This window comes from Micromys minutus (genome assembly GCF_963924665.1).
Source record: "Micromys minutus genome assembly, chromosome: 21".
NCBI classification, from domain to species: Eukaryota; Metazoa; Chordata; class Mammalia; order Rodentia; family Muridae; genus Micromys; species Micromys minutus.
The window spans coordinates 44,069,075-44,141,163 of NC_137956.1; the positions used below are offsets into that span (position 1 = coordinate 44,069,075).

Below are 72,089 nucleotides of genomic sequence, written 5' to 3' on the forward strand. Positions count from 1 at the left end.
GAATAGCTCCAGGGTGTGAGTTAGTGAGAGTCATTGGCACCTGTGGGTCTCTCCTGCCACCCTGTCCTGCTGATTAAGGACAAGTGCTTGCTGACAAATATGGCTGCCTGAGCAGCCCTGTGAGTCAGAAAGCTTTCCTAGTACCCAGGTTCTGGGCGTGTCCCTTATCAGTCACACACAGCTGAGGCACTGCATCTTTTAATCTGGTATCTGCAACCTTAGCTTTGGCGAGGTATCTCAGCAGGTAAGAACCGCCACACACTGCTTTTGCAGGGGATCCAAGCTCAAAGCTTCCTAAACACCAGCTACAGTGATTTGATGTCCTGCAAAGACAGACAGACAGACACACAATTAAAAATCCAAATAAATCTTTATAATGAAGAGTCAGCTTTGGGCCAGTAAGATGGAGCAGTGGACAAAGGATCCTGAAGCCAAGACTGAAGTTATGAATTTTATTTGTGAAGAGTGGAAGGAGAGAACTCACTCCTGGTCTCAGTGTGTGCACCACCCCCACACCCATACACAACACACAACCACAGACACACATACGAAACAAATGCAATCTCAAATGTTAGCTTTACAAACTTCCATTTTCTTAACATTTAGCAATTTATTTATACATTGTGTAAGAAAATAAAGCCCAGGAGGAAGTCAGGAGACCTCAGGATTCCTTAGAAGCCACAGCACTCGCAAAGTAAATGTCCAGCTTAGTTGTAACAAGACACTGGGAGCTAATTTAACTGAGATATAAAAACATTAGTTAAATACAATTCTGGGACAATATACATTATAGCTACAACTGGTTTGTTTGTTTGTTTGTTTCATCTTCTAAAAAGATTTATTTATTTATTGTCTATAAGTACACTGTAGCTGTCTTCAGACACCAGAAGAGCACATCAGATCCCATTACAGATGGTTGTGAGCCACCATGTGGTTGCTGGGATTTGAACTCAGGACCTCCGGAAGAGCAGGCAGTGTTCTTAACCGCTGAGCCATCTCTCCAACCCCTGTCTTGTTTTTTTGTTTTTTGTTTTTTTTTAAACAGTGAGATCCATCCTGGTGTGTCTTCTCCATCATCCGGGGAGGGAGAGTCACTGTGCGGTCCTGGATCTCCAGGCTATGAAACTGAAGTACGTGTTTCCGGCATAGCAGATGGTGACCAGGAAGGCAAAGAACTGTGGAGAACGAAGTTCGATACAGACAGAGCTTCAGCACGTGACCTGATTAGCAAATGATTGTTTCCCTGGTGCTCAAACAGCCCTGGATTCTATCTACCGTTCCTTCTCTGAATCTACCTGATTCTTTCAATATCCTTTTTCTTGAAGCTTCACCACCACCATCATCATGATGTATGTGTCTGTCAGAGAACAACCCTGGGGATCCACATCTGCTCATCCTTTTTACCACGCAGGTCCCTAGGGCCAAACTCACACCCTTAGGTGTGGCGGCACACAGCAGTACGGACTGGGTCAACCCTCCCGTTTCCTTTTCTGGTGTGTTCTGGCCTCGCCGGTTTCTGGGACAGGTCTGAGAACTCCTCAGGGAGTTCACTGAGGGGCCATGATGGAGCTGTGGGCACCTAATCTAGTTCAGGTCACCTTAGACAGGGCTCAGCCTCCGGTGTATGCCACCAGCTCTTATACTTCAGGCTGCAGTATACACCCAGCCTGTGTTTGTATATAAATCTGTTAGCAGGAGCAAGGCTGGGAGGGAGGCTGTCACTGTTATCTAAAGATTTACACTCTGGCCTACAAGGGTCCCAACCACAGGTCACACCTTCGCTCTCCTCAGCTGGCTTATTCTGGCTCCTTCTTGCAGGTACTTACTCCAAGCCCAGCCTCTGGGTCTTATTGCCTTGTGGACTATCGACCAGACAATGCTGTATTGTTGTTATAACTGCAAGTGGTCTTTGTATCTTGCAGATAACACAGACCCCTTCCCTGATATAATGTAACACCCCTTCCCCCCATCCCGGACAGGCAGGCCTGGAGAGGAACTTTCAGGAGGATATGGGTGGCGTTCGGGAGAACTCACTCACTCACCGAGGAGGCTGCCCAGCTGTTGAAGTTGTGACCTTCCTTCTCTGGGGAGACAGAAGACGCGTCCACTATGGCGGCTGAGAAGTACAAGATGAAGGCACTGCCATTAAAGCACAGGCCCTGTGGAGAGGGGCAGACGGTTGAGGGAAGGGGACCTGGCCACAGGCAGGAACTGTACCCCCGCTGTGTGAGGGAACCAAGAAAAGGCCAAGAGGAGGCAGCTGGCAAGAGGAGGGCGTGACACTGCAGCCCCAGCCCAGGAGGCCACCAGCGACGGAGGTTCTCAAGTGAAAATTTACATCTCAGTTTTCTAAGACTGAGAAGGAAAATGGACGCTATGTATTTAGTACATGCCGCTTAATACGTTGCCTTTAGTCGCTTAAGTCTAGAAAGAAAGAGTAGAGGTTTCATTTCCCCGGCTGGTCCCGGTGACTGTTGGCTCCCTGTCCAGGGACTTAGAGAGGGACATGTACCTTCATGATTAATGGTTGGGGACCAAGCATGGTGGCTCACGCCTTCAGTCCCAGGACAGCCAGGGCCACACAGGGAGACCTTGTCTCAAACGAAATAGAAAACTCACCTAAGACATTAAAAAGAAAATCAAATCTGTTCGAATGGTAGCTAAACAGAGTCCAGTTTGGACTGAACAACGGTAAGGAAAAGAGGATGCCCCAGTTAGGATGTAGCTCAGTTGGTAGAATGCTTGCGTGCCGTCATGGCTCCCGTCATCCCTTGTGTTGGGTAGCCCAGGTGTCATGGGTGCATGCCTGTAATCCCAGCGCTCTGGAGGTGGGGGTAGGGAGAAGTTCAAGGTCATAGTGAGAGACCAGCCTGGGCTGTGGGAACTGTCTCAAACTTCAAACAACAAAACAAAGCAACCAGCTCCACAGCAAAACAAAGAAACCAGCTCCTCGGGTGGCTCCAGAGGTTAAGCCAAAAGAATGGCTAAGGAGGTGAAGTGGGAGGAGGGAGCGGGAGGAGGGAGCGGGAGGAGGGAGCAGGAGGAGGGAGCAGGAGGAGGAGCACGGGGGCCCACAGTATCTTGCTACCCTGCTGCTGTAAATAAATGCCCGGGACCCAGGTACAAACTCCTGGCTTGACCCTCTAGCTCCTGTTGGATCTCAAACATTCCGGTGCTCCAGAGAACACAGAATCTGAACAAAGGTGGCCAGTTGCTCTTTGTGGAGGGAAGAGGAGGGAGGCCAGAGTCCCCTTCTGAAATTCCATCCAGCTTTGCTCTGAAAGCCCTCTGTATTCTCTGAGATAAAGGTGCACACAGATGAAGGCTTGGCTGGCTTGCCTCTCTTTGTTCAGCCTCCAGCCTGTGACTGGGGCCCTCGGTTTAAGGATGTCTTCTTTCTGACAGGAGAAGGTTCGTTCAGTTGCTATGGGCCAGAACTAGACACCGATTTCCAATGAGGATTTGTAAGAAGTGACTGAGAGCAACTTCCCATCCTGGGGGGCAGTTTACCCCAACCCTCTGGAGTGACCCATTCTCCGCCAGGTGTAGTGTTTTAAGGAAGTCCCATGTCAGGGGCTGGAGAGGTGGCTCAGCAGTTAAGAGCTCTTCCTGAGAACCAGGGTTGGGTTCCTAGCTCCCACATGACAGCTCATAACCACTTGTAACTCTATAGTCTCAGAGGATTTGATGCCTCTTCTGATGTCCCTGAGCTCCTGCGTGCACACATACAATATAAGTATATACTTTAAAAAAAGTTCCTTGTAGCAGAGGGCACTAGCTCAGCAAGGAAGATACTACCAAAGATCAAGTGATACAGAGTCAGACTTATGTTCTCTCTCTCTCTCTCTGTGTGTGTGTGTGTGTGTGTGTGTGTAAGTTAGGGGACAACATTCATGTTCTTTCTATGTGCAACCCAGGGAGTAAACTGAGGCTGCCAGACTTGGTGACAAATCCCTTTACCGGCTGCTGGGACATCTTGCCACCCCCTGGGCTTCTATGGGAAGCACTTTGTCAACTAAACCATCTGAGCACCAACTTAAGCAAACTTTTCTTCCTCCTCTCCTTTTACTTTCGTTTACTTTTATTTAGTGTGCATTTGCCTGAATACAATATGTCTGTGTATCACGTATGTGCAGTGTATCCTTGGAGACCAGAAGAGGACATCAGATTGCCTAGGCCTGGAGTTAGAGACAGTTTTGAGCTGTCGGGTGGGTGCTAGGAATTGAGCACTGGTCCTCTGCAAAGAGCAGCCAATGCCCCCACTGAGCCCCAGATTTAAGCTTTAAACTGACCTGATGATCCTTGGTTATGCACAGTACTTCCTAGGATCAAAAATGCTTAATTACATGTATTATTCATTTTGTGCATTTGTGTGTGCGCGTAAAGGTCAGAGAACTTGGGGACTTGGTGGCCCCGTTCCACCGTGTGGTTCCCAGGGATCAAACCCTGGGCATCAGTCTTGGAGGCAAGCACCTATCCCTGCTGAGCCATGTAGTTAACCCTGGGTTTTGGTATTCGAGTCTCCCTCGGTAGCCCAGGCTAGCCTGGAACTGGAAGCCACCCTGCTTCAGCCTCCTGAACGTGGGGATCAAGGGTATGAACTGACTCTCCGCTTCTGAAGACAAAAAGGCTCCTTAGAGGCCACCCAAGACAAGTCAATCAGCAGGGGCAGCAGGTCTGCAGACTTAAGTAAACCCCTGAGATGACCAGCAGCGCTCCTTGAGACACGTGACCCAGAATAAATAACTTGACTCCTTCCAGACCAGGAACTCTGGTCACCTCCAGGGTCTTTGCTCTCTGTGGGGCTAGGAGGTGTTCCTGGGCACAGGTGTATCCCAGCTAAGGGGGTCAAAGCTCTCCCAGAGTTAAAGTCATGACCCAGGGGCTGGACACATCATGTCTTCTTCCGGAGCCACGACAAAAATTCAAACCCCTTAACTATTCTTGTTTCCAAGTTGGGAAGACACTTACTTTATTTTATCTGCATTTCGGTGGTGCTGGGGTTTACATACAAGACCATGAACGAACACGCCAGGTAGGTCCTCTGCCTACCGACTACACTGTGTGTTTCCTTTGCTATAGGGCATAGAGACCGAGGCTTCCCACACTCTGGTTTCACCCGGACCCCACGTGTTTAGCAGCCCCGTCACATCCCTTTTTCTTTAGCCTCCCACGCAAAACTGTGATGTACAGAGTTAGAAGGAAGGAGGATCAGGGGACACCGCTGCCCTGACACACCTGTTTGCAGGTGACGATATGTATGGTGACAGAACCCACTTTTCCTTGACCCAGTTTGCCTGGGAAGCTGTTTGTTTTCAGGTGCGCTGGCTTCACACTCAGGCCATCGGGTAGTCAGGGACCATACACAGACGCTGGCTTCTCTAGCGCTGGCCTGCCCCACGTGAGCGGAAGTGACCCCGAATCCACAAGAAGACACTTGCTGTCCCATCTCATGGCCCTGGGGAGGTGCCACCCCTGAGGGATCCTTACCACTGTGGTCCAGGGGACCTGGGGAATCCTGGTGTAAGTCATGGTGATGTAGACAATGAGGAAGAAGACGGTGAGGACCCAGTAAAAGACAGCTACAAACATTACCCAGCCAAAAGCAGGGACTCGGAAGTACTCGGTGCCAGCGATGAGCGTCCACACCAGCAGTCCCAAGACCTGCGAAGTAGCAGAGGTGGTGCAGAGGAGGGGAGGAAAGAAAGAGAGGAACACAGAAAAAGTCATTAGTCAGAGTGCCCATTAGAACTTGTATATGTCATACACATGCGTACACACCTACAAACGCACTCTCGTGTGGACACACCCCCCACTTACACATAATAAAAAAGTAAATCTTCAAAACAAAACTTTCACACACACACACACACACACACACACACACACACACACGCACGCACACATCTCTAAGCCGTGCAGCAGTTGGCATGTGCATTATATATCCCAGGAGGCTTCCCTCCCCCGAGTCCGTGCCACCCGGGCCAGCCTCCCCCTTCTGCGGTGGCTTTCTCTGTGCCACACAAAGCATTTGGCCTACTGGCCTCTCACACCATAGCCTGGTTCACTGTAGACAGACAGATTAGAAAAGAAATCGGGGACGGCAGCTGGGATGCTTTAAATGGCCAATCCGGAGGAGCACAGCCGTTTGTCACTCAGTGAATTCTGGGAAATTCTGCGGCAAGTTTGGCTAACATCTGGGTTAGCAACGTGCTCCCTGAGCACCTACTCTCAATCGTGTACGGCGCTGGGCACTTAGGTCACAGATAGGAGAGAGGCACGGCGCCATTAAACCTGCCGTGTGTTAGACACACTACTCAGGTCTGGTTCAACACAGTTGACCAACGATGGCTGTGACTACAATGTGACTACAATCAGCTGATGACCATGACGTCAATGTTGACGGCGGTGGTGTGTGTGACTGGAACCTGGGGTTTGTCACTTCTGACCTCCTGTCTCCGACTCCCCATACCTGCACGAACCACTATGCCGGTTTTCTTAGGTGAATTCTGGGGATGGAGTTCAGGCCCTCATGTTTGCGAGACTTTACTAATGGAGCTATGACTCCAGCTCACACAACCGGCTTCATGCAGCCGTCAGACACGGCCCTTCTCTTCCCCTTGCCCGTCGCCTGTGATTTCATGCTTAAAAGACAGCCTCCTGCAAGAAGCCCAAAATAGTCACTTTCACAGAAAAATGCCTGCCAGCTCCTGCTTCACACTCTACAAGCTCTGCTTCGGAAAATCCGTACACACGCACACGTGCAGGCTCACACGTAGAGTTTTGTCCGACATATCCCCCCCCCATAACAAATCAAATTATTAATACATGACGCTGGAGACTGAAAGAGAAAGGTGCATTTCCTTCTGGGAACCACATTGATTCCAACCTGCTGCCTCCCCACACCTGCTCAGTTCACCGGCACGAACGGTAACCACCTCCATTTATCCACTAGGGGGCACCTTCACACTGCTGATGGAGGGCCCGGCTAGCATAGCGGAACCGGATAGACCAGAGTGGGCTGCCTGCCTGGTATGAAGAAGAGGGGGAAGGACTTGACTGTTAGCTTCAATGTTGCTACATCTTGCCTGAGAAAAGGATGAATTGAAGCAAAGACCGGAGAAGCCAACTAAATCCCCACATTCTCCGACTCTGTGATGTTCTTGCAGAGATTTTACTGGTTAACCTTCAAGAGCTACAGCAGGGGCTGGAGAGATGGCTCAGTGGTTAAGAGCACTGGCTGCTCTTCCAGAGGTCCTGAGTTCAATCTCCAGTGACCACATGGTGGCTCACAACCATCTATAATGGGATCTGATGCCCTCTTCTGGTGTCTGAAGACAAGTACAGTGTACTCATATGAATAAATAAAATAAATAAATCTTTAAAGAGAGAGAGGGGGGGGGGAGGGAGCTACAGAAGAGCCTTGGGACGCACCCACCGGAGAGGGCTCCCAGGGGCCTCGGGCCTTGGTGGCATCTCTAATAGGGAACATGGGCTCTCTGTTTCTGGTCTCAAAAATGTATGGGATTTTAGGGGTCTTGTTCCTATGTGGAGAGTATCCAAATTGCCTGATGAGAGCAGATTTCAAGCCATATGGGTCTTGTTCCTACTCTGAAGGCTGTCACGTACTCCCGGCCTTCCTCAGTACCACTGTGGGGTTTTCTCAGCTATGGTGGCACTAAGAACTCAAGACTCTTCTGACATTTCATGATCAAACCAAGTCCTATATGGAGGCCGTATATACCACAGGACTCTGTTATTCCCAGCACGCAGTGGAACACGAATCTGGATATGAGGTGGGTGTTAAGATTTGTCTAAAGACTTTGGGCAACATTAGGCAGCACCTGTGACCTGTCACCACAGACACTTTGTAAATAATTTTTTTTACAATTAATTTTCTGAGCTCATGTAAAGAACTGGGATAGACTCACTAAAGCAGATCTGCATGTGGCCTGCTGTCTGTGCCCAGTCACTGGTAAATGGTGACACCATGGAGAACGATGTGACCAGTATACCAAGTTCCAGGGAACTCTGCAGAGGTCACCGGCCTCATGTTTACCCCCTCCGCCAAACATAACCAAGTGCTCTGCACAATCTGCGCTCTCAGAGTCCTTGGCAGTAAAACGGAGGGTCAGGAATCCGTGCCTGTAATTAGGACCATGATGCTCAGGGAAATGACGTGCTGCAGATAAGTTGGCACACTCCTCTTCGCCATGGCTGTGTGACGAATGTCATGGACTTTGAGTCCCATATACAAGTCTCTGTCCCAGCCATTCCTGTGGCTACTGTAGTGTGGCCAGGCTTCATGGGGACTTTATTTACAAACAGGGGCAGGGGAGATTTGGCTGGCAAGCTGCAATCAGCCTGGCTCTCCAAGTGTGTGGTCCCAGACAGGGAGGTCCAGCGCCAGCTAAGAACAAAGACATATGGATTGCATCTAGACCTGTCATTTGGCAGTGCTGGGAAGAGGCAGGGCAAGGGGGTCACAGTCCCCATGCTAGGGCAGTTCCAGGGACTAGCCCCTCCCTCATTCCCCCATCCCTCCCCTTCCTTCTCTCCCCCCCTTTTTTCCTTTCTCCTTTCCCATAGATTGCTCCACACACCAGGGCTTAAGTGTGCGATCTTAGATACTGACTCAGTTAGGGTTGCTATCGCTGCAGTGAAACACCACGATCAGAAAGCAAGCTGATGAGGAAAGGATTTATTAGTCATACGCTTCCACACTGTAGTCCATCACTAAGGGAAGTCGGAGCAGGAATTAGAACAGGGCAAGAACATGGAGGCAGGAACTAATGCAGAAGCCATGGAGGGATGTTGCTTACTAACTTGCTCCCATGGCTTGCTCAGCCTGCTTTCTTATGGAACCCAGGACCACGAGCTCAGAGATGGAACTGCAATCACTAATTAAAAAAAACGCCCCACAGGCTTGCTCACAGACGGCTCACAGGCTTTTTCATACATCCCAATCTTTTTTTTTTTTAAGATTTATTTATTTATTTATTATAAGTACACTGTAGCTGTCTTCAGACACACCAGAAAAGGGCATCAGATCTCACTAAAGACGGTTGTGAGCACACACACACACACACACACACACACACACACACAGTTTTAAGGAAGAAACTCAGGTAAAATAATGCAGATCAGCGCCTCCCTGTGGAGAGACTCGGGGTCCACAGCTGCGCTCAGTCCCTGCCTTCCTTAGCCTCGGCATCAGACGCTCTCACATTGATCCGGGTTCTTTTGAGACAGGATGGAGGTCTTTCCCACAGTCTTTCTGGGCTCTGGGGGAGGCTAGCTGGGGAAGGGAAGGAAAAGCGTGACTGGCCAGCGGCATCCAGGTTCACTGTCTCATTGCCCAAGAACATGAAGGAAAGCAGGGCAGGGAGGGAGCAGAGGAGTGGAGAACTCCGGAGAGTGGGCTGGCCTCTAAGCATAGGTCTGAAGATCCCTGACCTTCCAGAAGGATCCACATGTCCTCATCTCCCGTGTATAGAGAGTTTCTAAATCCCAAGTGAATTTCAAGGTTTTTTTTTTTTTTAATTGTGGATTTCTGCAAAACGTGGCAATGAAACTATGCGAGGGACTGGCTTGCATTGAACATGCAGACAATTTCCTTCTAAAATGATAGGTTAAAAACCATGTGAACCATGTAGCTTCTAAACCTAGGTGAAGCTCGCCTTTTGAAAAAAGCCTTTTCTTCCTCCCTAAAAGATTGTGTCTAATTAAAACCAACTTGCAAGACCATAGGGAAGGGAGAGATTCACAAGAGAATACAGAGAATCCGCCGGGGCGTCTAGTGACTTTATGATCTTGTCTCCCAGCAGCGAGCTTTAACATCCTTCCCTGGATTTCATCTATAGTCAGCACATCTGTAGAAAGCTGTGTCTAGTCATTCTTCTAGAGCGAGGGTCAGGAAAGTTAGCCCGCTCCAAGACAACCAGTGACCTGGCACTAAAGCAGTCACACCGTCTGTGAGGGGTCAGAGGAGGCGGGGTCATGGCAAGACACCCGATATTCATGCAAGGAAGCTGCAGATGGTTCTGTGGGGGAGCGTCTGCATTCCAGGCGCCCACGTTGAGGGTTGAGGACACTGGCAACGGTCGGGCTGGCTGTGGGCAGCCCTGGGAAGGGATTCCAGGTATATTCACTGAGCAGGCAGAGACGGGGCTAGAGGTATTTTTGGAAATGTATCCTGGCTGCAGCGTGATATAGTGGGCACCTCTTTAAAGTTTCCTGGCAGGTTGGGCACAGCGGTGCCAACCTTCTTATCCCAGCACTTCGGAGACAGAGGCAGACAGAACTCTGGGAGTTTAAGGTTAGCCTGGTCCACACAGTGAATTTCAGGCCAGCCAGGGCTACATAGTCAGACCTTGCCTCAAAAACAAACTATCAAAACACCAATCAACCAAAACCAAAACAAACAGAAACTCCCCCTAAAAATAAAATAACAACAACCCTCCCTCCCCTGAAACCAAGAACAAACAAACAAAAATCCATTTCTTGGCAATGTCTGGGTGGGGAGGAACCATGGAATCAAATAGCTGTGGTCCCTGGAAGGATGCATTTCCATATGACACGGCCTCAGAGGCCAGAGAAGGGGCCCTGCCAGCCCGGCTTCTACACCAGTGCCGGCTGGTTTGCCCGCGTTCCTGAGCCGGTCATTCTGGGATGGCTGTGTACTGTCAGGAAACCCATGTGGGTTGGAATCCCTAACTGCCTCAGCTAAAAGGAGAGGGTCCACATCTGTCTGCTTGGTCACTGTGCTGGCTCAGTTTATGACAACTTGACACAAGCTGGTGCCATCTCAGGAGGGAACCTCAATTGGGAAACCGACTTTGTACAATCAGGATGAAGGCGAGTCTGTAAGCTGTTTTCTTAATTGGTGAAAGCTCCCAGCCAATAATGGGTGGGGCTGGTGGTCCTGGATGCTACAATAAAGCAGACTGAGCAAGCAATAAGGAGCAAGCCAGCAAGCAGCATCCCTCCATAGCCTCTGCATCAGCTCCTGCCTCCAGGTAACTACCTGGATTGAGTTCCTGTCTTGGCTTCCCTCAGTGGACTGTGACTCAAGATAGGTCAGCCAAAAACAAAAACAAAACAAAAACGAAAACCTGAAAACAACCCCCCCCCCCCCCCCCCCCCCGAGCGCCTCACCACAGGAAGAATAATTGTAAAAAAGGCTGTGCCTTCTATGGGCAGCCTGGCAATTCAGACCCTGACTCCTCAGGACTCCCCTCAGTGATAGGAAGGAGTATGTCTGGGGTGGTGAGTTAGGGAAGAGGTGAAGTAATACTGTGGTGAAATAATCCAGTACCTCCACAGGGAAAAATCAAACCCATACATACAAACATAGTGAGATCCTCTCTCGACAAGAAAAAAAAAAAGAAAAGGGGAAAAGAAAAGTCAAATTCAGAAATATTATAGGGGAGAAGATAGTTCATAGGGATATTTAAAAAAAGAAAATCAAAATCCTTTATAGCCTGGGCAGCCTCTGCTTCCGGCTCAAACCTGTTGAGACAATGAAGCACACTAGGAGGTCTGTGACGCACTGGATGAACCGCTCTGTAACCCAGGGCAGAAACTGCCTTGTTCATTTAGATATGGTGACATTTGCCTTCCTTAACTATTTTCTTTTCTTTCTTTTTTTATTTTTAAAGTCTCCTCCTCTGTTCTAGAAACTGGTGAGACGGCTTTGGTCGGAAGAGCAGAGGATTGGGGTGGATTTCAAAGCCAGCCAATAACAATGTATCTATTATTCCGCTCTGAAGTTTCCCAGGTACTCTTTGGTCTATTTTTTTTTTTTTTTTAATTTAAATCTGCCTGTAATGACCCACCCGGATGGTCACAGATCAGTGAATGTTGGGAGAAGACCCTGCTGCCAAATGAGCTAAGCATGTAGACAGTTGTGCAAACCCCCAACATGCTACTTGGTGTACGGATTATTTAAAGAACACCCCCGAAGAGTAGCAGATGTAAGAAAGAACAACTCAATGCTGCCTTTTCTTCCCGAAAACAAGATGGAGATGCTCTTTATGGGAGACTCCCTCCCTGAGTCACAAAGACAGTAACATTTTTATGGCCAGAGGAGGACAGTTGAGGCCTGGAGTCTGCACAAGAGCAACCTGTTAAAAGATTTCTTCCTGGGCTGGAGAGATGGATCAGTGGTTAGAGCACTGTCTGCTCTTCCAGAGGTCCTGAGTTCAAATCCCAGCAACCACATGGTGGCTCACAGCCATCTGTAATAAGATCTGATGCCCTCTTCTGGTGTGTCTGAAGACAGCTACAGTATACTTAAATATAATAAATAAATAGATCTTAAAAAAAAAATCTTTTAAAAAAGGTAAGATTTCTTCCATTCTTTAGGTATTTCCATCCTTTAACTTTTAAAAAAGATTTGCTTATGTATTGTGTGTGTGCATATGTGTGCATACGTGTGCGTATGTGTGCATGCACATGTCTGTGGAGATCAGAAGACAGCTCATGGGAGTCAGTTTCCCTCTATCCCATGGGAATGGGACTCAGGTTCTCAGGGTGGAAGGAGGAATCCAACCCAGAGTTGTCCTCTGACCTTCATGTGTGTGCCCCCACACAATAAACAAATAAATACGTGTAATTAAAATTAAGAAAACCCACACCTACAATGGCCTCAGACCCCAGCAGGTCCCACGTCCTCCCACAGCTTCCTGTCTGCACCACCTTGGGACCAAGCCTTCAGCATATAGGTAAAGGGACACACAAGCTACCTATAGCAGCACTGAAGCCAGTGCAAAGCCAGAACAAGCCAGTTCCTCAGATAGGACAGTGTCCTGGAGTCTCCTCTGTCCCCGAGGGTTGAAATTAGCCCATGTGCAAAGCAGTGTTGAAGGCAGGTCAGGCTTTCCTTCATGTCGAATGGGACTTGGGGGTAATGTGATGGGGACTCTCCACCAGGGAGGGAACTTGCTTCTTAGCAGAACATGCTTCTGGGCTCGCCTCCTTCCCACACACAAGACTCTAAGGAGTTATTTCCACCAATGGACTCAGCCATGTGTATACACACTCATCCTATACATGTGTGTATAGATGTACACACATATGCACTCACATCTGTGTATAGATGTACACACACATGCAGTCACATGTGTGTATAGATGTACACACACATGCAGTCACATGTGTGTATAGATGTACACACATATGCACTCACATGTGTGGATAGATGTATACACACATGCACTCTCTGCTGGTTATGTTCTCATTTCCTTTCCACAGTCTTCCCATCATGTGGGAACTCCTCTCTAGTCACAGAAGCTGGCACGTGACCCTCTTCCAGGTCCTGAGGTTGTTTGAACAGTCCCTCTGGTTTCCCTGGGAACTGTGCTGGTCCAGCTGTTTCAGCAGCATGAAATAACCCCGACTCGAGTGTTATTTTCAGCTTGTTGAGTCATGTCAATAGAAGGGCCTGTCATTAGCTAATGCCGGCACCATTTGCGAAGAGCGAAGCAATCACCCACATGGGAAAAGTCCGGGAAGGGAAAGCCCTTGGCGTTGGACCAAGAAGTACACCAACGCTTTACATGTCAAATAGGGGGTGGAGTGGGGGGGGGCGGATATTATCTGCCACAGAACAACTGTCATCCCAAATGAAGGACCAGAAGCAGATCACAGGGTGAGGGATGGTTATTACCGGTCGGTGGAGGGACTGGAGAGACAGCACCACGGGAGGCCACCGAGAATGAAAATAAAAGCACATGTCAGTGAAGACAAATGAGTCTTCTTTGGGGCATCATCCACTATGAGGTAAATCAAACCCTACTCCCAAGCACTCTTTGGGGCTGGAGAGATGGCTCAGCTGTGAAGAGTACTTGCTCCTCCTACGGAGGGCCTAGGCTTGATTCTCAGCACCTACAAGGGCAGCTGATGCTCTCTTCTGGCTTCTAGGGGCACTGTACACATGTGGTTCACAGACCACACCCAGTCAAAACACTTGTGCAGGTTAAAAAACCTAAAATCCTTTTGAAAAGTTTCTTTCTGCCAAGTGTGGTGGTGCATGCCTTTAATCCCAGCACTCAGGAGGCAGAGGCAGAGACAGGCAGATCTCTGTGAGTTCAAGGCCAGCCTGGTCTACAGAGTGAGTTCCAGACAGTCACAGCTATGTAAAGAGACCCCAGAGGACTCAGCGGTAAAACACTTGCTGTGTAATTTCCTGAGAACCTGGGTTCAATTCCTGGGGTCCTAGGTTAAGACAGAAAGAAGAGAACACTTTCCACAGAGCCTTCTTAACTCCGTGCTCCCACAGTGGTGCTCCACACACCTCCCACCCCTCCCCCATACACACAGGATTCTTTTTTAAATAAAGAAAATTTATGAACAATTACTTCGCATGGTCTCCCACCTCAACCATCCTCAGCCCTACTGACCTACTTACTGTCTCTAATAGTCTTTATGATCGTGCTGCGCTGTGTGATCTAGAGAATGGTCCGTGATAGATGTGTTTTGTGTTTGAATGACTGAACTTTTATGTATATAGCAAGTCAAAATAAAAGAATAAACATTGATAGATAGATGGATGGACGGGCAGATGGGCAGACAGGAAGGTAACACCATCAAGTCAGGGGCTTACAAATATCCATCAGAAATGGACTGACAAAACGCTTCTAAGACAAGCAGCTGGGGGCTGGAGCGATGGTTGAGCAATCCCATGTTGGCTTACAACCACCAAAAACTCTTGTTCCAAGGGATCTGACATCTTTTCTGACCTCTGGGGACCAATGCACACGCATGGTGCACAGACATACATTAGAGAGACATTAAGATAAACAAATGTTTTAGAAAGTCAGCTGGGGTGCCTGTTAGAAGCCTGGGCAGAGCAGATGGTCCCTGGGGGGGGGGGTCTCAGGTGATAGAGCAAACAGAGAGATGACATCATTAGTCCAGAGGCTCACAATATCCAGCTGAAACCAGCTGGAGTTACCGCCGAGGCCCCTCTCTGTGGCTGACCTTCCCAGCTTCTATTTTATATCCTAAAAGCAGGCACTTTTAACATCATGGGATAAACACAGTAACTTCTGTTGGGAATGGCTTCCCTTCCTCCTGTCCTCAAGTATACAATGTTTTTACTCTCTGACTGTTTTGCTGTTCTTTCCTGGTTACAGAGTTGGGGGAAGGGCATCTCCAGACCTTGGTGGACACTTTAAAGACAAACAGGCTTGAGTCTAAAACAGGGCGGTGGGGGCAGCAGCACTTCCCTGGGCCAGCTTTTCAGTAACCGCATAATTACAACACTTCATATAAGCAGAACCATGCAAGGTGTGACCTTTTGTCTTTGGATCTTTGTCGCGAAGGTTTAGCCATGTTGTGGTCTAGCCTACTCGTACCCCTATGTGCACCCAAGATAGAGGCCAGCTGGAGGTCTTTCTCCATCATGGTCCAACTTACTCCTTTGAGTCAGGGTCTCTCTCTGAACCTGACCATTTAGCTTGCTTGGCTGGCGAGCAAGCTTCCAAGATCCACCCCCCACCTCTACCCCATTTCCTGTCTGTTAGGGTAGAGGCTTTTCTGGTGCTCCCTCCCCTATAAGCCCTACAAGGACTTGGATCTCAAGGTTAATTTTTCCTGGTCATAACCCTCCCGCGCTTTTTATGCTAAATATCCCGGTGTCTGCTGACAACCAGCCAAGAGCTGTTTTGACAGCTCCAACAGGCCTCTTTGCAGCAGCTCTAGATGGCAAAACAAGCTAATTCATTGCTTTAAAAAAAAAAACCTCATTAGCCTTTTAAATATAACTTGGAACCGGAAAACTAGAGATAAAATCGTTAGCTACAAATTCACAGGATGAAGTCACTTGACTTTCAGTTATAGACTCGGGCTTTAGGGCGAGGAAGATGGAAGAAATGGAGACACTTCAGTGGTTAAGAGGGAAAGCACAGTGACTTCCTCTGAGGAACTGGGAGGAAAGAGAAGAGGGGTTGAGGGGTAGGTGGGAGGTTGTCAGGATTAGTGGCAAGTGGTTTGTCCTGCTGAGCCATCTCACCAGCCCGGTATAGAGACCCTTTCTGAGAACATGGAACGCCTCATTTCCTTCTAACTGCTTCGGAGCACTCCCGATGGGCCGTTCTCTCTCCCTCTCTCTCTCTCTCTCTCTCTCTCTCTCTCTCTCTCTCTCTCTCTCTCTCTCTCCTGGTTTCTGTTGGTGATCCCATCTCCAACTACTTGGCCAAATGCCACCACACATGGCTAAGCCCCCTTGTCTGTATCCAGGTCCTCCTTGGGGGGTCAGAAGTGATAAGTATTTTATGTTCCTGGTCGATGTGAGCAATTCCCTGAGCAACTTAAAATCTAGAGGAGATAGTTCCTTTGGTAAGGTGCTTATCACACAAGTCTGATGAACTCAGTTAGAATCCCCCACGCTCATGAAAAAGGAAGGAGGTCAAGACAAGGGTCTTCCAAAGCTCAAAATCCAGCTGGCTAGGTACACCAACTGGTGAACAAGAGAGAACTTGTTATGGATAAAGTGACAGGCAAAGACTGATACTTGAGGCTGTCCTCTGGTACCCACAAGTGCGCGCGCGTGCGCACACACACACACACACCGCACACACACACACACACACACACACACACACACACACACACACACACACGATTTATTGTTGATTGCCCGCCACCACATACGACTGTTTTCATTTATTTTTTTTAGACAGAATCTCACTATACCGCCTAGACTCTCATCGGTCCTCGGCCTTCTGAGAAAGCTTCCCCTTGAGTTTTCTCTGCTCCCTTCTGGGTAGTTCGGGGTCTGATTCCTGAATAACTCTGACCACCTTCCAAGCCCTGAGGAAGCAGCTGTCACCTACCCTTTGCAATTTCCCAGAGGATATCAGGTTGCTTCAAGGAAACTTAAGAGTTTCTTAAAATAGATCTCATTCTCTAAGCACATTTAAAAAGTGAGAGCTATTTGATGTGTGTGTGCGTGCCGGGCACCCATGGTTGTGGGTGACGTATTCCACGGTTGCTTTCCACTCACCATGCTGCTCACTTGCTAATGATGACCTTGAGGTCTGATTCTCTCTCCCTCTCCCTTCGAGGTACTGGATTACAGGTGTGCACCTCCACATCTGTTTGTATGAGGATGGGTGATCTAATCGACTTCATGCATGCTAAGCAAGCATTCTACCATGGGGGCTCCATCCCCACTACCATAAAAGCCGTTGTTAACTTGCAGGCTGTATAAAAACGAGAGAGTGGGCTTGTTAGCAGACCCTGATGCTCTCCACAGTGACTGAGTAGCCGATGAACCAGTCCTGACTTAGTATGTGTATTCTCGGGTCTGGCTCTTCTGGCTCATCATAACATCTGACACCTCCTAGTATGGCCTGAGGCTCAGTCATTCACGCTGCTCCGAGCCTGTTCATGAAAAGGTGGAGCTGCTACTGTTGGCTTATTGGCTTTGCTCATAGAAAAGCCCTTCGGTTTACATTTCTTTATCATAATCTTGATTGTTAAGAGTAAACAAGGTCTGGGTGGGTCTGGTAGTGCTGGGCTGCAATCCCAAATTACTCAGGAAGTTGAAACAGGGGAATCACACGATTTGGGGCTTATCTGGGTTACAAAGTAAATTCAAAGCCAGCTTGAGCAAGTTAGTGAGACTCTGTCTCAGAAAGTAAAACAAAGGAGCTGGATGTGGTTAAGAGCACTGGTTGCTCTTCCAAAGGTCCAGGATTAGATTCCTAGCATTCACGCTGAGTTCCACGACCGTCTGTAACTCCATTTCAGGGGCTCTGGTGCCTTCTTTTGACTTCTGAGGGCATCAGGCATGCATATGGCGCACAATAGACACACAGCGAAACATTTATACAGATTTTAAAAAAAGATTTAAAAAAGAGATTTATTTATTTATTCATTATATATAAGTACACTGTAGCTGTCTTCAGACACACCAGAAGAGGGCAACAGATTCCATTACAGATGGTGGTGAGCCACTGTGTGGTTGCTGGGAATTGAACTCAGGACCTCCAGAAGAGCAGTCAGTGCTCTAACCACTGAGCCATCTCTCCAGCCCCAGATTTTTTTTTTTAAAGAGGGTAAACAGGAGATGAGTCGGTAGAGTGCTCACCTAGCATGCGTGGAGCCCTGGGCTCAGTTCACCAGCACGTTCACAATAATGGGATGCAACCCAAAACGGAAGCCAGAAGACCCTTCCCTCAGGATTTGCTTTCTGTCAGGATATTTTATTCCAGCCGGATGTCCCATGGGGCAAAGCCACAGGAGGTAGCTGGTCCCTTTGCTTCGATCCTGCAATGTCTACCAGGTCTGACTTCTCTGAGGCGTCAGAAAAGGGCACCAACATTTTCTTTCCTGAGTCTCATGCATCTCAGGCTGGTCTGAGTCTCAATGTGTAGCTAAAGGTGACCTTTAACTTTAGCTCCTCCTGCCTCCACTTCCAGGGTCTGGCATTGAATTATGAGGGCACACCTCCCTATATTTGTGCATTGCTGGGGCTCCAACCCACAGCCCTGTGCATGCTAGGCAATCACTCCACCAAATGAGCTATACCTGTCCCCAAAATCTTGTTTTTTGTTTTAAAAACCTATTTATTTATTTATTATATACAGTGTTTTGCCTGCAGTCAGAAGAGGACAGTAGATCTCACAATAGATGGCTGTGAGCCACCATGTGGTTGCTGGGAATTAAACTCAGGACCTCTGGAAGAGCAGCCAGTGCTCTTAACCGCTGAGCCATCTCTTTAACCCTTCCTAATTCTTTATTTGAAAGAATGGTTCAGTAGTTAAGAGTGGATGGTCGCTCTTATAGAGGACCTGAGTTTGGGCTGTTCACAACGTCCCTGGCTTGAGTTTCAAGAGATCTAACATCTTCTGTCCCCCTAGGTACACAAGCACATGGCACACGTGCAGGCACTTACACGTACACATAAAATAAAAACAAAATAACCTTTAAAATAAAGCATTGCAGTGCATGCCGTTAGCAGTTAGATCTGTTTGCATTTCAAGCTGGCCAGAGTTACATAGTGAGACCCTATCTCAGACAGACAGACAGACAGACAGATATGTACAGATATAGAGAACCAAAATAAAAAAAATTGCGCTACACAAAGCTACCCTTCAAAGACGGTTTTGTGGAGGAAATATTTAATACACTTGAGATAAATACATTTGCAGTTATGTAATCTCCTTCTCCTCCTCTAACAGTCACGGGGGATTTAGAGTGTCAACATTTATCCTTCTGGGGATGGTAGTTTTTATCCACTAGCCCAAAACCAATGTATTGATTCTTAGCTTTGTGGGGAAGATCAAACATATGAGTCATTTCAGTTTTCGTGTGCTAGCACAATTTTCTTTTCCTCATAAGCTTCCTGGAAGCCTGTTATTTACCAAGTTTCAGTGTGTCTCCTTGAGTCAAAGGCATGAGCTGCTGACTTTACTCTGTGGAGACTTTATCTAGGCAGCCGCTGAAGCTGAGTCCCCTGGTCTGCTCTGTGAAAGCCAGCAGGTAACCAAGCCAGAGGAATCTGTCCTCCTTAACCCATGTGTACCACTGGGCAAACAGTAGGCACGGTAATAACCCCACACAGCCCTTCAGCAATTGTTTCTGGCTACTGACTCCAGACAAATATTTGCCTTGGAGGCTTTGTATAGAAAGACAGAGGCAGACTGGCTTCCTTTGTTCCTACAGCAGTCAAACCCTCTAACCACCGGGAGTACTCCTCACCTCTTCCTGCTACGGAGACCTGACACATTGTTTCCTTTAGGCGTCTCTCCCCCGCCCTTCTCCACCGAGAGAGCAAGCCTAGAAGATTATCAGTGGATGCTGGGACTATGGCGGAAAAACTGTAAAGAAAAGTCACTCCGCAGTGGAGTTAGCATGGTACAGAGCGCTTGCCTCTCCAAAGGCCTGAGTTTGATTCCCAGGACCCACATAAGTATTTGGATGTGGGGGGGTTTGCTCGAAAAAACAAGGTGAATGGCTCCAGGGGAACAACATTTGACGAAGTTGTCCTCTGACCTCGACATGCACTCATATACACGCATGCAAGTGCATACGCACACACACACACCCCACACCATTCATATGATCACTTAAAATCCCATGGACTTTCACAAGTCCTTGTCACAAGATTCTGTGTGACCAAGATTTACAATACTAGTTTGGGATAATCTGTTATGCCATGTAATGTGACCCCCCCACCAGACACACAGTGAGGACATGCTAGAATCTTTTTCAAGGACTAATATAAGCCTCATCAGTCTCTCTGAAAATTTCTTGAATGATCTCTATCTGGAAAAGTCTTTTGCCCGAAGCGATCGAGATATTCAAGACACAGGACACTGGAGCTGATTCAGCGTCGGACAAAAGGCTGAGAGGGAAAATTCGAAGGTCAATCTGAGCTGCACTGTGGGTACCTGAGATGCTAGCTCCCTCAGGGAGCCCAAGACATTGCAATTGCTTCACAGAACAGCCTGGTTCTTGGGAGAGGAACACCAAGCTACTTACGGAAGAAGGGCTACGTGCCTGCAACACTCTATTATTAAACACAAAAGGAAGCAAGGGTCCAGTGAGATGGGACAGCCGGAAAAAGTACTTGTTGCTAAGTCTGGTGACCCAAGTTTGACCCTTGGGGTTTACATGGTAGAAGAGACCTGACTTCATGTCGTCTACCAACTTGCAAAAAAAAAAAAAAAAAAAAAAAAAAAAAAAAAAAAAAATCCATAAAAGTTTTAAAGTAAGCCACATATTCACAGAAAGGGACAGAGAGCATGCAGCCGGTAGATGTAAAAGAAGGCTAGATATGGAGGAAAATGTGGTCGATCCCAGTGTTCGGGAGGCAGAGGAAGGTAACCAGGCTAGGCCAATCGGGCAGGTTCAAGGCCAGCCTGGGGCAAATAGGGAGTCTCTGTCTCCAACAAAACACTTACGTAAAGGACATTGCATCGTTATTTCCATTTTCTCAAAGGTTGCTTAGATTTTTCTAAACTAAAAGTTTTGAGTAGCTCAGCGCATAGCTGAGTGCATAGGCTCACTTGGGAGCACAGCTCAGGGCAGAGGATTTACCTCACAGGGACCCCCGCAAAGCCAGAACACAGCCAACCTAGACTCAAGTAGAGGGATAGCAAAGAACCAACTGCGGAGTTACTGCTGTGGAAATCTAATCAAAGCAGGAGGTTCGGAAATGTATCACCTCTGGGAACAATGTATCACCTTGGGGGAACAATGTATTATCTTGGGAAGAAACAATGTATCACCTGGGGAAACAATGTATCACCTTGGGGGAAAGAAAGAATAAAACCCAAATAGCTTTTTTTTTTTTTTCCCTGTCTCAAATCTGAGGCTAAGTCCTTAGCTATACTGTATTTGGAAGCCTGACCAGGAACACAGCTGAAAGAGGTGACCCAACCGGACATAAGTCGACTCTGTTGCCACACTACACTGATATCGAAGCCTGGCTGCACTGGGGAATCTCAACATGTTTATGTACATGCTAAATGAGCCAGCCCTAAGCACATATTAAAGAAAAATTTGCAACTTGTTAGCACTGGTACTCTCAAGAGAATATTGAAAAATCTTGCCGGGAGAGGTCTCCACTCCCCAGGAAGCCATGACTACCAGGCAGAGGGCAGGAGGGTCTGTGAATTCGAGGCCAGCCTGGTCTACATAGTGTTGGAATGAAAGCACGAGCCACTATGCTGACATGGCTCAAGATGACCTCAGGTCTTACTTTTCTTGCCTCAGCTTCCCAAGCACCCACACTTGGCTAAGGCACCTTTGATTTAGTTCACAGAGGTGACTGGAAGAGAAGACTTAGATAAGGTTCCTCTACAAGGGGGCCAATGGCTCACTGAAAGAAAAAAAAATGAGACAGTTTCCCTGGCTGCCCTGGAACTAACTCTGTAGACTAGGCTGACCTCAAACCAGATCTGCCTGCCTCTGCCTCCTGAGTTCTGGGATTAAAGACATGTGTCCCCATGGTCTGGCTTCAAAAGCACTTTTTAAAAAAGTTTTTGTTTTATTTATATGAGTACACTGTAGCTGTCTCTTCAGACACACCAGAAGAGGGCATCGGATCCCATTACAGATGGTTGTGAGCCACCATATGGTTGCTGAGATATGAACTCAGGACCTCTGGAAGAGCAGTCAGTGCTCTTAACCTGAGCCATCTCTCCCTCAAAAAGATGTTTTTTTAAGGGCTGAAAATATTTCAGGAAAAAGTTACATTAAAAAAAAAAGATGTATTTATTTTATGTATGTGAGTACACTGTGTCACTATCTTCAAAGCACACCAGAAAAAGGCATCAGATCCCATTACAGATGGTTGTGAGCCACCATGTGGTTGCTGGGATTTGAACTCAGGACCTCTGAAAGAGTCATCAGCGCTCTTAACCGCTGAGCAATCGTTCCAGCCACACATGTGTTTTTAATACGTGTTTTGTTTTGTAATTTTAAAAGATTCATTCTTGTTTTATACTATGGATGCCTTATCTGCACGTGTGTTTGTGAACCTCAAGCATGCAGCCCTGCAAGTGCTGGTAAGATAGTTGTGAGATGCCACATGGGTGCTGGGAACTAAACCAGGGTCCTCTGGAAGGGCAGCCAGTGCTCTTAACTGTCGAGCCATCTCTCCCATCCCAGCATCTCTGTTTTAGACCCTTATACACTTATGCAACCATTTCAGTCAGATTTCAGAACGTGAGCTGGAATTCTGTGAGCTGCTAACGACCATGCAACCAGCTGGAAGAGACAAGCCTCCCGCATCACCTCTCCTCCAGCTTCTTGTCAGAATAGAGTCTCACTCTGAGGCTCAGCCTGACGTCAAACTCTAAAGTAGACGAGGTTGGACTTGAACCTCATCTACTCTTGTCTCTGCCTTCCAAACGGTGGAGTCAATGGTGGAGTACCGCCAAATTCCCAAAGCGTTTTTCCAAATCCTTTCCCTACACAAACTGTATCATCTCTCATCCAAGTTTTTATTGTCAACTGCCAAGTGCCCCTGAGTTGTAAGGACTTCCCCCCTTTAACTACCACAAGCCAGTAAGCGAGCCCTTCAGGAAGACGGGGGAACAGCAGAAGAAAAGTTATTTTATTTTTTTCCTCTTCAAAGTTTGTGCTATGAGGTCACTGCTGTGATTCCAACAGGCATGCCAAGCCAGAATGCTCACACCAGAGGTGGAAGGGGCTGACGCCACTGCACACACCCTCTGTGGGAGACTCTCGCTGTGTCAACACGGTCACAGAAGCTGATTCTGTGATGAGAATGGCCTGGTCAGAAGGGTAAGGATGGGGAGGTCTGGGGAGATGGCTCAGTAGGAAGAGCGGTAACTAGGTTCAAATCCAGGGCACTCACGTGAAGAGTCAGCTGTGGCTGTGGGCATGCCTCTGACTCCAGCACTGAGGATAGGGAAGGGAGACAGAAAAAGGTGGAGGCTCAAAGGAATAAAGGAGACAGTGGTATGGCAGGACACTTGTCACTCTGTCTAACCTCCCTGGATGGGGACACACACACACACACACACACACACACACACACACACAAATACACGCACATGCTCTCATAAAGTGAGGGGAATTGCTTGATTTTCCTTTAAACTTGGGGAGGCTCAGCTTTCTAAGAATAATCTATCTTCATCTATTTTAGGAAGATTTGTCTTGCATGTTCACCGTTTTGCTCATGAATCTTCCAGAAAAAGCACAAACACAAGAGGCAGGAGCTGTGAGGGGAAGGCTGTGTTTAGGACCACTTATTAAAGTAATTACAGTATGGGGATTGGGAGGATGGCTCTGGCGCCCTCTATTGACCAGGCTAAGTATTGTCATCTGACCCACCCAACCTTGCTTTGTTTGTGGCTGTCCTTCCCAACAAAATCTGAGTAAGGAAGACAGTACGCCCCACTCCGATCCCTCTGGCTCTGGTAAGAATACCGACATTTACACAGGCACCATTTCCAAGGCACCAGAGAATCCCAGAGGTCAGCCTTTGAGGCTGGCAGGCAAGTTTTGACCAGAAGCAAAGACTGTCAAGGGAATGGAAAAAGCCCAAACCAAACACAGGAAACCGGGTCCCAGATGATTTTGTCCCAGTGGACAAACCTGATGTATTTGTTCGCCAGCTTTTTGTACTGTGACAACTACTCAAGATCACGGAATTGTGGAGAGGCGAGACATCAGGACAGATGCACACACAAGAAGAAAACCACGTGCCTTATAGCTGGGAGTCCAGAGAGGAAGAGGCTTCCGCAACCCACTGGGCTACCAATGACTTAAAGACTTCCTTCACGCTCCACCTCCTAAAGGCCCCGCCATCCCTAATGGAGCCAATCTGAGGACTACTATATGGTTATCTCATGGTGCTAAGGGAAACACTATAATCTAAATTACAGGGCTGGAGAGTTGACTCAGTGGTTAAGAATACTGTTCTCTTGCAGAGGAGATGGGTTCGATTCCCAGCACCCACATGGTGGCTCACAATCATCTGTACCTCCAGCTTCAGGAAACACAATGCTTTCTTCTACCCCTGTGGCCACCAGACATCCCTGTAGGTAAACACCCATATACAGAAAACCATAAGATAATTAAAATTTTTGAAGATTTATTTATTATGTATACAGTTTTCTGCCTGCATGTACGCCTGCATGCCAGAAGAGGGCACCAGATCTCATTGTAGATGGTTCTGAGCCACCATGTGGTTGCTGGGAATTGAACTCAGGACCTCTGGAAGAGCAGACAGTGCTCTTAACCTCTGAGCCATCTCTCCAATCCGACAAATAAAACTTAAATCACCAAACAAACAAACAAACAAAAACCCAAGATCTACATTGCCATGTCTGGTATTTGTGGCTTGTTCTAGGCACGGACTACCCACCCCCAGTCTGACACCGTGCTCACTACTGATGCACCACTGGGGCAGGGAGGCGGGTCTACTCTTAGAAGAGCTGAGCAGTCAGCATACCTTTGGGAAGTAAAACTGGCCAATATGACAGACGGATGGAGAAGTCAGATGGGAGGGGCTTCCTGTATGTTATTTGAAGGGTACATGGTCCAGAGAGAACAGGAGACCCAACCACAGAAAACAAGATATATCTTGACATATCACTTTTATATGTCAGTTTGTGAATATTAATAATGATATAAAGGAAAAGGACGTGTGTATAGGCCATTGCTTTTCCATTATAGAAGGGCTGAAAACGAAACCAGAAGGCCATTTGTGCTTCTATTTGTATAAAGGATTTCTCAGCCGGCAGTGACAATGCCCCCACTGGGGCCTTTGGTAATGCCTGGACATGCTTCTTATTGTCATGACATCTGACAGGCAGAGCTCAGGAATACTGTTAGGTACCCACAATGGATAAGAGCCTCCTCCAGAGCTTATCCAACCCAGCATACAGACAGATCAATAAAGCCTTCTCACTCCATGTGTATGATTCAGGGTTAACAGAGGGGGGAGGGGCGTCACCAGCACTTTATATCATACTTTGGTCATTTGACATGTGACACATTAACTAGTCAAGACCTATTTAAAAACTGAACTTAATTTGGAAAACACACGCACAGTGGTAATGTGGGAAACAGGCAAGGGGCCCTAGTAGGGCTTCAGGAACCCGTGTTGTGTATGCGACTATGTAGAACCTTAGCCATGTTTCTCTCTCGGCTCCCTTTTCTGATCTGAACACAGGCAGACATGTAGGAAGAGCCAGAGTCAAGGACTGTTTCTGCACTGCTCAGTCATGATTACTTCATGGGCCTAGTTAAAGTCAAAACAACTCATTTGTATTTTTTTGAGTCAGGCTCTCTCTGTGTAGCCCTGGCTGGCCTGGAACTCGATATGTAGACAAGGCTGGCCTCAGATTCACAGATACTCTAGAGTTAAAGGCCCGGGCCACCACATTTGGTTCAAAAAATTCATATAATTTAACACATTTTATTTATTATTTTCAGCGATTTAAAGTTTTATTTATTATTATATACGTTGTAGCTGTCTTCAGACACACCAGAAGAGAGGGCATCAGACCCTATTATAGATGGTTGTGAGCCACCATGTGGTTGCTGGGATTTGAACTCAGAAGAACAGCCAGTGCTCTAACCACTGAGCCATCTCTCCAGCCCTCAAACAATTCTTAAAGCAGCCCACAGTATGGCTGAGTCTTGGACCATCTGGAAGAACAAGACTCTAAAAATAGGGAACCAGGAAAGGGGTTCAGTGGGTGAAGTGCTTATGTTTATAGAGCAAGCACCCTCGCACCCACATAAATAAAAAGTTGGGTGTAGCATAAGGTGCCTGCACCCCGGCATCAAGAAGCAGAGACAGGCGGACCCTGGAGGTGGAACAAAATGGCGAGTTCTAGGTTAAGCAACGAGACCCTATCCCAAGAAATAAGGTAAGTAGATCAGCTGGCCACACACAAAAAGAAGATATATATATATATATATATATATATATATAAAGAAAAGAGAGAGAGAAAAGGGGTTTCAGTGGGAGAAGGAGGGGGAGAGGGAAGAAATACAGGTGAAAAACTCTGGGAAAATATAAGGCAGAAAAGCAATGGGGAAGATGTCCCTGTGTCAGCCTCTGACCTCACAAGTACACACTGGGGCACACTCACACACACACAGACATTCAACCACATGTGCACGTACTCAAACACACTCACACACTCATAAAGACATTCAAACACACATGCACACACACACACAAACACACACACTTACTTGCACACACACTCAAACACACACACACATTCACCCCCACCCCCCACACAAATGGCTAAAAGGGCATTGTTTGTGACAGAACAAAAAACTTATCAAAATTTTAAATTAGATACGAAACCATAAGCCGACAAAATATAATTCTATTACTTTTTTTACTTTACTTATTTATTTATTTGATGTCAAACTGTTATTTACAACTCAAAGACTGACAACAGCCAGGCAGATTCTTTTAGGTTTATCCAAACAATGCCTAAGTCCTCTGACAACCCCTGGAACAAAGACCCGGTTTACACCGTTCTCCCTTGGCTAGCACAGCTGCACAGCCCTTTCTGGTCTGTGGCGGGACTGACCTACCTGTGGCCTAGCTGGGTTCTTAGATAATCAGTCTTTGTTCCAAGGTCACAAGCCCAAGGCAAAGCCCTACAAGTCACCGCCAAGGTGGCTGTAAACACAGCACAGATGTCCGCACTGGAACAATGGCAGGCTGCAGGAAAATTCCCACTTCCAGAATTTGCTTACAGCATTAAACTAATACAGGAGATGTGTTGTTAATAATCCCTGAAAATGCAAGCATGAACCTTAGAGTGGGAAACACAGCAAGGACCAAAGTCATCCACAGCTGGCCTTCACATTTAACCTATCACATCACACACTCACACACACGCACACACACACACAAAATGTAGTCCCACATAGAACTGTTAAGATTTGGACTGTTTTTATTTCTGTATCTGTTTGTTTTGTCTTGTTGGGACAAGGTTTCTTTGTGTAGCTCTGGCTGTCCCGAAACTCACTCTATAGACCAGACTGGCTTCAAACTCACAGAAATCCATCCTTTGCTCCGAGTGCTCGGATTAAAGGTTTGTTCCACCACCATCCAGCTGGACTGTAATTATTCTAAATGGGTTTACTTGACAGAAAACAGACATCTGTTCTTGCATAGTTGTAGATAACCAGTTGATTGGTTAGTTAGTTAGCCGGATAGGGTGTGAGAGACTGCTCCTATGGAGGTCTAGAAGGCAACTTGCTAAGGTTTTGTCCTGTCCTTCTACCTCATAGGCTTGTGGGTAGAACTCAGATAATCAGACTCGGCAGCAAACACTGTGACATCCTGAGCCATTTCACAGGATTGGAACTGACTTCTTATCAGCAATGTCCATCCGGGCCCAGCATTTATCATCCTTCTCATTTAGAATGTTGTATTTAAATGGCATTTCAGTCTTGTTCCACAAACATCACAGATATTATAGGCTTCTAAATATATATTTTGAAATTGCTTATTATGTACAGAAATGGAACTGGCTTATGGTTTTGTTTTGTTTTTAAGGTTTACTTATTTTATGTTGTCTTCAGACACACCAGAGGAGGGCATCGGATCCCATACAGATGGTTGAGAGCCACCATGTGGTTGCTGGGAATTGAACTCAGGACCTCCTGAGTTAGTGCTCTTAACCACTGAGCCATCCTTCCAGCCCCACCATGATTTATTTTTTAAAGGGTGTTGTGTGTGTGTACCTATGTGCATTTGTGCCAGCGACCATGTATGGTAGCTTGAATAAGAATGGTCCCTGTGGGCTCATGTATTTGCATGCTTGGTCTGCAGTTGGTGGAACTGCTTCAGAAGGACTGGGAGGTGTGGTCTTATTGGAGAAGGTATGTTGCTGGGGGCAGGCTTTGGGGTTTCAAGAGCCAAAGCCATTCCCAGTGTCTCCTCTCTCTGCTTCCTGATGTGGTCGATGTAAGTACTGCTCCAGCACCATGCCCGCCTGCCTGCTGCCATGCTCCCCACCATGAAGACCCTGTGGAAGTCAAGAGGGCATAGGATCAAGCATAAGGTACAGTTGGTTGGGACCTACCGGAGAGCCTCCTGACAGTGCTGAGACACTTTTTAGTCCTTCTACGGTTTAGCTTAAATATCTTTTCAGGAGGGTGTGGCTCTCTAAAACTTCCTACTCAATGCTCATCTGGGGGGGGGGGGAGGAATCTGTCAGCTTTCCTTAGCAGCTCTCAAGTAGAAGAGGAAGCTCAGCCTCAACCTTGGGGGTCCAATGGTACAAAGCGTTGAGCACACATCATCTTCTAAGGAAACTTTAATAGGTTGGAGATGTTTTATCACATTTTATGAGTTCAATTTAAAAGAACAAACAAACTTTAGATTTAGTGTTTCTCTGAAAAACAACAACAACAACAACAACAACCAAAAACACCCAGAAAAACAAAACCGTAACTACTGCCGGGGGTCATCGTTTCTTGCTAGGCTGTCCCTATACACTATGCCCTGGTTTGAATATGGAGGTCACAGTCTCTGGCTCACTCACCATTGCTCCCTCGGTCATTTATGCTCCCCTGGTGATTTCATGATTGCTGCTGTAAAAGAGACTGTAAGAGGCTTTCTCATTCCGGGCTTAACCTTCCGGGCACCACAGAGAGCCTCAGACAGAGTCTTGTTTTCTTCATCCTGAAAATGAACGGGCCTCCCCGAACAGGGTCTAATTTGTATTTCAGAATTTGATTCAAATTTGATGAACCACTGGTATCTAGGGTGGTCTTAAGAAATGCCGGCTGTGTTTGCATCCAGTGCCCCTCATGAATGAAAGCCAACTCCTCCGTTTTGTTCCGTTGGAAGCTCAGGAGCAAGGATCTGACGTGTTTGCGGAGTCCTGGATACGGAGACCGTGGAATGCACACTCAGATGACCTGGGGTTAGACTCCAGTCTAGCTATGTGCCATCTGTCAAGTGATTCAATCCTTCTGGAACCTTTGTTTTATGGCCCACAATAAAATCTGCCGAGGAAATGATAGTTTGTATCACACGAACTAAGATTTTATTATTTCTTTAAAAGCCACAGAGGAATCATTCATCCCATGTCACATGTTAAACACAGCATCACACTTTGGATAGGGGTCAGCTGGGAAACCATGTTTCTCGGGTTCTCCATGGTCACATCTGTCATCTTACCAGGAATCTCAGGCAAGTTGTATGTGTGTGTACACGTGTGAGGGTGCCGTCAAGAGCAGGTGTGTGTGGAGGCCAGGGGTTGATGGCAGGTGTCAGTTTAAGTACATTTCCGTCTCATGTTTTCTCACTGAGTTTGAAGCATCCTGATGTAGTCACACTGGCTCTCTAGGGACCCTGTGCACCTTCCTTTCCTCTCCTTCTCACTGGTGGGACCACAGACACGAGCCATGGAGACCATGGAAAGCCCAGTCCCCCAGAACTCACTTAAACAAGCATAGCACAGCATTGCACATCTCTCTGATCGTTAAAAAAAAAGATTTATTTTTGTTCATTTTAGTTATGCATGTGTGTTCATGCAGATGCCTGTGGCTCTGGCTGCCCAGGGAACTTTAGTTACTGGTAATTGCAAGCTACCCGACATGGGTGCCCGGAACCAAACCTGGGTCCTCTGCAAGAGCAGTACATGCTCTTACCAGAGTCATCTCTCCAGCCTCATCATTACCATGGCTTTGATTGCTCATGTCTGTAAGGTTGGGGAGTGCATGAAGCAGGGCACATTTCAATTGATTTCATTTCTATTTATCTTGCCAACACCGAGCTATATTTGTGTATTCTATTAGTTTTTTTATTTCCAGGACCCTGATATTTTAATTCAACCACACGCTGAATTAGTGTCCACGTACACACAAGTACTTGCAAACAAACACACACACACACACACACACACACACACACACACACGTTGGCTAGGTATCACATGCTTTTATATCTAGTTTTATCTCAATCCTCAAAGCAACCTCCTAAGGAATGGGGGCTGGTACTAATGACTTAGGGAACGTAGCATGTACTCTTTACCCCACAAGAAAGGGGAAGGCATTAGTAATGTGTCCTTGCTGCATAATACTCCACTTGTAGTTGTGATTGATATGCAGGTGAGGGCGGGCACAAGATAAGGCAAGGTCTGGGATTGGACAGTGAAAAAGTAAGGCGGGACAGGCAGAGCTTTAGAAAGGTAGGAGAGATCGGAGGAGAGAAAGAAGATGATACACCTCTGTGTGGCCTTAAATAAATATGGATATCTTATAAGGGATGGATTATTACAGGACAATTTGACTTATCTAGGTGGGCAGTTTATACCAATATCAATCTGAGTTTATTGTGTGGACGTTTTGTGAAGTGGGAATTTGTTGATATAAACCTGATTGATGAATTGCTGGGAATGTGAGCAGAGTCTGCAGCAGGGAGCTGCAGGTGCTGTTGGGACCAGAGAGTAGCCGGCGGCAGACTGGGATGGACATTGGAAACTTAGTGAGTTGGGTGGAGACTTTTTTTGATGATTGAGATGAAAATATTCTACAGATGCCACTTGGCCCTATGGTGTGAGTGATAGTGAGGGTTGGTGTTTTCTTTTTTAAATATTCACTGCTACATCTATGTGGGATACGGACATTTCAAGGGACCAAGAGTCCTTCCTGCCTGGCTCTCAGCTCTAGAGCCTGAATCCAAAGCCAGGAGTCCAGGGCTGAGACTACTTTGTTAGGCTTTGTGTTAGTAAGGCATTCATGCTGTGAAAACGGAAACAATGTAAGAAGAGGAAGTTCTGCTGGGCTCCGCCTCTCAAAGTCTCCTTCCACCATGATGGAGTGGGTGCGAGGAGCAGGGTTTGTAACACAGGGACCTGGGCGCCACTAGAGTGCACAGGCTTGTCCCCTCCTACAGCCTCCTCCTGTTCTATACTCCAGCTGGGCCTGAGCGTTTGGGTGCTGCTGTGTACATTCAAGGTAGGCCCTCCCCCTTAGCTAATCCTCTGTGGAAACACCCTCCCAAACACTCTCTGTCTCCTAGGAGTTTCTCCATCCAATCAAGTTAATCAAGCTGCAGATAAACTCAGTCTCCACAAGGCTTTGCACAGTAAATCCAGGCACAGAGTGGAGTGGGGGTGGGGATGGAGGTGGGAGCAAACTCAGTAGGTAAAGAGGCCCGAGTTTGATCCCTCAGATCACATAGTGGAGAGAATTAACTCCCCCACATTGCCCCCTGACTCTTCTCCATGTACACACACACACACACACACACACACACACACACAGATAATAATTATAATTTAAAAATTGGCCTTAAAAAAAATCCCTCAGGGTTTATTTAGCCCTCAAAGGTGGCTTCTTCCCAGCCCAGAGAGAAAGCCAGTGTGGCAATTCATGCGGAACTGACCTGTCCACCAGGGATCCGAAATGATCCTTATTCACAATAAGCTCCAGCCCCACAATGATCTACTGGATCAGCAAGCAACAGATTATGTCAGTTAGAGACTAATGGTAACTATGTGAGTTACTTGTTTCATCTCTGTGACCAAACCTGACAAGAGCAATTCACGGAGAGAAGGTGTTACTGTAGCTCACAGTTTTATGATGGAGTTGAGTCTGGGGTTCTGGCCTGGTGTGGGAGACAGCATCCTGGCATATCACTGTGTGGAAGAGAAGCATAAAACTAATCGGAAGTAGGCCAGGCTATACCAGATGCCCACCTCACACTACGGACCTACTTCAGCCAGCCAAGACTCACCTCTGCAAGGGTCTAAAACCTCCCAATACACTGCCCACAACTGGGGACCACGTGCTTAAACACTTGAGCCTATGGAGGAAGATTTGACATTCAAACCATCACACTAACCAGTAATGAAACCGAACACCTAGAGTGGTGGACGCTAATAAAAGGTATTCAAATAGCTCTCAGAATGTCCTGCACTAGGCTGACCATGGTTGAACTTTAAGAACACAAGAGAAAGCTGAGGACAAAGGGGGACCACAGTGCCAGGCTTCCAAATTGCTGTGTGCACCTGTGACCAGCAGCATGGAGAACAAGCTTGTGCCAAATAGTTCTGCCTGCTGCAATGAACCACTGGTGGCCCTTAAGGCCACATCAAGCCACCATCTTAATTGTTATTAAATTGTTTGTTTTTGACACAAGGTCTCATTGGTAGCGCTGGCTGACATCAAACTCCACAAGTAGCTGAAGGTGACCTCGGGTTCCTGGTTTCCTGCCTCCGCCTCTCCCATGTTGGGATTAAAGGTATGTGTTGTTATTTTTAATTTTAGACATGTAAAATGTTTACATGTTAACTTTTTGAAAGTTTTCATAATTAAGTGGTGCACGATGTAATCGCTGTTTTCAAGCCACGGTGCAGAAGCGAGCCAACAGTTAGCACTGACCACACACCTCTCATCTTCTGGCTTCTGTGCACACAGATAATAACAGCCCTCCCCCCGATTTAGACAGTGCTGCGTGTTATGCTGACAGCAGCACCAAATATCTTAGTTTCCGTCACATCTCCTGATTGTGTGGTTTTCCTTGAACTTGACAACCTCATGATGTTTTCCTCACAAGCCTGGATCCTTAGACTGCATCATATAAACATGTGCTATCCAGGTTTCTGTAGCACCATCTGTTAAGTTCTGACATGATAAAAACCCTGTGGTAATGTGTTTCCCAAAACATACACCTGTCAGCACACAATGTGTCTGCACACAGCTGTAGTCGCTGTAAGTACTGAGAGAGTTTAAAAGCCTCCCCTTTTACTTTAGCTTTAGTTGTGTGTGTATGAGGGCCGGGGTTTAGGTGTGCGTGAGTGTGGGTGTCTGAGGAGGCCGTAGGTCAGATCTTCTGGAGTCAGAGGCACTTTCGAAACCACCTCTCATGTGGGGAACTGAACTCAGATCCTCTGGGAGAACAATACATGCTCTTAACCACTGAGCCATCTCTCCAGTCCCCAAAATTATAGACTTATACAAGGTTGCAAAAATAGTATAGAGAGATCTTCTACACCCACCACCTGGCTCCTAACAGCAGTATGTTATATAACTGGCATTTTAGGTGCAAGCCCAAGAACAGATATGGGAACAGACCTAAGTCACCCCCAGAGCGTAAGTCAACCTCACCATTCATGCGTGTACTTACTGTTATGTATTATTACTGTCGTTATTACTGTCTTCAATCTCTCAATCCCCCTGCCTCGGCTCACCAAGAGCTGAGATGACAGCCCGAGAGACCACACTCACTATCTACTATTTCTGTAAATATGCGTGCACCGTATCTTCATGTAGAAAGCGAGTCCCTTGCACGTTACCATTAGGTCATGACCTGAAATTAAGCCGCCTCCAGTATATAACCAACGCTTCACTGGGAACGATTCAAAGCCGTTTCCTTTCCTCCCCACGGGATCTGTGTTTGTTCTTCCAGTGGGTCAGAGGGCAAAGAGTCCGACTACATTAGCTGTGACCCCAGAGGGCATGGCTCCCCGGGTCAGCTGTTCTCTCACAAGAACAAACCGCATAAATTTGCATCTGGTCCAGTCATGGTGGCACGGGCCAGCACTTTGAAGGCAGAGGCAGGTGGATCTCTGTGAGTATGACCTGAGCCTGTTCTATTTGGTGAGTTTTAGGACAGCCAAGGATACAATGTGATTCTGTCTCAAAAAAAGAGAAAAGAAAGAAAAGGCTAAGCTTACATCCATCACTGCTTTCTTGAGAACAAGGCATTAGCCACTGTTAAATCTTTCGGTTCTAACAGCCCAGACACCAGAGAGCTCCCAAAATAGTGACAGGAAAAAAACAAAACTTTCCCCTCAAAACAATTGACAGGCCTTTTCCTTTTTGGCATGGAGAATTCATTCAACCAAATATTTTTACTTCCAGGCCCGGTAGAATGAAGACACGTAAACAGAATTAGACAGTCTACGGCCGCACTCTTCAAATGAGGTTCCACCAAGGACACATGGAAACCGCCTCACGCTAACTCAACTTTCTGGCCCCGAACAAATTAGAGTCATGAAGAGTCACAAAGAGTCACATATGGTGTGTGCACTTGTGGTGCTAACTTCCTGGTGAGGGAAGAAGCCTACAAGATCGAGGGCAGCCTGGGCTACACAGGGAGAGCTTATCTCAAGCAAACCAATGACTAGAGCCAAAGGAAACAGTTAAAAATCCAATGGGGTATATAGTTCCCTACTGTTATTTATTACTTTGTTTGTTTGTTTAATGTTACTACAGTTCACTCTCCCTGATACCATGATTCTCAAACTGGTGTGTGTATGTGTGTGTGAGAGAGAGAGGGAGGGGGCGGAGGAGAAAGAAGGAGACAAAGAAAAACATTTCAACTTTGCTTTCATCTAGATTTCTATGTCAGATTCTCTTCCCTCTCTCCCCTCGGTTATGACAACTCTATTCAATACTATATCTAGCCAGTTTAAAGGGAACACACACACACACACACACACACACACACACACACACACACACACACACACAGTTAAAGTATATAGGTATGTGTTTTGCTTGTACAATGTATTTGTGCACTACTTGTGTGCCTAACCCTTGATGGCCAGAAGAGGGCGTTAGATCCTCTGGAACTGGAGTTACACATGGTTGTGAGACACCACGTGGGTTCTAGGATGTGACCTGGTTCCTCTGCAACACCTGCTCTTAGCAGGTGAACCTTCTCTCTCCAGCCCCTAAGGGAGCTATTTTCAAGGGTGGCCACCAGAATAGCTCCAGGGAAAACGGAGCTTAGAGTCAAACTGAAAGTCAGCCTTGATAAAGTTTCAGGAAATCCCGAAAGTCTGACTGGTCACTGCGGGAGCAAGGGTTCCCTTGCAAAGGTGGGGGTGGAAGGAAGATAAAGCCACAGAAACAGTCGAGGCCACTGAGTTGAGACTTGACCTCCTGGTGTCACAAAGGCCTGGTTTAGGTCTCTCCTGTATCTTCCAGATTGTCACTGCGCACCACAGCCCTTTTCTTCAAGCCTCTGAGTGGTCTCTGTGAGACCGGAGGATGTCTCCAGAAGGAGTCACCACAGGTCTTCGTGTGTTTCTCTCCAGTGAACGTAGAGAGCGTTTACCCCACATAACAGAACAAATGACACACGCGAAGGGAGTCTTCCACGCCCAGCAGAAGAAGCAGCCACATGACCGAACTAGGTCTGTCAGGACCTTCTCCTGTACTTGGTTACCACCAAGAAGAAATAAATTCATCTGCCTGGTACGGCGGTGCCTAGACTACAGAGTGAGTTCCAGGCCTGTCAGGAGCATACAGTGAGATTCTGTCACAAACAAACAAACAAACCAACAACCCCCACCCCAGCACAAACAAACCCTCAAGTCCTAACTGTACAGGTATCGAGATGGCAGGTAGCAGCTGCGCCACAAAGGTGACTTCCTGAGAGATCTTACCCTCCATGATTAACTACCCGCCGCCATGCTGAAACTCCTACCCAGCCTCAGGTAACATTCAAGGTAAATCAACCAGGATGGTCAAATTTCCATCATCCCCAACTATCTCACTGTGGAGAGTTAATAAGAACGCTTTCAGGGAGTGTGCCCCTTTCAGGAAGGACTCAGCAAAGGGTACTGATCACCAGTGTACTAGGCACAACACAACACTAGTTGTGCCAGCCAGGGCACCTATGGAGGAGAGAGCAGAAGGCAAGCAGTTGCTGGTGGCACCTCCAAAGCCCTGGGTCAGATCCCCAGCACCTCTCACACAGTAGCATCCACCTGCCCTAGGCCACAGCAATTTGACTGTCAAAAGAGGAAAAACAGATTTCGGCCTGGTCTAGGCCACGTTCCCCCCTTTGTTTCGACACACACGATGCTTGCCCAACTGGGTTAAAAGTGCAGAGGGCACGTCCTTCCGGGTAGCCAAAATAACTACTTCAGGTATTGTGTGCCTGAAATCTAAATCTTCTGATAGCTGGTGTTTCGCAAAATGGCAATGAACTCAACCGAAGCAGAGTTGTGTGCTTGAGACAAAGGACACAGTCATCTGTCCATTCTGGTCATCCTCAAAGGCAGCAAAGCTCGGTCTATTTCCAGCTGAGTGAATTCTGTTCCTTTCTACCTGCTCTCCCAGGTCTAAACATTGTTACTATATTATAATTATCCTGAAGGAAGGAATGTTTTTATGTAGCAAAGGATGACCCTGAACTTTGAGGCCCAGGCCTCTGTCTGGCCTCTAAGCTGTACCACCCTGTTGGGCTTCCAGCAACTGCTACATCACCAGCCCACCCCTGCCCTCTCTTCAAGATTAAACAATTCTCTCTAACCACAGGACTGGGAAGCAGCGCTGTGGAAACGCTAGCTACCTATTCAGTAGGTAAATAAATAAAAATCTAAAGCCAGCAGGGGAAAAGGTGGGTGGCCTGCAGTTTCTTCCGGAAGTTCTTCTGGGAGCTGCCCCGAATGATCACTCAGATCAGCAGCTCCTTAAACAGGAAGGGGAAAGAGAGGACACGGGAGACTCGACCTCCTGTGTTCACTGTTTGGGCATGGTGAGATGGATCTGGTACCAGAAACCAACCTGTGGGGGTGGAGAGATGGCTCAGCCGTTTAGAGCATTTTTCGGCTCTTCTAGGGGAAGGGCAACGCCCAGTACCCACATCAGACAGTTTGCAACCGCCCCCAACTTCAGCTTCAAAGATCTGACAGTCTTCTGGCCTCCATGGGCAGCCAAACACAAGTGACGCATACGCGCACATAGATAAAATATAAAACTTGAAATAGCCGTGAGCGGGCAAGAGGCGGTGAAGAAAGCACGGGCTCATTGGAACTAACAGAGATAGGGGGGGCTTACGGATGCTGAGATTTTGAGGTGAGGTCCACACCACTTAGGTAGCATCACCTGATCCCCACAAAAGGGTTTGAAATATCTTTAAGAAGGAAGGGGGCGGGGGGAGCCACGCCAGATGATGACTCGGACTTGGCTTCTGGAGGAGATGAGACAAACGGGAATGGCAGCGAGCCGGCAACACGCACTGCAACCCCAGCAGCTGGAGGCCGAGGCAGGAAAGTCAGGAGTTCAAAGTCACCATTGGCAACACACTTAGGTCAGGGTCAGCTTAGGCTTCTCAAGACAGCCTTTCAAACGTTTACCTCAGGACCAAAATGAAACTCTAAATAGAAACAGGCGCTGAGTCTTTTCAATAGAAGGATCAATAATTCATATCAATGACTAAACAAATAACCCTCCTGTCTGACATATTGTAGCTAGGCTGCTGTTGTTTACAGAGACAACGGAAAAGAAAAAGAAAGAAAAGCTAAGGCATTAAACCAGAAACAAATTCTGGTTTACAACTAACCACCAACTTGGCTATCAGCCACAAAACCAGGAAGACAGAAGAAAGACACCTTCCACACATTTAACTGTCAATCTAGAGTTGTGTGGCCTGAATAATTATCTCCCAAGCATGAGGAAGAAAAAGGTTTTCGGGAAATAGTTGAGGGGTCTGAGGCACTGAGCGGACGGCAGCTCTGTGGGCTGTGAGTTTGCTCAGCTGCCGAGGGCACAGAGCAAGGATAATGATTCCCCGGAGGTAAGAAAAGGGATTAGACAGAAATGCGTTAGGTAATAAAGGTTCTTTCCAGGTTCAACAGAGATAAGGGGATGGAGGGGGGAGCGCTGATAACCACCACAAGAGGAAATACTTTACATCTGTAGAGGGGAAGGAGCTCTGATCTCAGAGAAGGGGTCTTGGAGACCCCTTAGCAGATCAGTGAAGGTATTGTCTATAAAGTCATATTTAGCTGGCCATGATGGCACACTTGGGAAGCAGAGGCAGGAGGTGTTGTGAGTTCAAGGCCAACCTGGTCCACATTTTGAGTTGTAAAACAGCCAGGGGCACACAGTGAGAACCCTTTTTTATTGTTTTTGAAGAAAGAAAGAAAGAAAGAAAGGAAGGAAGGAAGAAAGAAAGAAAAGAAAGAAAAGAAGCCATGATTTGGAATATTAACCTCCTTGTTCACCCTGCCTTGAGCTGTTACATTCTAGAAGTCCAGCATCTTAGGGAAGGTTCACATAGGACAGGATTTGAAGCTTCCTGTGAGTCAGTAGACCCCTATAACTTGCGATGTCACCCCAGTTACAATTCTTCATTTTGTAACTTCATTTTGTTTAGGAGCCAGGTGAGCAGGTCAACACGACTTGGGCAGCGTGTTTCTTAATTTTTTATCAATTCAAGCTATAATTATTTGAGAGGAGAGATCCTCAGTTAGAAAAATGCCCCGTAAGACAGGCTGTCGGCAAGTCTGTAAGACTTTTTCTTAATAGTGATTGATGGGGTGGGCCCCGCCCATTGTGGGTGGAGCCATCACTTGACTGACAGGCAGACTGAGCAAGCTGGTAAGCAGCACTCCTCCATGGCCTCTGCATCAGTCTCTCAAGGTTCCTGCCCTGTTTGAGTTCCTGTCCTGACTTCTTTCAATGATGAACAGTGATGTGGACTCGTAAGTCAAATAAGCCTTTTCTCCCCATGCTTTGGTCATGGTGTTTATCACAGCAACAGTAACCCTAAGACAGGTAGCAAGTACCTTTTCCAGCTGAGCCATCCCACAGGCCCACATATACATACACATATACATACATACATACCACATACATAATATATATGGGTTTAAATGCTTTATGACATGCCAGTTGTTAAATGGATAAAAGGGGGAGCCAGATATTGTATAAATCCAGAACTTGGGAGGTAGAAGAGGGGACATCAGGTGTTTAAGGCCAGTCTACGCTACCTGAGATCAGGAGGGTTGAAGAAACCTTGCTCTGAGAGCCTAGGAAAAGACACTACCCTACTTCTCACTTGCACGAATCCAGAAAATGACCCCTGGCAGCCAAGCCCCAGTGCTTTTGGAAACGGGAAAAGAGAACCCACATGGTACCTCCCACCTGAGCTGTTTCCCGGACACCATTTGTGTTAGTAAGCCTTACAATACCACCTAACCTAGCCCTGGTCTCCCACCTTTGAGTTCAATGTAATCACATAATAGAGTTTAAAAAAAAAAAAAAAAAGATCCAGCACTAGCTTCCAAGCAGTGGGAAATTAGCTCATGATGTGCAATGGGGGACGGGGGTAGAAACCACTGGAAAGTCCTATCAGACTTAAAAGCCTTTAGATCCAAGTTCCTGGGAGGGAGCACATGTGCTATCTGTACACAAGTGAATTCAGGGATGGGCACCAAGACAAGACGGGGACTCTCTGCCTTCTTCCCTGGGACAGGATCTTTCACTGAACATGAAGCTAGGCAGCCAGCGAGTCTCGGGTCCCAACCCTCCCCCGCAACCCCAACAGCTTGGTGTTACAGAAGCCAGCTCCTTATATAGACCCTGAGGACTTGAACTCTGGTCTTGTCGTTTGCACAGCAAGCTCTCTGAGCCACGAAACCGCCCCCACACACACCAGCAGACCACTCAGTGTAGCTATTCTAGTCATCCATAAACATCTCCAACTCAAAGGGAACGCTTTGCCTTGTGAGACAGGAGACATGGCTCACAGACTGGTGGCGAACCGGGAGTCAAGGCTGATAAGACCAACCCTCTTGACTGTGGCTTCACTGATGGCCACCCAGGAGCTGCCTCTGAGGCATCTGTCTCTATGAGCCCCTTCAAGCCTGCTCAAGGGGAGTATTTCCAGCGAGGTTTATTCTCTAGAGAGATCTCAGGCGTTGATAGGGATTTAGTGGTGTAGCATTCTCAGCTTCGATGTAAAGAAGTCCATGCTGCCTCCAGCTGTTTCTGGAAACAAGGCAGATTTCTAAATAAATACAGCTCTCTTTGTCCTCGGAATTACCCCTGCACCCCAAGGTGGAACCTCTTATAATTAGAGTTGGGATATGGGAAGGAACGCACTTATGAGATAAGGAATGAGGTTGGAGATTGGCCTGTTTCTCACCACAGGTCATAAGCTCAGACCTCTGGGAAAATCAACCAGCCCATGGCCTTTCAGGCTTTCTTTGAATCAAGCCTTCTAGTAATGGAAGTTGATGTTATCATTCCACAGTGGCTTCAAAGCTGCACCGTTCACAACCATAGCTGAATCATCCTATTAACCTTCTACAAAGTCTAAATAAACCTGCTCTCCTTTCTTACCGTACGCTTGCTTGCTTATTTATTTTGGTTTTGCTGTTGCTGTTTTGGGTGTTTTTGTTTGGTTGAGACCCGGTTTCTCTGTGTAGTCCTGACACTCACTCTGTAGGCCAGGCTCAGGGATCCACCTGCCTCTGCCTCCCGAGTGCGATTTCAACCTTTAAGACTCTAATGTTGGGACCCTGCTAGGTGTGGAGGTGTTGAATAGTAGCACCTGGGTGCTTGAGGCAGGATGATGGACAACTGAAGCCTGGGCTTACACAGGGAGAGTCCATCTCAAAACACAGAAGGGGGGAGGGGCTGGTGAAGATGGCTCAGCAGTTAAGAACACTGGCTGATCTTCCGAAGGACCAGGGTTCAATTCCCAGCATTCCACATGGCTGCTTACAACTGTCTGTAACTCCAGCTCCAGGGGATCCGACGCCCTCACATCCTTCAATGCACATAAAATAAATTATTAAACAAATAAATAAAACCCCAAAGAAGGGCTGGAGGTGTAGCTCAGTTGGTAGGTTGCTTGCCTAGCATGCTGGGGTTCAATCCACAGCACCGTGTGACCGGAGTGTGGTGGTACATGCCTGTATTCCCAGCATTCAGGAAGTGGATCACCCTTGGCCACACAGTGAGTTGAGGCCATCCTGGGACACAAGAGGCACCGTCTGTAGTAAACAAGCAAACAAACAAATATATATCCCCACCACTAAGCACAGTTCATATTAGAGATACTGAATCTATGCTGAGGCGGGTAACTTGTTCATAGTGGTGCTGGGACAACGGGACAGCTGTATGTAAAAAACCCAAGTGAAATCTTTACCTCATACTATATTAAAAAAAAAAAATCAAGGTCTGGAGAGATGACTCAGAGGTTAAGAGCACTGGCTACTCTTCCAGAGGTCCTGAGTTCAATTCCCAGCAATCACATGGTGGCTCATAACCATCTGTAATGGGATCTGATGCCCTCTTCTGGTGTGTCTGAAGACAGCGACAGTGTACTCATATACATAAAACAAATAAATACACCTTTAAAAAAATTACAACGAATTGCAGACATAAGTTGAAGATCTGAAAGTATAAACCTGACCGGGGAACATGCTCAGGGGTGGATGGTTATGACTTGATTACGCTTTCCTGGAAAAGACAAACTACACATGTAACAAAATGAGCGGCTCCTGTCGGAGATGTGGCTCCCAGGTACAGCACCGGCCACTCTTTCAGGACACCCAGATTCAGTTCCCAGTACTCACAAGGTGGCTCAGACCCTCTGTATCTCCAGTTCTAAGGGATCTGACACCCTCTCCTGGCCTCTGGAGGCACCGTGTAGACACACGTCGTACACACAACGTACACCCGTACAAGCAGGCAAACACTCATACACGTGAGATAAAAATACATAATTCTGTAAGAATAAAACAAAACTTCATCAGATAACCCGTGCTTGTCAAAAACCACTATCAAGAAAAGTGAAAGAAAAAAAAAATCACCTCAGCCAGGGAGAGAAGTTTTCAAGGTGAGGATTTGTTGAGGAATTTACCACAGGGTATGAGAGAAAAGGTAAAGATAAAAACAAACCAGGCCTGGAGGGAAAGTCAGTCAGTAAAATGCTTGTTTTGCAAGCACAAGATTTAGGAGGGGAGAAAGAGTCCATTGGTAATACTTGCAATCCCAGAGATGGGGAGGCAGAGACAAGAGGATTCCCAGGATCAGTGGTCAGCCAGGCTAGCCTGTGGTGCAAGGTCCAGACCAAAGGGAGCCCCTGTCTCAAAGCAAGGTGTGTGTGTGTGTGTGTGTGTGTATATATATATGTGTGTATATATGTATATGTATATATATGTATATATATATACATATGTATATGTATACACACACACACACACACACACACACACACACACACACACACACACACACATATATCTGAACCAAACCCATAATGGTAAATCACTTCACACCCAACAGGCTCGCTCGCTAGAATCAAAGTGCGCCCTTGTTGTGGATAGCCCTGGGGTGGTCTGTATTTATGAATAAAGATTTCTAGGAACCAATCACTGGGCGAGTGGGCGGGACTTCTGGGATGGGAAGGGGAGAGGCAGGGAGAAGGACTTGCTTTTGGATGGGGGAAGTGTTGGAGGCTAGAATGTAGGTAGGGGAAGCCCCTCAACCCCTTTGGGTTGTGGATCCGATATCAGAAGATTTATCTTAGAATGGCTTACAAATTAGGATTCGAGTTGCTGAGCCCAGCGATTGTGTTACTTGTTTGTGTGGTGCTTTCCTTCCCACGGCGACTCAGCTTGGTTCCAGAGACAAAGCTTGGGTTTGCAGAAGTGCAAACCAGCTAGCCATGTGTGACTTTGGATGCGTGGGGCTGGCGTGGCAGCGACCTGCCACAGAGGCGGCGAGCCTGCTAGGGTCAGTAGCCGGCGGTAGCGCGATGGAAATTTTTAATATTTCACACCAAACCTGGTTAGAAATGAAACCCTCACATCCTTCAGGGGATACCAAGTGGTCCGTCTGCTTTGGGAACCGTCTCATTACATAAGTCTCAAGACATTAATCACACCTTATGTGATTCCATTTCTTCAGCTAGATGCCCAGAAGAATCAAAAAGAACACGTCTTCTGCAGAAGTTTGTCCATTAAGGTTCACAGTAGCATTCTCCATAATGGTCAAAATGCGGAAGCAACTCAAATGTCAGCCATCTGGTGAATGGATAAATATCTTTTGATTTTGGTTGGTGTTGTGTGCATGCATACGTGTGTGTGTATGTGTGTGTGTGTGTGTGTGTGTGTGCTTACGTACGTGCGTGCATGTGTGTATGGTATGCATGCATGTGACATATATATATATATATTTTTTTTTTTGAGACAGTCTTTCCTGAGGCTGGAACTCATCATAAATGGGTCAGTTAGTGACGCCCTTGTTTCTGCTCACTAGTGCTGGGGTTGCAGGTACACCCCACCCCACCCGGCTTTTTACGTGGGTGCTGTCGATCTGAACTCAGACTCTCATGCTTTTGCAACAAGCATTTTATGGGCTGCATGAATGATTCTTGGAGGCCTGATGCTAAGTGACAGCCATCGAAGAGTAAGGACCACATGGGGCAGAACTCCATTTACGTGCCCCGCGCAGAGCAGGCAAATCCTCAGACAGAAAGTAGGTTAGTGATTTCCCTTTAGGCAGACGAATGGGAAGAATGGGGGAGTGACTGTTCGCAGGTGCAATCTCTTTAATGAGGTGAAATTCTAATTAGATAATGGGGATAGTTTGTCCAAACCTATAATCATCTATGATGCTCTGGATTGTACACCTTACAAAAGGTCAACTTTACAAATGAGTCATATCTCAATAAAGCCAGGGATTCGTGCCTGGTACTATAAACCTGGTCACAAAATCATGGCTAGGGTGGACACAGTCCCTGGGGGGTGAGCCTACTATTGTTACTTTGCTAAATGGACACGCTATTGTACTCTAGCCCTAAGTGGGGCATCTGCACCATCCCTTCCAAGGCTCAGGGAACAGCAGAAGAGGGGGCAGAGAGATGTAAGAGCCACAGGAAAGGGAAGGAGAGCTGTGAAATGCTGTGTCCTGGGTGTGACATGGCTTTTGTACCTACAACCCCACAGTAGCTGTGCCTACTTGCTTAACAAATGCCCAAGACCCGGCACATCATTCCACCATGGCACAAAAGCCCCGCCCCCCAAGGGGCTATAGGTAGTTAATAGTGGCTGGGGAGGGGAAACCTTTCCCTTAATGGTGTAGCCCTTGCTAAGTTGCCCTTGCTCAAGGAAAAAAACCCCTTTCCCATGCTCACACAGGCACCCCTTATGAAGGGCACGCCCCACCATGCCCTCCTCCTTTCAAATTAATTCTAACTACGCTAAGAGTAAAATGACCCAGAGAGAGGTATTCTCTTTCATTTGCTTGTTTTATTTATTTATTTTTTTCAAGACCGTTTCTCTGTGTACCTCTGGCGGGCCTGGAACTTGCTCTGTAGATCAGGCTGGCCTCGAACTCAGATTTCTGTTTGCCTTGCCTAACAAGTGCTGGGACTAAGGGTTTGTGCCATAACCACCTGGCCAGAGAGATTCCTTTAGCTTAAGGTGTTTGTTACAGTGTTGTTCGATGGGGAACCTGTGTGGTCATTAGGAATGGAGTAAAGGGGCCTGGAGGGGTGGTTCAGTGGTTAAGAGCACTGGCTGCTCTTGCACTTACATGGAAGCTCACAGCTGACAATAACTCTGTATCTAACTCTCTCTTTTGGCTTTCTCTGGCAACCGGCAAACATGTGGTGCTCAGAGGCATGCTGGCAAAACACCTCCCCACATAAAATAAAATAAATATTTTTTAAAAGACAAAAGCAACTTGGTCGGGGGGGTATATAATATATAATACGTATGCATTAATGTAAATCCATATGATAAAAAATGCTTCAATGCCTGAGTGAGGGTGTCACACATGACGGTGTACCCCTTTAGTCCCAAAACTCCTGAGGCAGACACACATAGGTGGGTTTCAGTGTAGCCAGGGCTACAAGATGAGACCCTGTCTCACAAAATGAGACCAAAAAAAAAAAAAAAAGGTGGGAGGGAGGAATAAAAACGTAAGTGAAGAAAAGAAACAGAAAAAGAGAGAGGATGGGGGAAGCAAATATGTGAAAGAATTTAATTTTAAAAATACACACAGCAGGTTGGGGAGCTAGCTCAGTGGCTAAGAGCACTCGATGCTGTTGCAGAGGACCTGACTTCAGTTCCCAGCACCCACTGTGGGTGGCTCAGGACTGCCTGGAACTCCAGCTCCAGGAGACCTGATGCCTGTGGCTGGTGAGGGCACCTGGGCCTACTGCACAGACCCATTCACAGACACAGGTGTGACATAAAACTAAAAAGAACGTAATCTTTAAACAAATGGGGCTCATCACCTGTGGGACCAGGTGTATTCAGGGTCAGCAAGAAACAGGGCACATGCTTGCTTTGGGAGCACATACAGTAAAATTGGGCAGATACAGAGAAGATTAACATGGCCCCTGCACAAATTCACCCACTTTCTCCTTTTAATTCAGTCGAGGATCCCAGCCCATGGGATGGAAGCTGGCGCCCACGCTTGGGGTGAGCTTTCCCATCACAAAGAACCCAATCGAGAAGTCCCCTCGAGGCTTGTTCCTAGGTGATTAGATCGTGTCAAGTGGACAATCCATTATACACCATGGCCATAGCAAGAAACAGGTAGAGTTGTTTATGTTTTAAAAAATGATGGGTAAGTAGCATATAACTCCAGAAATTCCAGAATGGTGTACCCCGAAAGGTAAATAATGGCTCACCAAGAGTTCTTACCAATGAACAGTAGGCTCACAGCAATTCTTTGTGCTGGAACTGTCCCTCCCAGCCCCCACCTTTTCAAGGAGTCCCTAGCCTGCACAGGACATTAGCCAAGCAGTAGAATCTCCTGTGTTATGATAATTACCACTTCACGATGCTTCCCACTTTATATGCAGAAGGATACCACTCCTGTGAGTGTGTGTGTGTGTGTGTGTGTGTGTGTGTGTGTGTGTGTGTGTGTGTGCTGGGGGTGAGAGGGGATAGTTCATCTTTTTCAAGTTTCTTTTTCCTCACTGACTGGCCTCTTCCCCCCCCCAAAGACTTCCGTGAAATGGAGGTGGCCCCTCACTCTTTAAAAAGGGGGCTGACAAGATGGAGATTCAGATGCCAGCCTTCAGTCCTTCCAACCCATCCTGCCCCCAGCTACGCTTGCTTGTGACAGTTAAGTAAATAAAATGGGACATCATTACATGGATGCCATACTTCATTTGAAAATCACCAATAACAGGAAAGATTCAATTAACCGAGATTGTTGCGATCACTTTGATTCTGTCTCAAGAGCTTGTTAGAATTACAAGATTGAAGCATCGCCCAATGCACAGGTCAAGCACCGGGCTGTTACTAGCTTGTGATGAAACTGTAAAAGGAAAGAAACCCCTATAATTTGGTTTCAACATAGAGTTACCATGCACAGCCTTGAGTGTTAGTAGGTTGAGCTACAGGGATTCCCCCCAGCCCAACAGGCAATTATTTCATTTTTTTTAAAGGTTCAAATAGAAGCCAATTCTTGCAACGGAAGTAGCGAGGGGAGGCAGGTATGTCTTAAGAAATGGGATGGCAGAAGTCAGAGACACACTCACGGTCCTCCACCTGCAGATAATCACCATACTTCAGGATAGTCAGGGAACAGCCCATTAGAAGCTGTATTCCCATCCAGATGCTAACTCAGGAACAAATAAGTATCTTAGAATAAAGTACTCAAGGCTGGAGAGATGGCTCAGAGGTTAAGAATGCTCACTGTTCTTTCAGAGGACTGAAATTCGGTTCCCAGCACCCATATCAGGTGGTTCATTAGTATGTATGTGTAAAATGCTCTCTTCCATCCTCTGCAGAGATACAGATAACACACACACACACACACACACACACACACACACAACCAAAAGCACACATGGGCAGAGAGGGGGAGGAAGGCAGAGGTGTTACAGCGTATGATGTATGTTTGTCTGCATGTTCCTGAGTCCACCTTGCATCCAGTTTGTATAGGTAGGTTCCTTTGTTGTTTGAAGCTTCGTGTACTACAGGCGAGCTGGCTCGAGAGTACCTGGGGAGTCTCGTGTTCTGGTCTCACTGTAGGAGTGCCAATGTCACAGACACACCCTACCAAGTCTGGCTTTTCGTGGGTTCTGGGAATCTGAATTCAGGTCGTCACACGGTATGTCAGGTCAGGTGGTCCTCTAGTATGAGTTGGAAGGGTCCTTCTAGCTTGCACATAAACGGCACATGCTACCGATGACAACGTTAAGCAGCGGAACTTTGAGGGGAGGTAACCTCAGAATGTTCACAGATAACATGAATCTATGCGTTTTAGCCAACAGTTCTACTGGAGAGATGAGCTGCTATGCATTGTCCTGTTAGCCAGAACCAGAAGCATGTTCACCTTCCACTGCAGGAATGAGAAAACACTGGAAATCATGCAAAACTCTTACGGCATGTCTTAGGGTTGTACTGCTGTGAGCAGACACCATGACCAAGGCAACTCTTATAAGGACAACATTTAATTGGGGCTGGCTTACAGGTTCAGAGGGTCAGTCCATTATCATCAAGGCAAGAGCATGGCAGCATCCAGGCAGGCATGGTGCAGGAGGAGCTGAGAGGTCTACACCTTCATCCAAAGAAAGCCAAGGAGCAGAGTATCTACCAGGAAGGGTCTCAAAGCCCATCCCCAACAGTGACACACTTCCTCCAACAAGGCCACACCTCCTAATAGTGCCACTCCTTGGGCCAAGCATATTCAAACCACTGAAGCATCCATGCAAATAAGGGCTGGCGGGATGGCTCAGTGCTCTAACAGAACAGGAAAGAGGATTGGGAGTTTGGATCCCAGAACCTACAATGTAACAAGTCGCACCTGCACACCTGTAACCCAAGTTGGGAGGGCATGGAGGCAGGAGGATCACTGGCTTCTAGCCAAGCTGAGGAAATGCAAGCCCCTAGATTCAGGGAGAAACCCTGCTTCAGAGAAACACAGAAAGTGACAGAGAACACACAAGGCCTCTTCGTTTACACACATATGCATATACACCCACACCAATAAGCAAACTTGAAAAAATGTGTAAACAGCAGGCCACACATAATGAAGAAAAAAGTATAAAAGGAGGTTTTTGGATTTTGTAAGTGGAAAGACAGGCTGGAGAGATGGTTCGGCGGTTAAAAGGTCCTGAGTTCAACTCCCAACAACCACACAGTGGCTCACAACCATCTATAATGGGATCTGATGTCTTCTGGTGTGTCTGAAGACAGTGACAATGTACCCACATACATAAAACTCATACACATAAAACAAACACATCTTTAAAAAATGTTTTTAAAGTAGAAAAACTAGAACAATAAACTGATCTTTTTAAGAAATTTAAATTATATTTTCCTTATTTGAGAGAACACACCGGGTACTCTGTGCATGGGAAGAAAAAAGATCCTCACATGAAGCCATGTTATACAAAAAAGAACGTTCTAATGGGATGGGGGAGATGAATCGGAATTAACTTTTTCTTTTGAGAAAGGCTCTCATGTGGCACAGGCCAGCCTGGAACTTCTTATGTAACCGAGGATGACCCTCTGGCCTCTATTTCCTGACCCTCTTGCCTCTACTTCCACATAAGTTACCCTATAGCTCAGTTGTGAGGTCAACCGACTATGCCTTTCGCCCCAAAGGATGAACCCTTGGCTTTCTTAGACCGTGATGGTTTGAATAAGATATAGCCAAGTCATAGGTTAACTGGTCCTGGTCTAACCCAAGCCACCTGATAGCTATCATGGAAGACAGGCAGGGATGAACTTCAGTGGTCCCTGTATTGTCTTTCTCTTGCTGTGATAAAGCTCATGGTCAAGGCAATGTATAGAAGATTGGGGGAGGGGGAGCTTATGGCTCCAGAAGGTTAGGCCCTATGGTGGCAGGGCTAAAGTGTGGTGGCAGAAGGGGGAAGTTTGAGGTCTCACATCTTAAACCTCGAGCAGAAATGGAAAAGGGCAATGGGAATGGCCCCAGGCTAAAGCTCATCTCCAGCAGTTCCTGCAACAAGGCCACACCTCCTAAGACCCCCTCCCCCCAACAGTGCCATTAGTTAGGGACCAAGTTTCCAAATATCTGAGACAATGGGGGACATTTTATTCAGAGATCAGCAACGAATTCCAAGACACGGTACCATAAACATGTTATTCAGAGACAGCAAAGTAGTTTAGTAGTAACGGTGCTGGCTGGCAAGGCCCTTTAATCCCAGGATCCAACGTAGTGCTGAGAACGGATCCCCTCAGTGACCTCTAACCTCCACACTCAAGGCTGCCAGATAAATAAACAGAATAAAAGAAAAATATGTTCCAAAGCTCCAAGAGATCTGAACACGGCTACCATTAGGTATGGAGACAGAGAGAGAAATTTGTGTTTTCCTGCCTGTAACATTATTTGGCTATTTATTTATTTAGGTTTTTTGAGACAATCCTAGAACTCCGCCTATCCTAGAACTCACTCTGTAAACCAGATAGGCCCTGAACTCACAGGGATCCACCTGCCTCTGCCTCCCAAGTGCTGGGAATAAAGTGCTGTCAACACTGTCCAGCCAATTTGACTTTAACACAGGCGCTGTTATATCTGACAAAGGTGGGTAGAGATTGGGGAGATGGCTCAGTGGACGAAGTGCCTGCTGCATAAGTCCTGACGTCGGATCCCCAGCACCCAAGTATAAATCTGGGTGCCTATAATGCCAGTGTTCGGGGTTTGAGACAGGTGGGTGGATCCCAGAATCCCAACGAAATGCCCGGGTTCAATGAGAGACTGTATCTCAGAAAATAAGGTGGAGAGTTGGTAAGATGGATAAAAGTATTTGCCACCAATTCTGTCAAAGTGCTTCAAGTTCCAGGGACAACTTAGCGGAAGGAGAGAATAGGCTGCCATAAGTGTCCTCAGACCTCCACAGGCCACGCCTTCTCCCAAATAAAGACGAGATATGTGAAGACATCCGCATGCTGCTCTCCGGCGTCCACCACACCTACATGAACATAGCCACGCATGCTCACGTACACGCATACACCCAAACCCAAAACCGTACCAAGGAGCTAGCTCACTGCAGCCCATAGACCCATACCGACCCACCAACAGTAGTTCGTCTTAGTGATGGGATGAAGGAGCCTTTCCAGTTCTTTGGCTTTCATGTTTTCAGAACGGAGAGCGCGTGGGCAAGCAAACCAGACAACACCAAGAGGTGGCGGTCCGAGCTACCCCTCAGAAGCCCACCAAGAGGTGGTGGTCCGAGCTACCCCTCAGAAGCCCACCAAGAGGTGGTGGTCCGAGCTACCCCTCAGAAGCCCACCAAGAGGTGGTGGTCCGAGCTACCCCTCAGAAGCCCCGACTCAGTCACTTGAGCGTCTGTTTGCTTTGCTGAAGCAGGAGAGCCTGCCAACTCACTCACTCACACAGCAAATATTTGTTGAGCTCTTGAACGCCAGGCCCTGACTCGGCCTCCCTCGCAACAGGGCTGCAGATCCCCCTGGGGCTGGCCGGGCCAACCACTTTAGAGATGAGCTAAGCCAACACTTTCCCAACATTCTGTGGAAGCTGATTGGGTGGGTCTGATTTGAGCCTTGAGCCAGCCAGCTTCCAGGATCCGCACAGGGGCTGCTGAAGGTTTCTCAGAGGGTCGGTGCACGACTCAGCCATTGCACGCCACGACCTCTCCGCTTTCTCTAGCTTTCATGTGGGCTGGATTTTTCAATTTTACAAATGCTTCCTTGGGTCCGAGATGCAGCAGAAAGGGGGACTCCTATTAGACTGGGAGTGACTCTCCTTAGCAGGTAAGAATAGATAGCAAGAAAAACGCAGATGTGGGTTTGAATCTCAGCTCTGCCAACACTAGTAAACTTCCTTCGCCTCGCTGAACCTCAGTTTCCTCGCATGTAAAATAAGCTTACTTGTAACAGACCTCACCGGAGAGCGCTTCGGAGACTACACAAGCTCAGAAGGTTCTTCAGGACTGACACCCTGGCAGAGGGCAAAGACAATAATAGATAGTGGCCGCAAATAGTCAACAGAACTCCAGGCGGAAGGCCCGGCTTCCCAGGAACAGCACGTACAAGCCCTGCCTCCCTTCCAGGCACGTGCCCAGCCCCCACCAGGATGTGCTCGGGTCCGGTATAGCGGCTCTCAAGGTCTCAAAGAGGCTGGATTCTCAGATTTATTCGGCGAAATGTTCTTGATCCATCTCAGTTTGACTACAGGAATATAATGACGAAAAAGTTCTCTGTTTTATAATTTATAATAGGAAAACTTTTAGAACTGGGGGTGCGGCTCAGTGTTAGAGCATCCGACTGGCACGTAAATCTCTGGGTCCCAGCCCAGCACTCTGGAAGGGTCAGTTTGTGAAAAGCTTTGTTTTTAGGGACCCATGCACGAGGTCAGGTGAGGGAGGCCCTAGGTATTCCGGACACCCAAGATCAATAAACGCACACCGAAGTATCCGGCTCTCGGGGAAAGGCCACCACCGTGGAATGAAAACAGTAAGCTGGGATGCCTCCCACAACAGACATCCGGGGGGGGGGGTCAAGACCCTGGTCTCCAGGAGAGCCTCAGGTGAAAGAACCTGGATGTGCGTTTTGCACTTTAGAAAGTCGAAGCTGGGCTCAAGAGTGCTCCCGGAGCCCGCGGGAAGATCGGAGCCAGCTCGGTGGGCGGAGCTGGAGGCGCGCGAGCTTGCCGAGTCCACCTGCCTCCCTGCGCCCGGCCCAGCCCGGCCCGGCCCGACACTTACGATCTCGGCCACGATCAGGAGCCCAGGCGGGGTGCGGAGGAACTCTCGGTCGTAAGCGAAGGAGCTGCTGGTGGTGGAGAAGTTCTCCGCGAAGGAGCTGGTAGTGGTGGTGACCGTGTGCGAGCGCGCGCGCTGCTGCTCTTCCATCGTCGCGCCGGGAGCTGGCCCGGGTCCCCGGGGACCCTACCCCGACCCGATGAGTTTCCCGGACTCAGGGTCGTGGGCCAGGGAATCGCGGCTGATGGGGGAAGGGCAAACCCGGGCGATCTCCAGGGTCAGGTCAGCAAGTGTCCCCACACGTCGACGCGCGCACTCTGGGTCTGCCTGGGGACCCGGGAGCGGGATCGCTGGCGACCGGTGGCTGCGGACGGCGGGGGGAGGGGAGTCAAGGGGAGGGGCGTAGACAAGGCGGGTGAGGGCGGGCACTCCGGGACCTCCCCTCGGGGGCGCCGCCGCGCGGCCACAGCACCTGTCTCCCGCGGACTGAGAGCTCGCTGGGACGCAAACCAGATCGCTAAGGGTGAGCGGCACCTCTAGGTCGCACTCCTTCAAGCTCGGGCCACAACCAGGCTCCGCCCACCTAGGGCCACCAGACTTGGACCAGCTTCCTCCCACCTGGCCGGACTGGCAGCAGCAGGGCCTCTTAAGGAAACCCAGGCCTCCAGGGACGTGGCGGCTCCAGGACTCTGACAACCAGGCGGATGGGGGAGGGAGGCTAGAATTGTGACCCAACCGGACCTTAGACCGGGGAATCGATGTGAGGCCGCTTGCACAGCCCTCACCCACCCCGCTGCAGCCGCCACCAAAGCCGGGCGCTGTTTCCTGCCTCTCCTGTCCGGAACAATTTGAGGAACCTATGAGGAACCTACTTAATCGCCCGGGAGTGAGCGAGCCGCTTCCAGGCACCCTCCACAACTCTGGCGAGGACTAGCTGGAGCAGGGAGAGGAAGATAGAAGGTGGGGAGATGTTCAGGGTTCCTGGTCAAGATGTATCATTATGACGGATCTCATTAGCCTTGGAGGGAAAAAAACTTGTTTCAAACTTGAAAGGGACCGTCCGTGCAAAGTGATGTTTTTGACAAGCTAGCTTTGCTTCCTGGGGTCAGGGGAGGGGGGTGGGCATCTCATTGCGTGGGCAACTGTGTGCCAGTCAGGTGAACTGTGAACCCTGGGTAAGTGTGTAATTAGCATGAAGTTACTGGTTCTGCTTTACTGGACCTCAGTGAGTTTCAAGTCAGACTTTGATGGACGGTGGACATCTGGCCAAAATGATCTGCTTCCCTGTGACTGTCCCCTTCCTGTTTTGTGAAGAGTGATAGCACACAATTAATTCGAACCCACCATGTGGGTTTTGATTAAAAGTGAAGGCATGTCAGATTTTGAAAGTTGTCAGAAGGTGCATCTTACAGGTGGGTCCGAAAAGAACGCACAAAGAACAAGCTAATAGAAGGAGTTAGTTTATGGGAGACGGTGGTGCTACATGCCTTTAATCAGCACTCAGGAGACAGGGGCAGGCAGATCTCTTAGTTTAAGGCCAGCCTGGTCTACAGAGTGAGTTCCAAGACAGCCAGAGATACACAGAGAAATCCTGATTCGAAAAAAAAAAAATTTTTTTTAAACAAACAAAAATATTTTCTAAAACCAGGCAGTGGTGTTGCAAGCTTTTAATCCTAGCCTGGGGAGGTAGAGGTTTGAGGCCAGCCTGGTGTACAGAGTGAGTTCCAGGACAGCCAGGGATACACAGAGAAACCCTGTCTTGGGGTAGTGGAGGGGGAGTTTAAACCTGGAGCATCCCTAGGAAAACTCTGGGGTAAAGTGTTTCAGTGTGGTGGCTCACACCTATAACCTCATTACTGGGGGAGCTGAGGCAGGAGGCTAGAGTTCAAAGCTAGCCTAAAGCTATAGGGTGAGACCCTGTCTCAAACCACAGTCTGTGCTACATAGTGACCTCAGCCTGGGTACAGAAACCCTGTCTCAAAATAAATAGTTCCAGGTCATATTGGGCTCTGTAGAGGGTTTGAGGCCAGGCTGGGCTACATAGTGAAACCCAGCCTCTCCTCCCACCCCCAACAAAAAATTTTTTTCTCAAGGCACCACCTACCTGCCACCACGTGGCATCAAGTAGGGCTGGTATTAAAGGCATGGATCACTATGCCTTTATTTGTCTGTTTATATTTCATGGTAGTGTCATTCCCCTGGAACTGGGGTTACAGACTTTGTGGGCTACCGTGTGGGTGCTGGGAATTGAACTCACATCCTCTGGAAAAGGAGACAGTGCTCTTAACCACTGAGCCACCTCTCCAGCCCGCGAGACTGTTCTTACAGAAGACCAGAGTTGGGTTCCCAGCACCAGTGTCAAGCAGCTCAAAACTACCTGCCACTCTAGCTCCAGTGGATCTAGTGCCCTCTTCTGGATCCCTCAGGCACCTGCACCCCAAATACACTCACAAAGGCACAGACATGTACATAAAAATAAATCCTTTAAAAGTAAAAATACATATATATGCCACTTTCTCTGTGTGTGTGCATGTATGTGGGGGTGAGTGTGTGTAGGGGTAGGTGTTTGGGAATGAGTACACATGTATGAGGCCAGAGGAGGACGCTCAGTGTTGTATTCTGTCACTGTGTTATTCCCTCAAGACAGGGTCTCCCACTAATTCTTAAGGTAGGCTGGCATCCAGCATACCCAGTGATCCCCCTATATCCACCTCTGATGGCGCTGGAGTTAAAGACAGGTTTGTAGCCAGGCCCGGCTTTTTATATGAGTGCTGGGGATTTGAACTCAGATCCTCAGGCTTATGCAGCAAGTTCTCTTCTCTCCCACCCCCCCCCCCCCAGCTCCAAACAGATGCACATACAGCATATGACCCTCTACAAGGTCCCAATCAGGTGTATTAATTTTCTGTAGTGGAAATATGTATGTGTTGGGATTATCTATCCCAGTATAACAATGATTCTGAACATCAGCAGCTTCAAATCACCATTTTATTTGCCCAGGAAACTGTTGGCTCTGAATGCAGCTCGGCTTGGCAGGCAGGGGTTGGAGGCATGCTCTCATCTGGGAACTGGCCGGGTTAGGTAATTGAAAAGGTGTCCCTCCCATAGACGCTACACTCACTGGGCTGGCTTTTCCACGAGTCTGGACTCTCTTACATCACGGTGGGCTCTGAGGCTGCTGCTGCTACTAAGAGGGGCAAAAAGGATGCATTGTTGTTGCAAGCCCCTGACAAAGGCAACTTAAAGAAGGGAGGGCTCACTGGGGTTCACAGCTTAAGAAGGGATACACTTGCCATAATAGGAGAGGTCTGTTGGAAGGCGCATGTTGCAGCTGGCCACACTGTATCCACAGGCAGGAAGCAGAGAGAGGAGTGTGTGTGATTCTCACCTGGCTTTCTCCATCTCATTCTGTCCAAGTGTCTGTGGTTCTGTGCCACCCATATTCACAGTCTTCTCAGTTTCTTTTTCTTAAAAAATATGTATCTACTTTACATATATGAGTACACTGTAGCTATCTTCAGACACACCAGAAGAGGTCATTGGATGGTTGATGAGCCACCATGTGGTTGTCAGGATTTGAACTCAGGACCTCTGGAAGAACAGTCAGTGCTCTCTTAACTGCTGAGCCATCTCTCGGGCCCTCTCAGTTTCATTAAACCTCCCCAAGACTCTTTCTCAGACACACCCAGATGTGTGTATCTTCTAGGTGATTCTAAATCCAGTATAGATAACCTGAAGGTGAATGGTCACAGGCAGGGCCCTCACGCCCAGACCCTCAAGATACATAGCATCTTCAAAACAAATCAAAACAAAAACACACAGACGACACACTCCACTGGCAAAGGCCAGCCAGACCCAAACAGGAAAAACAAACATCATTTTTGCATGGAAGGCACCTCACAGAGTTATGGTCGTCTCCTAACCTACTGCTGAGACAAAGAAAGGTAATAAATAGCTCCAGTCAGGTTCACTTAGATTTCTCACCAACTACATTTTTCCTGCAAACTTAAGAAATTCTACCCTGAAAACTTCGTGTTGAACAGAACTTTTAGCTGAGATCTGTAGGAATACAAATCTGAAGAAGATGGCAGGAAGGTTGATGGGTTAAGGCATTTGCCACCAAGGCTGGGACCCATGGAGCAGAAAGAACTGACCCTGGATCTGGTTTTGATGCTCTGGCCTCCAAGCTACTGACACTCACATAAACACTCCCCCCAACCCCACCAACAAACATAATTAAAAATGAAAACAAATCTACCTAAAATTAAAACAAAAGATGAGTTATCACAGCCCCCCGAAACATACATAATTAAAAATTAAATCAAAGCTATTTAAAAATTAAAACGAAAGACAAACTATCACGGCAGTCTCCAGCCATCCTCATTGGCACAAGCCCCGGGTGAAGAGTGGCCAAGTGCCAAGGGGCCCCAGGTTTCCTTACAGGAGATGTACAGTGAAGTTCTGGCTACAGGGCCATGTTATCCAGCAAGCAAATAAGGCACAGCTCTCGTGGGTTCAGAGTGCCCAGAAGTCAAGAGTAACTTAAATAATCTACTGGGTAATTTGTGGCTTCTGCCTGCTATCTAAGAATCGACCATGGCACAGTGTCATTTATAAGGTTGTCTTTATCGGGCCACCTATCATTTATTTCTTTTTATTATTCCATTACTTTTAAATTAAGTGTGGCCAGTTCAGGCAAGAAACGTCAATGGATGTTAGGATTCATGTGTATAAGTAGGATTTTTAAAAAGATAGCATTTACATCATCTCAGAGACTCTCCCAGAAAATGCTACTTCTCCTCCTTGAATTTCATAACTTTGCAGGAGAGAAGGCCATGAAACTCAGGGCTGAGCAGAACTCGACTCCCTTCAGTGTTGTTCCCAACCAGATGTGCACTGGGTGTAATCCAGTGGTGTTCCCATCCAGATGTGCACTGGGTGTAATCCAGTGGTGTTCCCATCCAGATGAGCACTGGGTGTAATCCAGTGGTGTTCCCATCCAGATGTGCACTGGGTGTAATCCAGTGGTGTTCCCATCCAGATGTGCACTGGGTGTAATCCAGTGGTGTTCCCATCCAGATGTGCACTGGGTGTAATCCAGTGGTGTTCCCATCCAGATAAGCACTGGGTGTAATCCAGTGGTGTTCCCATCCAGATGTGTACTGCGTGTAATCCAGTGGTGTTCCCATCCAGATGTGCACTGGGTGTAATCCAGTGGTGTTCTCATCCAGATGTGCACTGGGTGTAATCCAGTGGTGTTCCCATCCAGATGTGCACTGGGTGTAACTCGGGGAAAGAGCAGATAAAATCTGAGAGTGGTGGTGCACACTTGTAGTCCCAGAGTTGGAGAGGTGGAGGCAGACACTCAAGCTTGCTGGCCGGCCAGTCTAGTCTACTTGGTGAGTTCCAGGATAGTGAGAGGTCCTGTCTCACCATTTTATGCACAGTGATCTCTGCTGGGGTGGACTGGGGCTGGGAAGATGGATCCATGTGTAAAAGAACATGATGCTCTTCTGCTCTTGAGGAGGACCCAGGTTTGCTTCTCAGCAACTCACATGAAACCTCACAACCACCTGTACATCTAGTCCCAGGGGTCCAACTCCCTCTTCTGTCCTCCACCGACTCTTGAACTTATGTGATGCACATAGACTCATGCGGGCAAGCATTCAGATACATAAATAAAACAAAAGAAATGTCTTTTTTATAAAAAGATTTGACTTTATTTGTATTTTATGTGCATTGGTGTTTAGTATGTCTGAATGAGGGTGTTGGATCCTTTAGAACTGGAGTTACAGCTGTGAGTTGCCATGTAGGTTCTGGGAATTGAACCTGGGTCCTCAGGAAGAGCAGCCAGGGCCATCTCTCCAACCCGAAAAATAAATAAGTCTTTAAAAAGGGAGTGGGGGGTGACACATAAGGAAGAATATCCAAAGTTGGTTTATGGCCCCCACATGCATATTCACACACACACACACACACACACACACACACACACAATATATATATATATATATATATAATCTGCAAAAGAAATGAAGCTAATATGTCAGAAACATCTGTACCCTGGTGCTTTTTGCTGCACCAGTCACAACAGCTAAGAGCTGAAAACAATGTAAGTGCCATTACTAGATAAATGGGAGGTGTGCTGCATGCACACAATGGGATGCTAGTCCACAGAAAAGGAAGTGGAATTCTATCATTTGCAGTAGCACCGGGGACACTGGAGGTTCAGGAAATAAGTCAGATAGAGAAAGACAAATGCTACATCATCTCAATGTGGGAGCTAAACAGTGGGTCCCAGGCAAGCTGAGAAAGCAACAGTTGCTACCAAAGCCTGAGAAATGGGTAGGGGAGAGGCGGAGACAAGATGGCTGTGTGGTACAGCCGGCTAAGAGGGATAATGCCTGACACTCTGTAGCACGGGAACTGTGATCACAACAGTTAACTGAACACATTCAAGGAGCTAGGAGACAGAATTTGGGGGGGGGGGCATTTTTCCAATCAAAGAGTAGCAACAGTCAAGGGATAGATGCTGGTCACTTTGATCTGGTCACTGCACATCATATTTATGCATTGAAGGGTCATACTGTAATACACAGCTATTTATAATTACTGTGTGCTGGTTAAAAATAAAAACAGAGTTTGAAATTTGTCCTGAGGTTGTAGATGTAGCTTAAGGCCCTGGCTCTACAAAACAAGCAAACATAAAGTATTAACATCTCATTAAGGTCCTGAACACAAGAAGAAGATGGACTCCTCAAAGTTTGCTTGTTTTTTTTTTTTTTAAGATTTATTTATATATGTATATACACTGTCCCTCTCTTCAGACACACCAGAAGAGAGCATTGGATTCCATTAAAGATGGCTGTGAGCTACCATGTGGTTGCAGGACCTCTGTAAGAGCAGCCAGCGCTCTTAACCACTGAACCATCTCTCTAGCCCCGTTTTGTTTTTCTTAAACAAAACAAAAACAGAATCTCACCGTATAGTCTTGGCTAGCCTGGAACTCCTTATGTAGACCAGACTGGTCTTGACCTCATAAAGATCTGCCTGCCTCTGCCTCTTGAGGGCTAAGATTAAAGCTATGGCTACCCATGCCTAGCTTTCCCTAAAGCCCTGATCTGCCTTCAGAGCCTCCAAATGTATTTACCTAAGGTGTGGCATTTACTACTAGAATACACAGTTTAGAAAATAAGACACAGTCTCTTCCCTGAAGGAATATATCACCAAGTGTGGGCTGTACTAGGGGTAAGTGGTAGCCCATTAGGCTGCAAATGGGTCAGAGATTCAGCAAGGATGGATGGTACCCACTAGGCTGCAAATGGGCCAGGGACAACTTTGTACAGGAGGAGGGTAGCAAGACCAGCCTGGGCTAGGGCACAGTTTCTTCCGGGAGCAAATATTTACATTGCTTTCAAGGGTTGTTCAGATTCAACTAAGCAAAGAATGATGGGCTAGATGAGGAAATTGTAGAAGAGACAGAGTCGGGCAGACAGGAAGCTCTAGACTAGTGTTTTTGCTGATAGAGCTAGAGGGAAATGCCTCCCATGTGGAAATCAGAGAGCCCTTCCTCCCTGCTCCTCCTTCTCAATAAACATCCTATGGGCGAACATTCTACTGTTAGTCATAGGGAAGGGGATTTGGGATGAGACTCAATGGTGGAGCGCTGGCCTACCGTGTGGAGGGCCTAGGTTCCTTTCCTAGCCCTCGGCACGATGTCATACAGCTGTAATTCTGTCATTTAGGAGGGAGCAGAGGCAGGAGGACAGAAAGGCCATTCTAGGCTACACACAGAGACCCCGCGCATACCCCACACAGCATAGCCACAGGTTATAATCGTTTTGGGGGGTAAAACGCTTTAAGTCTCTCTCATTCTATACACTTGCTACTTCTGTTCGGCAGTTACTTACACAGGCTAGCAGAAAATTAAACTGGGATATACACATACATAAAATATACAGGTCCAATAAATGGAGGGAGGGTACTGGTTAGTGTCTCCCGCCCGGAGGCCTAGAACGCCCTCGTGCCAGGTTAGCAGATAATAATGGAAGCGTATTGAGGGAAGGTCAAGTTTAATCAAAGAGTCAGGTCAGATACCAACAGATAGTGACCCACGGGTGAACCGTGTCTCCCAATGAGGTCCAAGTGGGAAAGACCCTGGTGTCTAGAAACAGGCCGGTTAACTTGGTAAGAGCTGCAGGAGAAGCTCCATGGAGCAGGGAAGGGCGTTAGAGATGACACAGCCGGAAGTTCCCTCAGAATGCAGCCGGAAGTTCCCTCAGAATGCAGCCGGAAGTTCGAGTTCACAGTGCAGAAGATGTAGGAAGCACCGCAGACCGGAACTGGATCGCCAGAGAATGCAGCCGAAGTTCCCCAGAACAAACCATACGCCCCAGTGGGTGAAGATGGAAGAGCTGCAGCTGCTTAAAACACGGAGCACTTGTTGCTAGGGCTTACCTTGCTGAATGCCAGTGGACCGGTCTTGAGAGCCTTGTTGGTGGGCACTGCCAAATCTAAGTTCTGCCAGGAGGAAGGACTTGGAACAAAGTTCAGCTGGCGCTCCTGATGCCAACACCTTTCGCTCATTAGTGTTCATTAGGTGCCCACGTTTGAATTCCTGTCTGAGGTGCTGGGTGAGCTGTGTTGTTACCTGCCTCCACAAAGCTGGCCACACCCAAGGAAAGCTCAAGATGGAGATGTATCTACACTGCAGTCGGAAGCACACCTAGCGTTGGCCAGGAGCATTAGAAACAGCAATTATATCCGTGTCAAGTGCCTCACCTGAAGGCTCTAGCCAAAGGAACGCTCAAAACAAGCAATTTCCAGAGTGTCTTTTTGCTTACCAAGGACTTCTGGTTTGGGAAGATTTTATTAGAGAGTTCTACACCCTGGGTACCAACAAATATTAAAATGTTTGTCCATAGACAATGAACTGTTTGCAAAGAGGTGACAAACCCCCGGAATTTAGAGGTGGCTAGTGTCCTTATCAGCAAGAAACAAGACCCCAAAGGTGTATGGAAGTACAATTATGCATTCTTGAAGAGTTCCTGGCAAGTAGCAGGTAAACTGTGTTATAGGATTGTTCTACAATTCCTGTCACCTGTGTGTTTGTAAAGCCAGGTTCCTTCCTCCACCACACCCCACCCCACTCCTGCCCGTGTGTGTGTGTGTGTGTGTGTGTGTGTGTGTGTGTGTGTGTACTTGTATGTACGTGTGTGTTGTGCACATGTGTGTGAAGTGCAGCGACAGCCTTGGGTTTCACTCCTCAGATGCTTTCTGCCTTCAGTTTGAGACAGGGTCTCACTTTGCTGCAGTGGTTAAGCCAAGCAGGTCAGCTAACCAGTGAGCTTCCCGTGATCCACCTGTCCCATCTTGGGAGGACAGGCACATGCTACCACATCTGGCTTTTTACCTGGGTCTGAGCATCAGAACACAGGGCTTCACACTTGCCCAGCAAGTACTTTACTGACTGAGCCATCTCCCCAGCCCTCCACCTTTTAAAAACCTCCTTTTGCTTAAAGGCAACCAACTGTTTCTTCTGTTCCTGGTCTCCTCCATATGGCTGCTTTCGGAGTTGGGGAGAGACTTGTACCCGACTTGTAAGGCCCTGCCCTGAGCTGAATTGATAGCATTAGGTTAATTACTGGGTGACAAGAAGCTTGTGTTCATCTCTTCGTTTGACCCAGAGTGTGTGTAACCAGAGGAACCAGTTAGATTCCCCCGCACAATCGGGAGTGAGATACAGAGCTCGGTACCTCCTTGATTGTAGTTAAGAAAATAGTTGGTTATACTGGTGTCTTATCTCTAGGAAAAAGGTGGGACTGGCAGAAAAGATGCAGACTGTGCCACTGTGATTGACAGATGATAATCGTTCATCGAGATTCGGGGAAGGTCCAGGATGCAGAACAGCAGTGCCTTCTGCTAAACCACGGGGCTGTGGACTCTCTGGATGCTTTGCTGTGTATTTTTCGAGGTAGAGCTTCACCCATGACTGTTTTTACTTCTCTTCATCTCTAGAAATGGTTCCCTTTGTAACGCAAGGAGCATGGGTACATTGTATGAGGTTAACCAGAGAGGATCTTTTGGGTTATTTTCTGAATGCAGCAAAGACTTGTTTTTCTCCTGGTCCCTCCTCCAAGAAGGGATGTTTTTGTTTTTGTTTTGTGTGTGTGTGTGTGTGTGTGTGTGTGTGTGTGTGTGTGTGTGTGTGTTTAAGTCAGGGTCTCGTGTAGCCCAGACAGCTTCTGGTTTGCTATGCTGTAGAGGATGACCCCAAATTTCTGATCCCCCTGCCTCTGTTTCCTGAGTGTTGTGATAGGATAGGTGGGAGAGGAAACACCCCTACACATCGCTTTATCTAACCCTCAGAGAAATTCTGCAAAGTGGGTGTGGTCAACCCATCTGATGTGGTTCGGTCATTCGCCTGAGGTTGCATCACTGCCCAAGTGGATGGACTGGATTTCATCACTTTTCCTGAGCTCTCTTTTTCACAGTTCTCCAGCAATGCCTCCTCTAGAGGCTGATTCATTGACGAGAGGCATTTCTGCAACATCTATGCCATGATTCACAGCCCTTTTATTAGTTGCTCTCCTGAGCAGTCTGGCCAGCCTGGTATTCCTCCTTCCATCTCGTAGACAGGAAAAGAAGGAATTGTGCTTGCACGCTCACCAAAGGCAGCACACTGCTCCACCAAGCAGTTGCAGAAACTGTTGCCACTTTTTTTTTTTAAAGATTTATTTATTACATGTAAGTACGCTTGTAGCTATCTTCTGACACACCAGGGTATCAGATCTCATTACAGATGGTTGTGAGCCACCATGTGGTTGCTGGGATTTGAACTCAGGACCTCTGGAAGAGCAGTCAGTGCTCTTAACCACTGAGACATATCACCAGCCCCTGTTGCTGCCTCTAGACTTGGAAAACAAAAAAACAAAACCCAAGCCTTCTCTTTACATGAATTATGCTAGATAACTGGGAAGGCTGTGCGTTCCTGGGGACACAAAATGCTTTGTGTGTGCTGGCTTTTAGAGGTCCTCCCCATTCTTACATAGCTGGTGATGACCTTGAACTCCTAATTTTTCTCGATCTACCTCACAAGTGCTGAGACTGCAGTGTGTACCATAATGCCTGGTTTGTGTGGGACTGGGGAGTAAACCCAGGGCCTCTAAGCCAGGTAAATCCCCTACCAAACATTACTAGCCCCTGGCTTGGCTTTTTAAAGGTATGGAGACATTCCAGGTTGCAGGTGACAGTCACATGAGGATGCCAGCCTGTAAGTAGGTCCCCATCTAGAGACAAACACCAATTCTTTTCAGCCAGCCACTTAAAACTTCACGGGGGAGTGGTGGTGGTGGGGGGACTGGAACACCCCAGTCCTGTCTTCCCAGAGGTGTCTAGCTTTCTCTCTGGTCTCTGGAGGACGTGGTAGCCAACATGATTTTAGACAGCTAGACTGAGCTAGAACTTTGGCCTCATTTTTCTGCGAGTGTCCAGAGGTTTGGCATTTGTCCCCTGCCTGTCCCTCACCTACCAGCAATGGCTAGTGATCTGTGAACTGGGAGGGGGGGGGAGAACAGCAAGAACAGATATCTTAGGACCACGATCCTCAACCCTAGCTGCAGGAGAGTGTCACCTGAGGAGCTTCAGAGCTCCCAGAGTCCAAGCCAGTGTCCCCACACTTGTTATTTTAGATGTTTTACTTAGTTTATCTTGGTGTGGTGACCCCAGCCTTCAGGCAGGCTGGACTCTGTGAGATCAAGGCTAGCCTGGTCTACATAGTGAGTTCTACCGTAGCCTGGACACATATACAGGCAGGCAAAACGCTCATACACATATAATAAAAAGTAATAAAAAATGACTTGATCTCACTAAAGATATCTGGAAAATGTGTGTGTGTGTTCCAGTGCACTTATGTGTGTTTGGGTGTGCATGTACATGTGTGTTCATGTGGAGGCCAGAGAACAAACAACCTAGGCTGTTGTCCTTAGGCACCATTTACCTTGTCTGTTCTCACTGGCCTAGAGCTCACCAAGCAGACTGGGCTGTCTGGCCAGTGAACCCCAAGGAGCTCCCTGGCTCAGGGATTACAGGCTCTGGACACCATGTCTAGGAGTCAAACTTGTATCCTTGTGATTGTAAGGCAAACTCTTTACCAATTGAGCTATCGTCAAGGTTTTTTTCTTATTTTTTTTTTTTAAATTATTGTGCCAGACAGAGGTGGTGCACACCTTTAATCCCAGCACTCAGGAGGCAGAGGAAGTTGGATCTCTGAGTTTAAGGCCAGCCTGGCCTCCGGAGGGAGTTCCAGGACAGCCAGAGCTACACAGAGAAACCCTGTCTCAGAATCTGGGTTCAATTCTCAGCACCCCTATGGCAGCTCACAGGTGTTTCTGACTTCAATGTCAGGGGATTTGACATCCTCAGATTGAAATGCACATAGGCAAAACATATAAAGTGAAAATAAAACTTAAAAATTCACTGTTAGGGCGGGTGTGCATACTTGAGACAGAGCTCGAGAGAGAGTGAGCAAGGTGACAGAGGTATCCGAGGGTGCCATAGCAGGTGTGTGGAGGTCAGAGGACAACTTTGTGGTATGGATTCTTTATTTCCACCTTTTGTGGTCTCCAGGGGTCAAACTTGGGTCACTAGGCTGACAAACGCCTTCACCCTCTGTGCCATCCCTCCAGCCCCAGGAACCTTTTCTCCAATAAGCCAGCAGTTCCCACTTTCAGAGAGGAGCGTAATTGGCGTGGAGTGTGATTGGGAGAGCCAGCCTTTGAGGAGCTCCCAAGGTGAGGGTGATAGAAGAATGTGGTTGAAGCATTTGAACCACCTGGTGTGAAGGAAGGGCTGTCTCTCCATCATTTTGCGCCTCCCAACCCTTTCTCCTAAACTCAATACTGAAAATCCCAATTCCGCGAAGCTAGTGAATTACGAGAAAGCAATTACACTCTTGTACTGTTTGATTTAAGTTTAAGGAAGGTAAATAGCTCCCGGCAAAATCACAACCTAAAGAATCTTGGCAGGAATGACTGTGCCACTTGCTGTGCCCCTTCGGAGCCCTGCTCCTTAGACGGGGATGCACTTTCTCTCTTCCCAACCACTTTTCCAAGCAGATGAGAGAAAAAATTACCAGGGCTTGTGATTCTGGCCTTGGTGCCCATTTGTTACTGACTGGATGTCTCAGCCCACAGCGGGTTTTCGGTTTTGTTTAAGTTTCAGCTTCCGGGCTGCTTAGTTACAGTTTGCCTCACCTTGTGAGTGACTCAGCCGCAAGACTCTCCATTGGTTTAGCCACCCAGAGGCTGGGCTCCCGTTCTCTCCCTGGATAGCATCAGAAGAAAGAGTTGAAGGCTGCTGTGAGCAGCCCTTGCTGAGGGAGGTGCTTCAAAACTAGCTTTCTAGGGAGATGCTCAACGCTCTGCCCCTTGTGGCTGTCTTCCTCCTCAGCTTCTCGGCTCCTGCTGAGCTATGGTCTAGGCTGAGGGAAGAACACACCTGTGGTACGTGTGGAGAGATGGTTTGGTACACGTTGAGGGTGTACATCCATCCTGGAAGGCCTCCATGGGAGGATGAGTTTGAGCCCATCTCTTGCTTCACATCTGGGTCCAGATGACATCAAGGCAGAGAGCACACCCTCTTGGTTGATAGGAGTGGTGGCCCATCTCAATGTTAGTGACACAGTTTTGCCAAAGGAAACGTTTTAGGCTAAATATATACACTTCCCTTTGTTGATGCCTTGATGCTGGTAAGCCTGTGGCCTGGATCACCCTTCCTCCCTGGTCGCTGTAAAACTAACTCATGCTGTCAGAACCAACTGAAGTCTCAGTTCTCTGGAATAAAAAATTGGTCTTGGGCTGGGTATGTATGCGTGCTTGCTTGCAAGCACAAGGACCTGAGTTTAGATCCCCATCACCCGTGAGAACCTAGGCATAGCCTGGATATCTGCAACCCCAGTGCTGTGGTGACTGGAGACAGGAGGACTTGGGGGAAAGGACAAGGTCTGGGTTCAGTGGGAGGCCTGTCTCAGTGAGACTGATAGAAGAGGATGCCTGACATACATGTATACACGTGTGTGCGTACACATGCACACACACATACTGCCACACACAGTCCTGAAATGCCTTAAACTACCATTACAATGGGCACAATGCTAGTTTTTAAATTGTCTTACTAGGACTGGGCTTCGGTCATCTTTATTTTTCTCTCTGTCCCCCAAAACCCCGTGTGTGTGTGTGTGTGTGTGTGTGTGTGTGTGTGTGTGTCTGGTGTGTCTTTCTGTCTATTTCTCTTTGTCTCTCTGTCTCTCTGCCCTCCTCTCAGCCCCCGGTTTTTTGAGGTTAGGGTATCTCCATGCAGCCTTGGCTGTCCTGGAACTCACTCTGTAGAATAGGCAGAGCCGGGGTGAGTTTTCTGACCCAGAAGAAAGAATGATTGTCATTGGGATCCCAGGACACACAGGTGTATATCCATGACTGCTGCTGCACAGGGTTAAAGCCGAGCCACTATGCCACCATGCCATGATCTTTTTAAACACGGAGTACTTAAGGATGGAGACCTCCCTTCCCCTAGGGACCAGTACAGCACTTCACACAGGGCTGGCATCCAGGACATGGACACAAGAGCAATAATAAAAAAAAAAAAAATGGTGGGACTAGGAATGGAGCTCAGCTGGTGGAAGGGTTGCTAGTGTGCACAAAGCCCTGGGTTCCGCCTCTCCCCTTCCACAGACGGATGTAATGACTCACTCTTGTTTTCCAGAGGTCAGGAGGTTGCAGGAGGATGGAAAGCTTAAGACAGGCTGCCAGTAGTTGGTTCAAGCCAGCCTATGTCACATGAGACTGTCTCTAGCAGGGGAAAATCTTGGAAGCAGCTTTATGGGGATAACAGGGCGCAGGAGGCAGGGTCTGCCCCAGCTTCCGGCTTCTTCATCCTGGTGTCTTCCTCTGCCCGCAGGAGCAGCAGACGGCAGGAGACAGAGCAGAGAAATATTCTATGGCCTTCCTGTCAACTGGGCAGAGCCGGGGTGAGTTTTCTGACCCAAAAGTAAGAATGATTGTCATCAAGATCCCAGGACACACAGGCGTGTGTCCCATGACTGCAGGCAAGGCAGCATGCAGTGACTGAAACATACTCTGCTGTGTCAGACTTTGTGGGTCGGGAGCTCAAGCAGGACTTAGCCAAGTGGCTCATCTGATCCTTGGGGTGTGGGCTGAGATTTCTCAGTGGTGAGAGGGACTGGTCTCAAGGATCCAGGATGCTGTCCTTGTCTGGTGCATTGGTAAGGGTGGCCGGAAGGCCGGCTGTGCTAGGACTGTTGGCTAGGCCATCGGAACCTCCTGGGGGAGCCAGGTTCATATATCATGGCTGGCTTACCACAGAGGGAGTATCCTAAGACAGCTAAGCAGAAGCAGATTAGTGTTTTCTGTGTGAGCCTGGGAAGTCATGTGACAGAAGTCATTAGGTCAGGCCAGAGTCGAAAGGAGAGGAATTGGAGTCTCGTTCTGGCTGTGACAGTACCAGGGGACATACTGTGTCAGTGCTCTAACCCCAAGCTATGTTCCTGGTCCTAGATCCCAACTCTTTTCCTTTTACGTCTTTGTGCTCGAGCGTTCATGTGTCTGGGTTTGATCCTGGGTTCCTGTGTGCCAGGATGCACACGTAGAGGTCAGAGGACAGCCTTGGGGTCAGCCTTCACCTCCCACCTTGTTTGCTGACACACGGACCAGCTTCAGTGGCTTCTTCCATCTCTGCCCCTCTTCTTACCGTAGCAGAGCTGGGACTGCAGGTGAGGAGGACCACACCTGGCTTGTGTACAGTCTGGAGATTTGAACTCAGGTCCTCATGCTTTGGAGGCAAACACTTTACTCACTCCCCAGTTGTAGATCCTAATTCAGCTCCTTGCAGAGGAGTGATAATATCAAGGTGTGGAGAGGGCAGGGAGGTGACAGGTAATGCTGAGGGAATCTTTAGAAGTACGGAATGTTCTGACGTGAGTAAAGCTGCCATACCTGTCTTAGGAGCTGTCCCTGAGGGTTTTCATTACCTTCCAATAGCACAAAGCTGAGGGCTAGCCTTGAACACACAGGCCTTTGGGTGCCAAACAAAATCCAAAGGTAGTAGCCACACTGGGTGACTCTTCTTATTGAGTCCAGGTTCCAGCAGTGAATGTGGCTTTAGGTGCAGGCCCCAGGAGGGAGGGCAGATGGTAATCACGGTCCCCAGTGCTCCCTGCATTCCCATGGGGATCTGGTGACAATTTACCATCAAACGTGCACAGGTCCCCAGACTTCCAAACCAAAGGTCAATTTCGGGGAGAAGCAGTTTTCAAAGTGGCTTGACTGGTCCCTGTGTCACAATCCAGGTTTGCCCGCTGGAGAAAGCTCAGGGCCCAAGATGAGCTTTCATGGGTGCCTGGTCTGCTTTAGTTTCCTCATGTGTGTGTGGAGGGGAGGGAGAACCTCTCTGGTTGTCACCTGTGAGGCTTCTCACTCCTAAAGAATAGAGGACTATACAAGGCTCGCATGCAGAGTTACGGTTTATAGGTCACTCCCAATGAAATGGCGTCCAGACGGAAGCACTGCTTAGGGATAAACTCGTGCTTCTCTCTGCGAGCCCTCCATTACCATGACAGCACTCGAAGGTGTGACACCAGGGACTTAAGACCTCTCAGTCACTGAGTTCTAATTTTTTCCTCCCCTCCCCGTCCTCCCCTCCCCTCCTCTCCCCTCTCCTCTCCTTTTCTCCCTTACCCTCCCCTCTTCCTTCTTTCATTCCTTTCCTTCCCTCTCTCTTCTTCCTTCCCTCCCCCCTCTCTTTCTTTTTGTGGAGACAGGATCTCTGTGTGTCCCTGGCTGTCATGTAAATGGCTATGTAGACCAGGCTGGCCTCTAACTCACAGAGACCTACCTGCCTCTGTCTTCTAAGTGCTGGCATTAAAGGTTTACACCACAGCTGCTCAAGTACTGGGTCTATAAACTGTTGGATAGCAGTTTTCTCAGGGGTAAAACAGTCTACCTTGGGAAGAAGCTGGAGATAAAAACATTTTATCTGGTAGGGGAAGCTCCTTAAAACTGAGGAAATAAACAAGTCTGTAGCTTCGGAAGTCCCTGAAACTGACCAGATTCACTAGGACTCACCAAGCATATAGAAACAGTAAGTACTGCTGAGAGAAATTAGCTATGTAGAGGAGGGACAAACCAGACCAGCTGCCTGAAAGAGACAGCCTTCAACCTGGATGGTACAGTGAGCTCCCGTGTCCCAGATCTCATAAATTGTCACCTGTACGGAAGTGGGTCTTGATGGTACAGCTGTCTGTGAACTATTTCTGCTCCTGTAACTCCTCACCCGTGCTTCTTTAAGGAACCCCAATAAAGGTTGCTAGCCCAGTAAGTTGGACTTCGGGAGTACCCTTATTTTAGTCTGCCACTGTGGGGAGTAGACATTTGTTCATGTCTCCCTAAAAATAGTGTCATATAGCATAAGCATACACTACCACACCTGGCCTTATGCCCACCCCTTAAACGGTTCCATTACCATCCATGAACACAAAGATAAGGACCAAACCATTCACAAGGTTTTGGGGGACAGTCACAATGTAAAGGCCATGTGCAGACACCCTGGTTGCTTCCTCTAAGCAAAGCCCCAGAAGATGACGCTATCTCAGTACAGGTTCAGATATGAGTAGGTGTGGCTTCAGAGTCTCTGGGCCCACCCAGACAGGTCTTCCCAGCTGAAACCCAGGCTGTACAGAGCAAAGGCGGGACAGCCGTGTGGTACAGTGTCCAGATCCCGAGTGCACTAACCCATTGTTTGTTCACACCACCAGATGTTCATTCTTCAGACATTTTTTAATCAACATGTTGCATATACATAAATGTATATATTTTAAGCAAAACTGGGATCGTGTCATACTCTATATTTCCTGGCTTTTCCTATCAGTGTAACTATGATTTTATCATCCTGCTGGTGAGTACGTGTTATAATGTTTTAAACTTGAATTAAGTTATTCTATGATATGAGGTTCTGAGGGGTTTTGAGTGGGCCCCTGAAAATAAGTCATGGGTTAAGTGAATTGCTGCCAAGCCCAGGTACCCAAGTTTGATCTCTGGGACCCAAGATTCCAAATCTGCAAATTGTCCTCTCTCCTCCACCTAAATACTGCTGTTTGTATGTTCACACACACACAATTTTAGAACACTTTTTTATAAAAGATCTGGACTGATAGAGCTTGGGGGTTAAACACTGTTTGACTTGAGTGTAGTGGGGCAGCTTTAATCCCAGCACTCCAGAGGCAAAGAGGAAGGCAGACTCAGAGTTTGAGGCCAGCCTGGTCTACAGAGTGAGTTCCAGGAAAGTCAGGATTATGTAGAGAGACACCCTGTCTCAAAAGATGGGGGAGAAAAGATGTTTATAGAAACTATTCCACAGGTTCTTCTTTAAAAAAAAGTCCTTGCTTTTCAGCCTGGAAATATCTAAGAACATAGTTCAAGGTGGCTTAATGTTGTAGGCCATAGGAAGGTGTGTTTCCTCATATTCTTTATGCCATTCGTTGTGACCAAGAAGGGAGAAATAGGTTTGCTAGTCACGCGGATCTTTAGAGGGCAAACTATCTGTAAAGATTACTTATTCCCTAAGATAGACAAGCATGTATGATTATCTGCTATGTGGATTAAGTTTTTAATACTCTTGGAAATGGCAGTGGTTAAGAAAGAGGTTTGGACTGAAGCTTTTCAATAATTACCCACTAGAGCTGGCTTGTTAACTTTTGGTACTAAATGAACACATCTATAATACACTTGTTCCAAGAACAAATTACCTTGAACCGTCTTCGTGTGCCCCAGTGCTAATACAACCTTCAGAAGTTGTACCGGACATCTTTGTCCTTCAGACATGGTGGGGCATGTCTGGAACCCAGCACTCAAGAGATGAAGGCAGGGGGATTCCATTTAAGGCCAACGTGAATACATAGGAAGCTCTGTTCCATCCACTCCCTTAAACTCCCCTCCCCCTCACACACACCAAAAGAGTTTTTATGCAGTGGTCATTTTAACAACCGTCTTTACCTGTTAAAAATGTAATTGGTGTGTGTGTGTGTGTGTGTGTGTGTGTGTGTGTGTATGTGTGTGTGTGTGTGTGTGTATGTGTGTGTGTGTGTGTATGTGTGTGTGTGTGTGTGTATGTGTGTGTGTGTGTGTATGTGTGTGTGTGTGTGTGTATGTGTGTGTGTGTGTGTGTATGTGTGTGTGTATGTGTGTGTGTGTGTATGTGTGTGTGTGTGTGTGTGTATGTGTGTGTGTGTGTGTGTGTGTGTGTGTGTGTGTGTGTGTGTGTGTGTGTGCCCTATACCTACAGAGGTCAGAGGACAACTTGTAAGACTCAGTCTCTCCTTTACTGCGTGGTTTCTGGAGATCAAATTCAGGTTCTAGGCTCAGCAGCAGCTCCTTTCTGCCGAACCATCTTGATGAGCCCTGGCATGTGATGTTTAAATGCAGTTTTTAACACAAGGGTTCTGAACTAATTATTTTCTTACTTCTCAGCCAGTTTCTCCCTGTTTGTTCCTGTAACATGTCCTATAAGCTCACGTTGGAGGCAGGCATGCTCCGAGTCTGTGTTTAGTCTAGGTGTCCGTAATAAACAAAGACCTTCCTGATTCTCAAAGGGCTCCTGCCTCGGGGATAAATTATGTGGGCACCTAATTATTATGTAAGTCACACAGGTGCTGCATGTCGCCCTCCTGAGTGGGTTGTTTCCCTGAGGAATGGAGTCCTGTGAATATTTTTCTTTCCTTTCTTTCTCCTCCTCTTTTTTCTTCTCCTCCCCTCCTCCTCCTCCTCCTCCATCATCAACATCATCATCATCATCATCATCATCATCATCATCATCATCATCATCAACATCATCATCATCTCTATGTCCTCATGTCCTCCCCTAGCCAACCACTGAATGACACTACGTCCCATTGAGATGTGTTGGATAAGCCCAGGGTCTCTGTGTAGAGCGCTGCATGGCCTGGAGCTCACTGTAGCCCAGGCTGACACCAGACTTTCAGGGATCCTCCAGTCCCGCACCGCACTGGGTAGGGCTGGTCTTAATACCGTGCTTGCCTCAGTGGTGTCTTTGGGGCTTTTGGCTACGCACTAAGTGGGTTGAACGTATGGTAGAAGACGTCCTTGTGACTTTCACCGCGGCATGG

At 47.6% G+C, this 72,089-nt stretch overlaps 1 protein-coding gene across 1 annotated transcript; it reads right to left on the reverse strand.

Annotated features, from left to right (window-relative positions):
- Window positions 1–649: 649 nt before the first annotated feature.
- Window positions 650–52,128, reverse strand: CMTM8 (CKLF like MARVEL transmembrane domain containing 8). Its single transcript, XM_080934109.1, has 4 exons — window positions 51,899–52,128; window positions 5,491–5,664; window positions 2,043–2,159; window positions 650–1,175 (listed from the first exon to the last, which is right to left on the reverse strand). Exons 1-4 carry the CDS (start codon window positions 52,043–52,045, stop codon window positions 1,092–1,094), a joined length of 522 nt encoding a protein of 173 aa, XP_080790235.1. The 5' UTR covers window positions 52,046–52,128; the 3' UTR covers window positions 650–1,091.
- Window positions 52,129–72,089: the final 19,961 nt, after the last annotated feature.

What these genes read in the sequence shown, in the direction of transcription:
- CMTM8 (XM_080934109.1), bottom strand. Translation starts at nt 52,045, where the DNA reads ATGGAAGAGCAGCAGCGCGCGCGCTCGCACACGGTCACCACCACTACC. An exon ending in AGGTCCCCTGGACCACAGTG is followed by an intron (nt 2,160 to 5,490) that starts GTAAGGATCCCT and finishes CCCTCTCCACAG; the next exon opens with GGCCTGTGCTTTAATGGCAG. An exon ending in ACAGCTGGGCAGCCTCCTCG is followed by an intron (nt 1,176 to 2,042) that starts GTGAGTGAGTGA and finishes CGTTCTCCACAG; the next exon opens with TTCTTTGCCTTCCTGGTCAC.